Raw genomic sequence first — 72,089 nt, 5'->3', positions numbered from 1 at the left:
CTCACGCGCATCACATGGTACAGTACAAAAAGTATGTGCTGCACATACTTTTTGTACTAGCTACACATCGCATTGCATGCACAAGGCATGCGATGCGATGTGTGCTATTTAAGTCCCGAACGGATCCGTTAAACGGACCGTGTATTCGGGAACTTAAGTACGTAATGCCATAATTAATGTAAATTTGAACATAAGTAAACCTGAATGCTCTTTGAACACACAGAGTGTTCATCAGGAATACAATGAAGTGTTAAATAAAACACCATTTACTAAAATATACAAGGTATTAGAGTATGTACAGCAAACAGCACCTACTTTTTAGTCAGAATATTAAATTAGAAGGCTATACAGACAATTGAGCAATTTTGAGTTAAGAGAAAAGCAATGAGAACAATCTGGGTCAAACCATGTTGTACTGTAGGTTGGGGAGGTGTTTGCAGAGAGATTTTGATTTAGAAAGAGGCGTGTCCAAATGCCCATCTAAATGCAGTGTCAAAATAAAGCAGCCCAGCAATATGTAAACATACAAAAGCTGCATGCAGATACATAAAAAAAAATGTCCCCCAGCGTTGCAACATGATTTGTTCCGGATGTAGCTACTACATTTTTTTTTGCTTTACTACATTAGAATCAGGCCTATTATTTTCAATTTCTTCCTGACTAGAGGTAATAGTGTCACTGGACACATTTTATGGACTAAAACATAACGATTGTGAGCTAGTGACTACAGTGTTGTGAGACAAATGGAGATTGTCACATGTGTGATTTTGCAGTTGCCCAACCCAGGCACCAAATTAGATGCCCGATGAATGGGCTTCCTTATACAGGAGTATCCCCTATCCGAAATGCTCGGGACCATGAGCATTCCGGATAGGGGAATTTTTCGGTTTTTGGAATTTTTTTTTTTAGGCATACTTACCTGTCCCCTGATGGTGTCCGGTGGTCCCTCGGCGTCCACGCAGTCCCCGGGCGTCCACAGCAGGCCTCCGGCATCTTCTCCAGGGTCTCCAGCGGTCCCAGGAATGCATTGCGCGAGTGTGCGCGCGCACCGGTGACGTCACCGGCGCGCGCGCACACTCGCACAATGCATTCCTGGGACCGCTGGAGACCCTGGAGAAGATGCCAGAGGCCTGCTGTGGACGCCCGGGGACTTGGTAAGTATGAAAAGAGGGATTAAAAAAAAAAAATTTGGAATAATTCGGATAAGAGATGTACGGATACAGGATACTCAACCTGTAATACATATCCTACATGAAACAGAAATTCATCATTCTACAACTCAGGATAATCCTAGGGAATGTAAATCAGAACCATCCAAAGGCATTTTCTTCAGATAACACCTTAAATAGCCACATCTAAAGGATTCTGCTGTGTGACACTGCATTCAGCCTGAAAAAAAAAAACCATACATTATATATATATATATATATTTTTTTTCTGTGTGTAAACTATTTTACAACATTTAAAATCACAAAATACCTACAGGTGACAGACTAGTGCAATACTTACCTTTCCCAAAATATTACCATCTTAGAGCCAGATGTTACATGGGTTTTACCTGTGGTTTTAGAAGTTTCACATCTAGAAGATAAAATGTACAGTATTGTACATGAGTTATGAGCTATATAACATTTTAGGATTATTTAGTACACATTTTAGATGCATTAATAGGTGACACTACTAGTTAGGAGCAATATGAATAAAAATGTAGTGAGAGATTTTGTGCGATATCCAATCAGCTGCAGTACATTCGCACAGCTAATGGATTCGCCCGGGCTATCCAATTAGCCACGATAACACAGCTGCAGAATCTCCACTTTGCTGGACAATCCAATAAATTTCCCGCTAAAATGTGTTTTAACCCAAAACTGGGCCCTTTTTTACCCCCAAAAATAAGCCGTAATTGTAAAGCCCGATAATGACCGTCTGCTTTTTTTTCCCCCAGACAAAAATTTATCAGGGCTAATCCAGTACTCTAATGGTACTATAAGTTTGGATTGCTAAATTGTGTAACTTTTGCATGCTGGATCTTGCAAAATAAAGCTGATGCTGGAAATAAAACACTGACACAAATGTCTGTACTAGTGTTAACGTATTTCTACACTGTAGAATTTTATACCTACTGTATATTAGATATGAAAGGTAGAGAATTCTGTTATATCAAGCTTATTGCATATTTATTAACTATTTGTGCTACATGCATACAATAACACAGATGTAATATTAACAAAAACATGGGCTAATTAGGAGTTGCCAATATTTCTGTTGCATGACAGACTGAGCAGCCTTCACTCTGGAATGAACTAGGAGTTCCAATGCTGTCACTGGGAAGTGGCTAAATGGATGCATAAAGATGGTTTGATGGGAGTGTCACAGGCGTTATGTAGAGTGGTTGCAGACTTCAGCAAATCACATGCACTAGAGGCCATACCCTGAAAAAGATTCTGCATCTAGCATGGGGCTGGTGTACGTGCTAATGGTGCTTCCGATGGATGGAACTGCAGGAGTGAGAGGTTTCTTTTGATTTCATTATCTATCAGAGTGGAGTCTGCAGCTGTGTTTGCATTTTTTTTCTTTATTTATGTTAATTCTAGTATATAACCCTCCCTTGGTGTAAAAGCGTGCGTCTAAATGTGCGCTTGCTTTTTCACTCTCTGTGGGGTAAATTTACTAAGATGGGAGTTCTATTGAAGGTGGGATGTTGCCCATATTTGTGTGTGTTTGATGTGTTTATACACCAGAAATGCAAGATACCTCATTCAAATATAAAAAATATTTGAAAATACAGAATAATCGGTACTTATGTATTATCTGGGCTCCCGTTAAATGCACCCCATTTTTTCATACCCCCTACTATCCAACTACGCATGGAGTTGATTTTATATAGTGTGGCAAGCGCAGCGAGCCACCGTGCCCGAAGCGTGGCGAGCGCAGCGAGCCCCGCGAGGGGACGCGGTCTCATAAGAAAAACGGGAGCCCAGATATTACATAAGTACCGAATAATCCAACCATTTTGGATAAGGGATCCTCAACCTATATGTATGTGTGTGAAATATATATAAATATACACACACACATATATATATACACATATACATACACACACATATACATATAACAGAAAAACAAACAATGCGCTAAGATTTATCGTACAAGTCCTTAGAGGATCTTTAAGTATATTGGGGCAGTACGGATGGTGTAATGGTAAGCGTTACTGCTTCACAGCACTGAGGTCATGAGTTCGATACCCACCATGGCCCTAACTGTGGGGAGATTGTATATTATTCCCGTAATTGTGTGGATTACCTCCGGTTACTCTGGTATCTTCCCACAATCCAAAAATAGGCTAATTGGCTCCCAACAAAATGAACCCTAGAATGTGTGTGTGCGTGTACATGTGGTAGGGAATATAGATTGTAAACTCCACTGGGGCAGGGACGGATGTGAATGTTCAAATACTCTCTGTAAAAAGCTGCAGAATATGTGTGCGTTATTTAAGAAACGGTTAATAAATACACAATAAATAAGTTCCAGTGATTGTGTTATACATCAACACTTCAATATTCGCCTTGCTGAAGATGTGTGCACTCAGGTTTTTTGGAAACAGACTGCTCCTTCCTCCACCACACGTGTCCTGAATCCAACAGGTCCATACATTTCTAAAGGAATAAGGAAGAGCGCTGCATAGTGCAAGTATCCATAAACTTACTTTTATTTGGACAAATATAAATGAAGATCAGATCACGTACCACAAGAGGCAGTTCAAATCACCGCGGTTATGCTGTAAACACACTGTTCGGTTCATTTTTGATTCGATTTGCACTATATAGACCAAATCGTATTGAAAATGACACTGAATTGAACAGTGTTACCTGCATTCGATACCGATGCCCAGCCCCACAACATCAGGATCGAAAGCAGAAATGGACTTGGCAGGCAAGTCTATTTTTGCTTCGATCTGCCAGATAAAACGCAGTTGCTAAATGCAGCATCCACCCTCCCTCCACGTGCCACCCTCCTGGCCGATGCCGTCACACGACTGCCTAAAATATTGAATCGGTATCGACAACAGCATAGATAACTGGTGCTATGCACCTAACTGTTGGAGCCGGTTACACTCTCCTAGTCTCAGGGACTCCACTCGTAGATCACAGTCAACATGCTAGGCCAGGGGCGTGGCCTAGCATGTTGACTGTGATGACTAGGAGAGTGTAACCTGCTCCAACAGTTAAGTGCCTAGCACCAGTTATCTATGTTGTCTAACTGTGGTGATTTGATCTTATCCTTATTTGTGTTTGTCCAAACTTGCACTATTGAGCACTCTTCCTTAAGCCCCCCATACACGGTCCGTTTAACGGATCCGTTCTGTGCTGAAACACACACCGTATCGGATCGCATCCCTTGTGCATGCAGAGTGCATGCACTGAGATCCGATACTATGTTTACCTAGTACAAAAAGTATGTGCAGCACATACTTTTTGTACCGTACTATGTGATGCGCGGGAGCGTGCATCGCATAGTACAAAACGGAGCCGGCGTAAACGGAGCGTGTATGGGCTCCTTTAATTAGATTTTTTTTATTTATATTTATAAACACACACACACAAAGAAAATCAGTTAATAGTAATCAGGCAGCTTTCTACGGACTTTCAAAGTACAAATCAGTGGTCTTTATTACTCTTTCTCCATATCAACATTTCAAGGCCAATCAGGCCTTTTCATTAGGTTATATACTTAACGAAAAGGTCAGATGATGAAAAGGTCAGATTTGCCTTGAAATGTCGATATGGAGAAAAAAAGAGCACTGATTTGCACTTTGAAAACAGCTGCCTGACTCCTGTTTACTATGGACTTGCTATAATATATATATATATATATATATATATATATATATATATATATACATATATATACATATATATACACACACACACATACACACACACACACACATATATATATAAGGTACAAGCGTGGCACTCCAGACAATGATGATAGAAGAAATCACACGGACAACCAAGTCATCAACGTTTCATTTCTTATTAAAAGAAATTTCTTTTAATAAGAAATGAAACGTTGATGACTTGGTTGTCCGTGTGATTTCTTCTATCATCATTGTCTGGAGTGCCACGCTTGTACCTACTATATTTTCCTTCCCTGGATGTGGGGGCACCGGACGCAGTACTTAGCTATTTAACACAGTGCCAGGTCGACACGCTACTGTATATATATATATATATATATATATATATATATATATATATATATATATATATATATATATATATATATATATATATATATATATATATATATACATATATATATATATATATATATATACATATATATATATACATATATATATATACATATATACATATATACATACATACATACACACACACACATACACACAATCCGAATAGCCTGCACTCTCCTCTCAAAATTCTGCGGCCGGGGTGCCCTGTCTGTGCAGGCATACAAATATCGGTTTTGGACCAGGCTTAGTTCTCTAGCAAAAAAAAATCTCGCACCGGTCTTGCCTGTGAGATTCTTTTTGCTAGAGAACTAAGCCCGTTGAGTGCCAGTCCAGAACAGATATATAAATAACTAATCATGAACATAGGTCATTAACATTTACTGTGTCAACAGTGTTAAATAGTTAAGGACTAAGGGGCAGATTTATTAAGCTTGGAGAAGAGATAAACTGGAGATAAAGCGGAGAAAAGGTAAAAGGAGATAAAGCACCAGCCAATCAGCTGTGTTTGAAAAAGACAGTTGGGAGTTGATTGGCTGGTGCGTTATCTCCTTTTACCTTTTCTCTGCTTTATCTCCAGTTTATCTCTTCTCCAAGCTTAATAAATCTGCCCCTTTGTGAATTATTGTTTTAACCTATCTAATGGAAATATAAAAAACAAATAATGTACAATATTATTCATGTGCAGGTGGTAACTTGGCTTGTACCAAGCAGCAGCAGGCAGTTTGGCTTTCTATAGCTGGGTACACATATTTACATGTCGCTCATCTGATCAGGTTTCATGCTCTCGATCAGCTGAGCAGTGTGTATGCCCATGACCCTTGTGAGACAGCGGCAGCAGGGAGGTGAGCAATTCCAGTGCGAAAACAGGAAAAATACTGCACCTAAAGCCCAATCTCCTACTCCAGACCCTTACAGAAGGACTGTAAGCCGTTATTGGCTAATGCTCCTGCAATGATGCTGAATACACACCTATAGGAGAATGTAAGCACTCACAAGTAGGGCCCTCTTATGTGCTTTACCTTCTCTTACTTGAACCATCTTCGATGAGGCCAAGACCTGCTGTTCCCCCCCCCCCCCCCCGATACATATTTATGTGTTGTCTGCTGTCAATTGTTTATGTACCATGCACATCTACTTTGTATTCAACTGTAAGTCAGTGTTTCCCGTTTTGCTTTTCTGTTTGTGTACTAATAATGCGGTCAGGATAGCGTAATCCTGACCATTAGAATCCAGTATAGAGGCATTAGTGGGAGGGTTAGGATTAGGCTTCAGATCAGGGATAAACTTCACAGGGAGATGACTGTTTGGGTTAGGATTAAAATACTTTCATGGATCAACTGGGATTGTGACTTTACCATCAGAATTGAGAATGCCAAGATTTCATACCCTGCCCATGTATACAATTGTCAGCCCATTCGGTACTCTTTACCTAGCACGGCGCCCACGATTTTGATCGCGGGCATCGCGGCCATTGAATGCACTAAAAATCGGGTGCGACGCGACCGACGAGATGCCCGCGATTTCCCATAGGGAACAATGTTAAATTTCTCAATTGACCCGATTTTACTGTTCAATGCCTCAATTGACACGATTTTTCCATAGGAAACAATGTTAAATGGCCCACAGAGGCCAAATAGGCACCCTGAAGTGTGAAATGGCCCCCACAATTGTTAACGCCACCCCACGATCAACGTCAACCCGAAGGTATCCGCGTCCCCTCGCCACGCTTCGGGCTCGGTGGCTCGCTGCGCTCGCCACACTATTCTATTCTCAACTCCACGCCGACGTGGATAGTGGGGGTATGAAAAGGTTGTAGGACGCGTACCGCTGCGCTCGCCACGCTTCGAGTTCACGTTGATCGTGGGGTGGCGTTAACAATTGTGGGGGCCATTTCACACTTCAGGGTGGCTATTTGGCCTCTGTGGGCCGTTTAACATTGATTCCTATGGAAAAATCGTGTCAATTGAGGCATTGAACAGAAAAATCGGGTCAATTGAGAAATTTAACATTGGTCCCTATGGGAAATCGCGGGCATCGCGTCGCACCCGATTTTTTAGTGCATTCAATGCCCGCGATGGGCGCCGTGCTAGGTAAAGAGTACCGCCCATTCACCTAATATCAGTGGATCAGGCCATATATTGCTTTTGTTTGTACCCAGCTAGAAGTAGTTTTAATGCGTTATGGTCTTCACACAGCAAACGTACAGATTATGGGGGCCTAATTCAGACCTGATGTCTCACCTGCAAATTTGTAGATGACCGAGTGGCTAGCAGTCAGATAGAAAGAAAACCCGCCCTGTGTACATCTGAGAGTGAACTGAGAAAATGTCCTAATTCCCTATCATGTTGCACATCCATGCGGAATTCACTCACCATCAAATGATTATCAGAGTCTGTGCAAATGTGAGAAGTTCTGACCCTTCCACAGCTCTGCAACAGGCTGATCGAGGCCGGTGCTGACGTCACACACCCGCCCTTAGAACACCAAGAAAATGTGATTTCTGGTCTGTCAAATTGTGAAGGGATTGCATTTAGATAGTTTCTATTTTTGTAGCTATTTGGTCTTGTGCATGCTAGGTCATTCGATAATTGATTGGATGGCGAATTTTGGATGGCGAATTTACACAATAGCTATCAGGTATGAATATCCCCCTATAGCTGTTATATAGTATGTTTAATGTAATTGGGGATAAGAAATAAACAAAAAAAACACAGAAGGCCTAATTCCGAGATGTAACCTGATCGTCTAAATGCATCTCCAATGGTGTGAGATCTCCTCATATGTTGTGTCCACGTATGCATGCATCACGGTCAGCAGAGGCTGGTCAATCGGTAAATCTGGAGTCTGCTGCATTACTAGTTTCCAGCAGCTGCAGTTGGGCCTGTTCTAAATATGGGTCCTGATTCAGAGTTAACTGATTCGGTTGTATGCCTGAAAATCTTCCGGGCTGAGCTGCTGGTGCGGGCTCTCCCGGATAATTTCCGGGTATGTCACTGTACAGAAGGGGTGAACCAGTGGTGCCTTCAACAGTGAACCACTGGCGCACCACTATCCCCCCGTCATTGATCCTCCCCATCACCGCTCCGGTAGGTTCGGCTGCGCTCAACCATTTGGGCGCCCGAAACCCGAGCGCTCCAGAGCCACCCTAAGCGGCCCATAATTTCTCCAAGCGGCTGCAAACATCCAAAGCCGGCAGCAGCAGCCGCATGGGAAGCAGAGGCTGATGCAGAAGGCAGCGGCTGCCCCTTCTGTCTTGAGTATTTCTGGGGTAGGACAAACCTGCCCTTGTACGTTTGCCCTGCATCTGGAAAACCCACAACTCAAGGGGTTATTAGAAAAAGCTAAATTTTTCTCAAAATGGGATATTCAGTAACGACCTCACAAGCAAAATCTTTCTTAAATGGGCAAAACCATGCTGCATTGCAGATGGGGCAAATGTAACATGTGAAGAGAGTAAAAGGGGTGTACACATGGTGCAATGTAATTTATATTCAATCCCTATGAAATAAAGTCAAAATCGCACGGCACCTTGTACACTTTCGATTTAGACTATATATAGAACAGATCTGTACTATATAGTCTTGCCTGCACAGTCTTTTTCTTATAGATTTCAAAATGAATCGAAAGTGCTTGATTACCATTTGATTTCACTTCAATTATATAGGCAAAATTGAATGGAAAAATAGACAAAATCAAACCGCGTGTACGCCCTATTAGAATTGGGCAAGTTATTTTGGTTCTGTGCAGGGTCAATACTGGCTTCTTTATTTTTACACTGCAATCTAGATTTCAGTCTATCTGCAGGTTACATCTGCCCCACATGCAGTGCACATGGTTTACCCCATTTGAGAAACATCTTATGTGATCAACTCTGAATCAGGGCCATGGTCATGGCCCATGGCATAGTTGCATCTTTTGTGTCCAGCCCAGTAGTTAATTGCTATTTCCAATTGACTGTAGTAGGTAAGAAGACCAGTGTTTGATTTTAAAAAGGATAAAATAAGCTTTCAATATCTTTTAAAGTTTTATTTATTTGATGATTAATGTGGTAAATGCAATATTCATATTTAGTTTAAAAACAAAACATGGTATCTCTCGACATAGTAGTTAAGTTCGAATAAAGACGTTTATCCATCAAGTTCAAACTATATGTACAGTATGCACATACTGTACATACGTTATTGCAGTGTGCACAAATAGTGTAAACAGTAAAAGTCCTATTAACCTATCACTCTTGTGTCTTAACTCCATGTCACTAATATGCTAGGGTGGTAATGCTGGGGTTGCAGAGCTCAGTGTATTGTTGGCACCTGTGAAAACACATCATCGTGCATCCTTTCCTGCCTATATTCAGGGTATAAATGTGTATTAGTCTACATGACCACTTAGGGCAGTAGTTTGCAAACTGTGAGCCATATGGAATTTGTATGAGGTGCATGGGCAGTTAACAATATCTAAAATGTGATTACATAATTAACAAACATACATACATATATATGATCTAATGTTTCTTTATAAAGAATGTGCAGAAACAGAGAATCCAGGAATATTTAATTTCTTTTGCAATATAGGAAAGTCATACCTGACACACACCAAAAAAAAAAGGCACTGGATTGCGACTGATGTAACAGCTGACTGATTTTCATTTCAAAAGAAAGAAGAAAAGCCATGACATGTTTCTAATACCTCTTTTATACCAAAATCCCAGATCCAACACAAAGTTCCAAGCCAGGTTGGATCCAGGATTTGTCCGTTTACACTGTGGTGCTGACTTGCAGTGTGAACGGGGGCAACGCTTGGAGATGACCTTATTCTCAAGCGCCAGGACCTGGGACCACTACGCTGGGGGCAAACCCAGCACCAAGTAAGCTGCTGGGCTGCCCCCAGCCTTCTTGCACCCAACCTAAACCCTGTCAGTGAGGTGAATGGATGCCACACACAGGGATCCATTCACTTCTTTCCTGCTTCTGCTGGTGTCTGCACAGTACAGTAGATAGCTGCGGAGGCTGTGGTCGCCCCCTGCCCAACCTCAGGACACTGCAGTCCAGCGGTTGGACTTCACCATTGCTGTAAACGGGAGTTGGTTTGGATGACCCCGCATACCCGTTTACACCTCCCCGAATTCCACCCTGGTCAGGACCAGGGTAGGATTAGCGGGGAATTTGACCCGGGTTTTTTTTTTTAACTACCCCTTTTACACCAATGCTGACCCAGGTCCACCTCAGGTTTTTGCTTCGTGTTAAAGGGGTATAAGCAGGACATCACTATACTGAACTCATGCATTTAACACTTATTTAAGAAAGCAGCACAGCAAGGTTCTTTAAAGGAGTTTTTTCCTTTTACTGTATATATCCTGTTGTACATGACTAGGTCGATGCTATGGGGTTGTTTAACATACATTTTTCACACCAAACTTATAACCCAGGTCCAAGTTTGGTGTAAAAGGGTCTACATGGATCATGTTACCCAAGAATCTGACCATTATAGACTGTGGTGTAAACACTGTGACCTGGGTCAGGCTAAATGAATCAAGAGATGGATCACAGGCTACAGAAGAATGATGCATGAAATACGGTACTAGATATTGTATTGCTAGCTTGTACACAGAAATGTACAGGAAGAAGACAGACCAGTGCTGAATGAATGAATTGAGCAGTATTACAATTTGGGGCAAACATATTTTACCTTTTGTGGCTTTCAATAAGCTCAATTGTATGTCAGGGTGAAGATACTTACAATTTAACCAGCAACATAAAACACTTGCATGCCTTGTTTTCCTGTTGCCAAAGTAGGAAATTCTTTTCATTTTGTTCGAAGTTCTTCGTCTGCCATAAAATATGTAGCACCCTTTTCTCATCACTTCTAGGCTTTATAGAATTATTAACTCGACAATAGACTTTTATTTATTGTTTAATAAAGCCAACGTAATTTTTTTTAATTAGGAACAACTGTAAATATAAACAGAGGCACAGGAAACCCTACACTATAATCAATGGTATTGTGATTTTGTCACATTTCTGGGACAATTTATGAAATGCAAGCAAACATTCAGCTTCTAAGGGAAATGCATATTTTCAGTGCACAACTTGGAATGAATATGAGCAAATGCATCTATTCTTTTAGAAACATAGAATTTGGTGGCAGATAGGAACTAGTTCATGACCGCACAAAGCAGGACTTCCTCTGGCATGGTCACCTCCGATGCAATTGTGTCAGACAATCCTGCGGTGCCTGCTTGAGCCTAATGCACCAGTCGGCCCCACAATTTTATTTGTTTATTAATGGTTTCTTATATAGTGCAGCATATTCCAGCTTCCCCTTTCTTCCCCAGTGACGAGTCATTCATAATAGGATTGCCCAGAAGCCCCACCCTTCTCCTGCTCTCTCCAACCTACCAGACTGTTTGTTTTTTTCTTAAACTAAAGAACTATTTTTTCCACAAATATCCCCCAATTGTTAATTTTAAATAGCTATTAACATACTTTACATTATTAACAAATAAAATAAAGAATTTGGGGGAATTTTTGGAAAAATCTTAGCTAGATAAGTGGTTAAAAAAAAATGAAAAACCTATACAAATATAGAATAATAAGGAAATTTTATGCAATATGTACACAAGCATAAATTTCTTACCAAGTATTTCACCTCTATTCTTCACTGATTTTGTAGGGTTAGCATATCCCATTCTTAACAGGTCAGTGCAGAGCAGATTCTCCTGATAGCCAGGTAAAAGAAGCAATTAATACATCGTTATAGTATTAAATCACCAGTCTCCAAATAGAATATAAAATGCAGCATACCATTTTAATACTTAAACATTTAAAACTTTAACTCACAATGGGCGACAAATAATAATAGTAAAAAAAAAAAAACAAGTTAGGCTAGCACACAATAATAAATCGAAAGCGACAAGATTTATTGAATCACAAAAAGAAAAAAAATCTTATCGAGAGTCATTGATGTGCCAGAAATTTTGATAGCAGCACTCAACATTATTATAAGTATCTGGCTTCTTTTCTTTTTCTTGTGATTAAATAACTGTTCAATCATTTCATATTATTATTGATGGCTGGTCCAAATGATTTAGATTCAATTATTTTGCACCAGATGTTAGTGTGTATGTGTGTGTACCTGATTATGATTTGTACATACAATACAGCTGTGATTTTCAGTGTACAGATTTGCTAATTATCGAAAGTGAAGCAGCAGCAGCACACAGAAGAAGGGAGAAGCCCACCGGGGCCATCGCAAAATTTTGAAGCAACTTTGTACATATATGCAGCATAGTTGCAAAAATATCAACTCCCCAAATCAGTTTATGTTCACTTAGATTGGCTGTGGATGTAGCAATGGTAGCACCATGTTTCTCTACAGTCATACTGATGCACCCAAAACCACAATGACACACCTGCGTTTCTTCTGCTGCTCCAGTGATTGCCTGCTGCTGCTGTATTCTAGCCACATATACTGATCGGCAACGGCTACCCAGTTTCTGCTGCATTCACGCTGGTGATTTGGCTAATGTTTGCTATCTTTAACCTAAGTGCATTTTGGATTTTGTGTATACACACATACATAATATTCGGTACTTATATGTTAGTTGGGCGCTCACTATAGTTAGTACGCTCATACCCCAACTATCCATGTTGGCATGGAGTTGATTTTATATAGTGTGGCGAGAGCAGCGAGCCACCGAGCCCGAAGCGTGGCGAGGGGACGCAGAAAACTAAGCAAATAGCTTAGTGGGCGCCCAACTAACATATAAGTACCTAATATTCTAGTGTTTTTGACAAAAATGCACTTTGAATAACTAGACCATGAACAGAGCAAGAGCTCTTACATAAGGAACAATATAGTCCTTTACTTGCAAAGAATCAAGAACTTCCCAACCAGAGGCCACACATGTTTTTGATTGATGAAAGTCTCCAGAATGTCGATGCACTCTTCAGAGTGGGAGCTCTTAGCTGATTGTCTGGATCAAGGCATTCTGTTGACCACCAGCTAGGGAGGAACTCCCGCTCTGAAGATTACAAAAACATATTGGAGATTTTATGGACTTTAAATTAATTTGTTGCCTTTGGTGCTCGACTGTAATTGCACAGAACAGGAAGAAATGTAATCAATGATCCCTAAGTGAAAATGTGTTTCTACTCTGTTGCCAAACACAGGTCTCCCATATTGCATAACCTCTGCAGCAAATCAAAGCTACTGCACATGCCCATAACCAAACAAGAGCTGGTCAGAATCTGCCTACACCTACATACTGTACTTATATCTCTTTTGTACGAAGGCACTAAAAGAAAGTCCTAACCGAGCTCTATATACTGAAAGTCACCCATTGAGGCCAGATTGGATGAATTCATGGAACATAAAGGGGTACTGGAACACCACTAACATAAATATTTAACCTGTCACTAGTTACAGAATTAATTCCAGAGTGCTACAAAAAAGAAAACAAGTGTTGTGTCAAATGCACAAAAATATAATCAAGAAAGAATCAAGTAGTTACCAGTGAGCCTTACATCAGTACTGCAGAATATCTCAAATACAACAACTGACCGAATTCAATACTGAATGGGTTTTCTAGGGTGTGATCAAACCAAATGAACAGGATTCACTAAAACAAGTGAGGGGATGGGGGGGTGTTGGGGACTGCTCATGTGGACTTTGGCTGAGACTGCTAAATAAACTTAAAAGGCTTGTGATTGGATAATATATTGGTTGCAAGATAGAAAACAAGATTTGTAAAAAAAACAAAACAAAGGAAACATATCTCTCGTGGTCTCTCTTTGTTGAACCCCTTTGCCTACCCCATTAATGCTGCCAACCCAATAATGACCATGGAATAAATATTCAGTATCTAAATCAACTCCTAGGCCCTTATTCTGATCGGTGCGGCCAGATCATAAATATGCGGCCAGGACCGTGCAGGCGAATCCCCGCCTTCCATACGGATCGCCACCTCCGTCCGTACGCGGATATGTGGCGGTCCGCATGAAAGTGGATGGGGATACGCCTCCTCCATCTTGGGAGCAGCCCCTGCATTCGATGGTCGCCGAACATCGAATGCAGGGCCGCACGCTCCACCAGCGCCCGCCACCCTAGACCACACGGACTCTTGTCCGTATGAAATCATGTATGGGGGCGGGCAGCTGACATCCGGCGATGTCAGATGCCCGCCCCCTACACATGCGTCACGGCTTCATTACCATGCATACGCCCAGCGTTTGCATGGGAACGCCCATGAAAAGCGGGGCGTATGCATAGGGTAATGAGGCTAAGTAGCCCTTCACGCCCCTCTCCGCCCCCTGTGCGGCGTCTAAAGAATACGTACGGCAAAACCGCTTGCACATGCGCAGAGTGACCTCTGCACATGCGCAGTCGAAAACCATCGGCGGTACGACCGCATGCGGAAAAATCCGCACCGATCAGAATAAGGGCCCTAGTGAGGAAAGCGGATTGCACTGAAATTATTGGTCTGTGAAGTCTAATTATGTGTAGAATTTATCAAAACATTCTTGAGGTCAGAGAACCATTAGATATACTCTACTAAAGAGCATTAATATGATTTAAATCAAATAGGAAGGCTTCAATAATTGAAAATGATTATTATGGTTATGTAGGGATTGATTATTTTGGTAGTTGATTGAAACCATTCCTACCCTTTGCATAATAGGTACTGAAAGTGTGACAAATGAGTCACATTCTTATGCTACTTCTGTAGATCAATGCTTCTTCTACTCCATTTCACATCAAAGTGCCCACCACTCTTTTTTTGTTTGTTTGTTCCTATAATTTGAGAGTACAAACAAATTATACAAAGCCACCTGCGCTTATACAAGAACTGCAGCGGGGTAAAAGCAAATGGATAACCAAACCCAATGACAAATGGACACAAAAGAATAGCAATTCCACTGCGCTGTTCCAAGGATTGTGTTGAGATCCTTTCTAATGAGGAGAACTGGTGTTTCTAATCTCCAAATACAAAGGAAGAAATCCTGAGGAAGAACTACAAGTTTGAAACGCGTTGGTGCTTTTATTGGACTTTCTGACATTTCGGAACCCTCCACTATCTTGGTAACATCTTCAGGAGAAACCTTCCTTACGGCTCTACATTCCGTGTGCGGAGTTGGAGGGGGTGATTGATATGGGATTGTGTCCCGTTTCGGAGGAATTCTTTTATGGAATATTATGAATAAATTTGTTATCTTTTCTGGATGAACTGTCCTTTTGTTTTGAGTTCTGGAGTTGCAGAATAATAGATACCTTTGTATGAGACATACGGACCACCTTCTAGGTGAGTTTGTTTTTTATGGGAGTTGATACAGTGAAAACTATAAAAGATACCTTTATGGGAACGTTGTCAAGTATTTTTAGGTGAGCCCTGAATGGTTTTTCAACCTAGAAAACTGAAAAGAAATCTGTCTCCTAACATGAGAATTTCATCCTTTGTATTTGGAGATTAGGAACACCAGTTCTCCTCATTAGAAAGGATCTCAACACAATCCTGGGATCCACAATCCTTGTTCCTATAATTTTTTTCATGATACTAAAGATATTTTTTTTTTCCTTTGGGGGGGTTCTATCTCCTTCATTGCATTCCATATGAAGAAAACTGAAGCCGAGTTATGTAGAACTTGGTGTTCATTCTAGCACCGGCTATCTTTAAAAAACCATGCAGTTTCTCTTCCCTGCCTGGGGTGTCTCTCTCTGCTGTAGTGCACAGTGTGGTCTGTATATCAGCACTGATATGCAATCCAGACATGTGCTAGAAACACCACAGCAGACAGCGACACCCCAGGAAGGGAACAGGAACTGAATGGGTTTTCAGAGATGGCGGGTGCTAGAATGAACACTAAACTTAGTAGTTTTTGGTATATGGAATAATCTGGGGCAGGATAGAAAACACAACACTGTGTCCTCAATTTTTATTCCAAAGTATTCATGCCCTGCAAATATATATGTCCCTGATTTAGTTGTCCTGGGTGGCTTACCACCTAACGCAGGCCCAGGTACACACATAATTACAGTTAATGTTGGCTAGTAAGTTACTCTAACCAGCTAATTTAGTCAGGGATCAATATGACTTCCTCACTAAACCCAACAGTTAACTCTGTGCCAATCAAATGTGTGCAGCATTACATGTAGAAGGATAGTCATTATGGAATGCATGTCAAAAGTGGGCTGTGAAATTTTAAATTATACAGTACATAGGGATAAATGTAATAGGGTCCATCCCCCGAAAATCCCCTCTTCTCCCACTATCTCCATCAGCATTGGGGAAACCGAGATCACCTCCACCGACCAAACGCGCTGCCTCAGTGTCATCATTAACTCCTCCCTCTCTTTCACCCCCCACATTTGTGCTCTCTCACAGTCTTGCCGCTTTCACCTACGCAACATCTCGCGCATCAGACCATTCCTCTCCACTGACGCGACCAAAATTCTCATTCACTCTCTTGTCAACTCCCGCCTTGACTACTGCAACATCCTTCTCTCTGGGCTACTTCTTACCCGCCTCGCACCTTTCCAATCCATTTTTAACGCTCCTGTTAGGCTCATCTTCCTCTCCCGCCGCTCTACCTCTGCCTCCCCCTCTGTCTATCTCTTCACTGGCTCCCCATTCCGTTCCGAGTTCTCTTTAAACTCCTCACCACCACCTACAAGGCTCTTTCCTCCTCCACCGCTCCTTCCCTCTCTTCACTGATCTCTATCCACACTCCATCCCATCCTCTTCGCTCCGCCACTGACCGCCGACTGATCTCTCATCTAATCACCTTCTCCCACTCCCATGTCCAAGACTTCTCTCACGCTGCCCCCCTGCACTGGAACAACCTCCCGCCACCCATCAGGCTTTCTGATTCCCTTACCTCCTTCAAGCGCTCCCTCAAAACCCACTTTTTTCGACTAGCCTATCCCTCCTCCTAACCTCTTTTGATCCTCCTATCCTGCCTCCGTTCCCATCTGTTCCTACTTCGTCCGTCCACCCACCACCTTTTAGTATGTTCACTCTTATGAGTAGGGCCCTCCTTCCTCACCCTACCTCTTTACCTCACCTGTGCTCCTGTCCTGTTCTTCCCTTCCTCTACTTCATCTTCAGTCTCCTCGACAATTTGGACATGTACTTCAGAACTACTACTACTACGGTCCTAGCATTTTTCAAACAGCAATAATTTACAAGGCAAAACTACCTGGTAAATGATTGCTTTAAAAATATTCCCATTCTCTGACTATATCCTGGACCCTATTAAATTTACCCCATGCTATGCCATTGTTGCATTACCAAGCAGCAGTGGAGAACTGCATTCTGTGATTGGAGATCTCATCAATGTTACATTTAAACAGTTAAATAATACTAAATAATGAAAAATCTTCGTTTTAATTTGTATGGAATCATTTAATTAGGAAAAGGAGGAGTGTTAGAAGATCTGTGCTTAAGCTGCATTGTCGTTCCATGTGTCCAGGGCTTAAGCCATCTGTGTGTCCCTTTTTCAGTATATGGGGACTACTAGTAAATATGCTCCCTACAAAAAAGGTAACTCATCATAGATATGTTTTCATATATAGATATGTTTTTCCAGATGCCTATTCTCATTATCTGTTACTTATAAGAGCCCACCATTATCAACTTCAAGTAGACACCCAGTCAGATAGCTTCTTTCATATGGAGGGGAGTAGACAAAAACAATCCACAAACTAAACAACCTGATACAGAATCCCTGCTACTGAATAGGAAGTGAACCTTTAGTCAGTATAAAATATTGTCTAGACTATCACATGCCCAAGCAATAAAATAGAACAGAAACCTAAAATCTGCTTTATAGATCAGTGTAACCATAGGCCATTGCTGGACATTCCTTTCATGTGGTACTACATATATTGCATTTCCAGTAATCAGTCCAAGCTATAACAAGTAGATCTTGTTCTTACTATATAAAAAGTTAATTCTATTTTTGCCACATAAGACTTCATGCAACAACATATTTAAGGAATTAGTAAGACCTTCTTTGTGCAATTGGAATGTTCCATTTTTTTTCTTTTGACCAACCAGTTGTTAGGCATTTTATAATAAACAGTGCAAAAAGTATAAAAATGCATTATACAGTAAAAAAAATAAAAAAAAAGTAAAAAAATTGGACATTTTACTAGGTCTAAATAAGCCCACTTAAATTTCAGACACAGAAGTAGATTGCATTCACAAATTAAGGTTCAATGAAAATAATTTTCGTACAATTTTTTAAATTTCAACAGTTTAAATTTAAGAGTAATTCAATTTGAAGAACAAAATCACTTTATTTGCAAAAGGAAATTGCACGGTGAAAAATTTGAATGGAAGATTCTTGATGTAGATCTTGAAATAAGAATCCACGTTCAGTATAGTTTTGAGATCTGTGAGCTGGCTTTGCATCCTCTGCTCAGACCTGTTTGGAATATGAATTTGGTTTTCATACATAATATGGAAGACATTAAAGTCAGTTTTGTTGCGACTGCGTTAAATGAGTGATCAAATAAAACTGGTATTCTGTACTGCCACACAGAATAGTACAACTAATTAACAATTTTCAGTTTTAAACAGACCAAAGAATCAAAACAGATTTGTGAAGCTTCTCTTCATGTACATTTGAAAACATCAAAACTTTAATGAGATCCAATTAAACAAATTTACAATATAGGGAAGATTCTTCAAGCTACTTTAGATTTTCAGTTCCAGACCAAAACATGATTTGTGTATGTATGTTTTTTCAAATACATATGCAGCACATAAGATTATTGGATTTACAATATAGATTTTTTTTTGGTTATTTGATCTGTCTACTCATTATTATATGTATTATTGGCAATCGTCAGAAAACCTAACACTTTGTTACACGTAAAATCCCTGTTTCAGCAGTTTCTTATATGAGCAGCCATTTTAAACCTATGCAGTTACAAAAGGGGACTGACTACTCACTTAAACCTGAGTGATAGAAGTATTGTTAACTAGAAAATCTTAAAAAAAAAAATTCTGCAAGTCTAAAACATTTTAGGAACCTTTTAATGTGTTTACCGTCAAATCACACAAAAAAGCTAAACCAAAGGGCTATATAAAAGCAGCATGGCAATATTGTAAATGCCATCACATTAAGAGTGGCTAACATTCTGAACAATACAGTATACCTTGTAAGGAGGTCTTGTGCAGCAATTTTCAAAATTACCATTTTTCACAGTAACATTTTTCAAATGGATCAGAGGAGAAAGGTGAAGATTAGATTTAAAAATTGCTTTAAAAAGGGTAATTTTTACAATCAAAGCACTGCAACAGTGAGCTGTATTGGCAAATTGCCAGTGAAATGCACCGATGCATTTGCAGGTTCTGCATAAAATTAAAGGATTTCTGTTCTTTAAGTAAACACATCAGTTAATTAAGCAAAGGTAACTGCAAAGGTTATGGGAAGTTTAGGAGCAAAACATTTTGATCAGGTGTAACACATTTTGGATGCTCTGAGATAATTTAGAATGATATATATGTCCGATATGTGCATAAATTTAATCACTCTTCAAAAATAATCCAGGAAGTAAGTATCCATTCTAATAATTAGAGCAATATAATATAGAAAATCTGTAATCTCTAAGTGGTCAAGAATGTTTGCCAAGTTTCTGCCACCTCAATTAATGCAAGATTGTTTAGAGAAGATTTTCTCCACGTCCAGTATTGGTGGGCATTAGCAATGCATGTTTTCCAGGTCCCACAGGTGGCCTGATTCAGTTATATTTGCAACCATATCCTTGTATGCAGCGGTACTTTAAATATAATCTAATGTTGCAGCCACTAAAATGAGTACAGACATGCCCACTGACTGAGTTTCTAATCGGCCACAAATATGCACCCCCCAATTCAGAGAAACCATATGTTTGCTCTGAATATGAACTAGAACTAAGCTGGTGGGGGCAAACTGAACGGAGTTCAGAGATTCAGTCCCTGGTTGTGGCACTGCTATGAAATGTCTGACACACCTGTATTTTTACACAATGGCTGTCAATCACACTGCATCCAAATAGAGGGCAGTATTCAATGAGAAAAGTTCTCCGTGTTTTGTGGAGAATTTGTGCTTTGTTCGCCTTGGACGGAGCATTTTGCGCTCCAAAAGCAAGCAACCCTATTCAATGTGAAATATTCTCCGTCTTTCTAAGTGATTTTCGCCGTCTCTCTCCGTGTAGAAATTCTCCATCTTTTGATGGAGAGCTGGAAAGTGAACTTTTAAACTAAAAGGTTTTTTTTTTTTAATTTTGGTGTCAAAAAATCAGTTTTTTTTTTTCCTGTGAAGGGGCATGTTATTTTTATTCATGTGCTTATAATTTTTTTTTTTTACACAGTGCAGCCAGCAGGGGGCGACGGAGCACTCGAGCGGCTCATTAGATATTCATATTTTCACTGCACCCGATCGTTAATATGCACGATCGGGTGCAGTGAATACTGGGTCCCCCGCTGGCTATAGGGGGGGGCAGCCTGTGCTGCCTGGGTTCCGGAGAGCCCCCCTCCCCTCCACAGTCCTCTGGAGCAGCCAGGGAGACTTTAATCTCTCTGGCTGCTTCCGTGTCCCGGCTCCCTGAAAGCTCCCTGCCGCGGACACTCGTCCGCTGCAGGGGTTAAGACTCGCCGCGAGTGGCGGCGAGTCTTCAAAACATTGAATAGTGGGAGCAGGAGGCTCCGGAACATGGAGAGTGCATGGAGAGCGAAATAAAACGCTCTCCATGCACGGAGAACTTTCACATTGAATACTGCCCATAGTCTGTAGCGGGTTAACCAATTAGCTCCAATGTTTCAACAGTGGTTTTTTTCCCCCTGGGCTATGCAATGAGATTGCCCATTTATTTAAAAAAAAATATATATTCTCAAGACAACACACAGGTACAGTGAAACCAGAGTTTTTGGGCAATGTCACTCCATTTTTGATGGGAAATTGAGCTGCTTTTGGGTGATATGTCGCTACACAAGCCAGCTTATCTGGACTAATTGGACAGCCCTATATACAAGGCAATTAACCGCAATCAGTGATCGCAGGTAATTGGACCCCCCCCCCCCCCATTACTTACATCTAACCAGTTGCGACACGTGCATTACAGAAAAAACCTTTCCACTGCACAAGTAAATTTAATAAAGCTTCTATAATATGTAGAAACAGATTTGGTCTTTCTTTTCTTTAGTATGCAATAGAGCTGGGGTAGCCAACTCCAGTCCTCGAGAGCTACCAACAAGTTAATGTTTTCCAGATCTCCTCACAGAATCACAAGTGAGCTAATTAGCTCCACCTGTGGATCTTTTAAAATGTGTTAGTGAGTAATGAGTGCATCTGTGCAGCAGCTAGGTTGTCTGGAAAATGTTGACTGTTGGGAGCTCTCGATGACTAGAGTTGGCTACCACTGCAATAGAGAAATAATAGACATAATTTTTGTGCTATGGGCAAGATGTTTTTATAGACAAGAGCTTTTAATAAAAGTTATCCCATAAGGTCCAATTCTGAACCATGCCCGGAATCACAAGGGAATTACTTAGCACAACATGCATTCTTTTATTATGTCTCAGTCAATAATGAATACACCTGTGTTCCAGCAGGGAGATATAGAAAACATGCACTGTTTAGGCTTTCTTAAGGCAGGAAACATTGGCTTAAGTGGTGTACAGACGATGCGATCTTGGCTAAGCTAAGCCATGGGTGATTTTGACTAAGGAGGATTTAGCCATAGGCCAAATACACAGCTTAATCAGAATGACCTAAAACTGTCTATTTTGCCAGGCGGTAGCGTCACCTTGGGGCTGTGCATCGCTATCGCCCGGCAGGGGAAAAACCCTGTACACACGGTGCGATCCTAGCTAACTTGCTAGGGAATTTGAACCATCTAATCAAAATTGTATAGCACATCCACTGATGTAAAGTATAGACATTTTACTTCCAGGAATCTGAACAAGCTGCATAATTAGGAAATATGCTGCCTCTCCAAATGACTGTAGTACTTTTAAATTCAGCTATTTGCATGTCCTATTTTAGTAAATTCTATAATTTGTTTTTGCCACATAAGCTATCTGTTACACAATAATCACTTTAAAGGTTTGATGAAACCTGGGTAATTTCAGAAATCTTTGCAAAACCTTTGCTTTTGTACATTTTGAGATAGGAGGAGTCTTAACATTGCAAGTTTGACCTCCAACATCTTCAGTATTGCTCTGTATAGATAGATCTTTCTCAAGCAGCAGGATTCGTAAAAATTATAATTCATCCAGTCTGGCTATGGAAATAATAGTAATTTGAGTTATTTTTTTATCCCAAATAAAGCGCATCACCGGCCACACAGAGGTTATTGGTTATTATGGCAAGGAGTTTAAAAGCAGTCTAACCAATTTGTTGCTGCCACATGACCTTTAAAAGACATTAAGATCAGTTTCAAACTTGTTCATTGGCTTTTCAATAGAGGTTATCATTTAAAAGCAGATTTGATCACTCACATATGCAGTCTAGTCTTGAAATTGTGTTGTTGTTGTTTTTTTTTTTTTTGCAAGAATCACAAGTCAGAATTTTTGTTTCTTTTTCTGTTTTTAATAGTATACAACCATGTTTGGAAATGGGACAAGGTTGTTTGCAGTGGAATTTTTGTTTTTCATTTTTTGTGAATTTTTTTTTGTTTTTGCTAACAGTTTTATTGAAATTGTACATTGTACACAAGAAAACTGGAATACAATCACAGAAACATACTGCAGAGGCTTCTGGAGACCAAGCCAAACAATTTGGTAGGACATTTTTTCCCCTTCCCCAAAAAAAAAAAAAAAAAAAAAAGGAAATAGCAATTAAAAAAAAAAAATACAATAAACCTATATCTAGGAATGCAAAACATACATGACATCTTAAAATGTATGGTTATAAACACAAATTTTAAAACTACTAGACCACAAGTGTTTACATTTATATACAGCAAAATCCTATAGTGGAGACTTCAAAGTTAATTGTATATTAGCCAGAAAAAAAAGTTTTCTGCAAAAACTACTACAGGTTGCCCTCTAAACACTCCAAAACCCATCAAAATAAAATAAAACACTAGTACCCACCAATAACCTGGTAATGAGACATATCTAAATCAAGATATCTGGGATGTAAGCTAAAAACATTAGTGTCATAATCTAGAAGTCATTGCAAGACTTGTTAGGTATAAAGTATAGAAGGGACTTTCAGAAGTTCACATCTTGGAGTTTGGTTCCCAACTTGACTGGAGTGTAAGAAACCCCCTAATTAAAATATCCATCAATTAATCAGTTCATACTTGGTGGACAACAATGGAAATAAAAAAAGTTATTTACAGTATAGTGATGAGCCTACTACAAATTACAGAAAAACCAATACTGAATCCTGTGTGTGCCTATGTTTATATATATATTTAAATGTTGGTGTAGCCTTTCCTACTTCCATTGCTGCCCATAAGAATCCTGATAAAACTCTTGGTTGTCATTACTGTAACCATAGTTACCAGTATAATCACCACCTTGTTGCAAAGGCTGCTGGGCTATGGGTTGGGTCCCCCAATTCTGATTGTTGGTCTGGCGGCGCTTGGAGTCTGGTTGGTTGTACCCATCTGCCTTTCGTTTTCCACCAACATTCCCACCTCTACTTCCACGGTTGCCACGCGAGTTGCGGCCTCGTTGTGGTTGCTGGGAAGGTCCACCGCGTCCACCTCTGGATCCTCTAGGAGGGCCCATAGGAGACCCCCTTGGTACATAGTTGGAGCGCCCCCCACGTAAAGGAGGTGCGGATCTGCCTCTAGGTGGTGGAGGGCCACCTCTGCCACCTCTACCTCCTCGCCCTCGCACAGGGTACGCATCATCATACCCATAGTATGGATCGTCATAGCCACCTCGGTAGTCATGGTAATCGTATGCATAATAATCATCATAGTAATCTTCATAGCCATAATAATCTTGGGGATATGAATAGCCGCCTCTGCCTCCACGGCCCCTGCCTCTGCCTGAAGGAGGCATACGAGGAGGGGGATAATAGTAATAATCATCATACCTATGAATATAAACCAAGTATAAGCATATGCAAGAAGTTTTAAGAAGAATAGGAAAAACAAAAAGCACACATACAACATATACCAATGCAGTGGTTTAAATGAACAATAAAATATGTTAGCTTCTCCTACTGTGGATAAAGTTACCGCATGCATGGCCAAACAAAGGTATTTGTGCAATTTAGGAAGTACAAAACTGAAATAAAAAATATTGACAGTAGGGCACACTAGGCATATTTCACAGTGAATGTACTATTGTTACACAGCTAGACAGACAAATATCTAAATTATTTATATACACACACTTGTTAAAGATATTTTTCCACCCTAGTGTCCCTTATGGAACATTCAAAAAAGACTGTATATGAGAACAGAATAACATTTTTTAAACAGGATTTAATATTCACAAGCTTCAGGTAAGCACTAAAGGGAAATGACTAAATAAGCAAATGGGTTTTAGTTTTTTTCAGAGATAAAGTAGCAATCGGGTAATACAGTGCATGCGGAAAGTGTTCACAGCGCTTAATTTTTTCCACATTTTGCTATGTTAGTCATAATCCATAATGGAATAACTTAATTTTACCCCTTAAAATTCTACACACAGTACCCCATAATGATACCCCATTGCCATCATCATTCATGGGGGCGTACCCGACACTTACGGAGGTGCTGGACTACCCACAAGCTTTCTGCTAATGTGAATAGATGGCATGTGGATAGCATCTATTTATCCAGCATGAGCAGGCTGTTTCAGACAGCCTAGCATGAACACTAAGTGGTCTCTCACAAACCTGTATACCATGGGTCTTCAAAACTGTGACCCTCCAGATGTTGTGAAACTACAAATCCTAGCATGCCTTGCCACAGTTTTAACACTCCCTTATAGCAAAACTGTGGCAAGGCATGCTGGGATTTGTGGTTTCACAACATCTGGAGGGCCACAGTTTGAAGACCCATGCTGTATACACTACAGTAGAAACTATAGCTTAAGGCAGAGCCAGTCACGCCTTCCCTCCATGTACCATATAGTATGAAGACAAGTTCTGCTAATTGGTACTGAACATTTTGCGAGAGCTATAATGCCTTCCACACGTGTAATACTCCACTGACAATGTTTTGCCCTTTACCAGATTTCAGGAAGCTTAGTCTTTATATAGTAATAAAATGTTTATGTAAAAAGGCATGCAGCTTGTAAGGTTTTTTTGCTGGTATATAACTTGAATTTTAAGTTCTGTGTCTTTTTAGCAGATGGTAATAACTTTCAAAGTCTATTTGGGACATACTGTAATAGTTCAGAGCTTTGCTTTTTGTAGCTACACTGCTTAAGTGATTAAAACATGTTCTCTTTGGGCCTTTTTTACACCATATAAAAACATGCTGTCAACAAAACCACTGAAACTGAGCAAGATGATCCAGTTGACTGGGAGCAACACTAGAGATTAAAGGGAGCATGTATAGGGCAAGACAGCTAGAGACCAATCTACAACATCTAAGCATTACCTTAGTTCCTATGCATATGATGTCAGTAGGTACATTTCTTAGGCCCTCTACTATTCTAAGGCTTGGGCGTTAAGGCAAGTGATACAGTAGCAGCATGTCTCACAAACTAAATGATGTCTGTGGGGTGGCAATCCAGCAGCTGACAGAGTAGAACGAAGACAACAGAATTTTGTCACCAACAACGAATGGAACAGAACACAATAAGGGCCATTTATGAAACCCAGATAAAAAACTGCAGTGCAAATATTCTTGTGACTTGATTAAACTACTCTATATCTAATAAGTCATAATTTAAGACCTAAATTAAACTAAGGTTTTAAGAGAATAATAGAACATTTATGATAAATGAACTGGATGATTTCAATGTAGGACAATCTTCACAGTGATGCATTTTCAGGTTTCAGTTGGCATGAACAATGGGATGTAATGGGTTCCACGAGAAGGATCACACAAAGCAGAACTGCAAGGCCAGTTATATGTATTTCATAAATGACCAGTATTGTTACTATTTTAGTTTCATTTCTTTAAAGAATTTTTAAACAGGTTTGCTTGAAATGCCCAATATACTCACAAAGTGCCACGCGAAGCTTGCCGTGCTGCCTGGCGTTCCTTTCTTTTTTTATCTGGGGGTTTTGCCAGTACAATTTCAATGTCTTCCCCCTCCAGGTCTGTCCCATTCATTTCATCCATAGCCTTTCAAGTAATGTAGAACAATTAACAGGCATTACTATACAGAAGTCACAAGGGAAACCTATAGATTCTGTGTAAACCTATAGACTGAGTCAGCTGTTTTAGCTAAAAAATAAACTCTGAGTTACCCTTAGAGTACATCAGGTAGGACTTAAACTCCTGAATTATTAAAAGACTGTTCCATTACATTATGTCCCCATTGCAGTGTGTGGTGTATTAAGTTTGTCACTGTTCCCTATCCTGTAGGTCAATCTGTAAAGCCAGGGCCACTTTGTTGGATGCCAGATTTTTTTGGTACTTGTGTTGTTTCATGGCGCCGTGCTACTTCTGGGTGTACGCTCGCCACGAAATATGTCCAAAAAAGTAACTTAACTCCATGCCAACATGGATAGTTCATACCTCCACTATCCATGTTGGCATGGAGTTGATTTTAAATAGAGTGGCGAGCCCGCAGCGTGCGAGCGAGCCCCGCAAGGGGACTCAGACGCACGGCGCCATGAAACTATACAAGTACCATTTTTTTTTCCTTTCTATAAAATAACACCATTCCTCATAAAACATTAGGTTCTAAAATAACAAATACATTATAATTTTGTCATGTATCCAGAATGCAATACAATTTATAAAATTGTAGTAACATTAAAAATGAAAATAATTGCATCCATACATTTATGGAAAAATGAAGATGAAAATAAATACATGGAAGTAACAGTAGAAACAGAACCTCCAGAAAGCAAAGTCAAGTGGGTTTAAAAAGTGGCTTCTGCAATGGATTCTAATGCCCCCTTCTCTGAACTCACAACCTGGTGTTAACCAGTCATGTCATATCATGTTATCTTGCCACCCACTGTTAGTGTTCATGTGTGGAATTACTCTGGGGGCAGGGTTTAGTGGAATAAATGGTAGGGGTACATGTTTTGAATTACCACCAGGTAAGTGTATGGTGGAATTACTGGGGGCCCCCGGGGGGGGGGGTGTTGATGTGTGGAATTACTATGGACTTTTTTTTATTTATGTGGGCACCAATGAGTGTGGATTTTATTTTCCCCACAAATTTTAAAATCTTGTTGTTAAGTGTGCCATGAATTGATAAAGGTTGAAAACACTGCATTAAAAGGTTATGTCTTTCTCTGCAGGTTACCTTTGCCCCACCTGCAGTACAACATGGCTTTGCCCATTAGAGAAGGATTTTGCTTTTGGGATCCTTACTGAATAACCCCCTGACTGTCAAACATATTGTCATATTAGCAATCGAAAACTAAAATGTACACTATCAATGATAAAACAACATGTCGATATTTATATATTAATCCAGCTATTCTAAACTGGCAATTACCCTACAGTTTAAATATGCAACTAGCAAAGTTTGTAAGCCAACTTTCTCCACAATATCATTTACTTGCCAAAAGATATCTGGGCTCACCCTTACTGCAGAGTCTCTCTCTTCAAAGTGTACAAAAGCATAATCCTTCAGTTTCTTTACGCGTTCCAGCTTTCCAAAAACTGAAAATGCCTTCTCGAGAATCTCTTCAGTTACTGTAGCAGACAGATTCCTCACAAAAAGTACTTTAACCTAAATGCCAATTCAAAAATGAAGGAAGGGATTCTTACGTTAGTAGTACAAACTTTCAGAGAAAAATATTCATAAATGTTTAGCACTATCTTACATACTGCCCTACTGTTTGACCTAAAGCAGGGTTGACCTAAAGCAGTGGTTCCCAAACTGTGTGCCTAGGCACCCTGGGGTGCCTTGGGACACTTGCAGGGGTGCCTTGGATTGGTGGTCTAGGTGAAATTCATCATAGTTATGGGCAAAGCAATAGGCAAAACCAGAGTTAGTGGCCGCCAATCTTTAAATATATGGGCAAAAAAAAAAAGCAAATCTGGTTCCTCACTACATAATTTATCCGAAGGATGACATATAAACACAATTTACTTAATTTAATATTTTTTCTAAATTTTTCAACAAGAAACTTTTGACCTAGGGGTGTCATGAAAAATATTCTGATATTCTAGGGCGCCGTGGTTCAAAAAGGTTTGGGAACCACTAACCTAAAGCATTACAGTTAAGCCTATCCCCCGGCCAATAGAAGTCCAGGGGACAGGCTTAATGGTGTAATGCTTAACGACAATTCCTGGTCTCCAAGCTATCAGCATTGGCAGTCCCCAGGGAATTCAGACATCACATAACCTGGAAATCTTCCAGGGTGGTCAGCACTGGCAGTGCAACTGGTGCAAGATTTCTGCCGCAAAAGAGACAGCCACTAGAGGTGCAAGAGTACTTCTAACGTGTCTTCTCTGTGTCTGTGGCCATTTTTGAAGGGGTCTCTGTAATGCTTCACTTATCTAGGATTCTGAGGAAGCCACTGGCGGAAAATAGACGTGGGGAAACGAGTTGATCCCGAGCATATTTTTATTTACACTCCGTCTTCACCCTGCTGCCTGGGTTGCTGGACTTCAGAAAAGGCTACATAATTGGAAGCACCAGTAGCCAGGAGCCCTGCCCGTGGATGCTGCATACAGGAAAGGAGGTCTGGAATCTCATATGTGGAGCTCCACGGAATAAGTACTACCTTTTATTATCTTGATCCTGCATCTGACTTTAACTATATAATGCCTGACTAACATCAGTTCTACAGAGTAACATCGCCTTGGCTTTACTAATCGGAGGATAATAACATTATTAAATAAAGAATGCTGTGATACAAAATTACCATGCCACACTAACCACTCATTTTTTATAACTATTCAGATTTAATAATATTAAAGTAATCAGACTAATGCTTAACATTAACTTCTATTTTTTATTTTAAATGTAATCGTTCACTCAGTGTACTCTGTATGTATTAATGTTTAGTCTAACTACATATATTCAGATGTAACAGGAATAAATCAACTGTAAAAAAAAAATTAAAGCATGGTTGATCAAGGTTTCTAAAACAGGATTTAAAAAAAAAAAACTGGTTTAAAACAATATTTTTTTTCTTGAAAAAAACATTCTAGTCTGGCAGTAAGTTTTTGTTGGTATGGTTAGCTCTAGTACGGTAGTGTCAAAGAATGCCACTGCATACTTTAGTGCAAGTCCACTAATCAACCTTAGGCCAATACTCAGTTAGCCGCAGTAAATTACATTTAAAAAAAATCAAAAACTATTAATACAAATGAAATAATATTTGAATAAAGCAATTGCTCACCTTTGCCATTATCTCAGGGTCTGGCTCCTCCACTGGATCTGCCCACTCTACAGTTACCACATTGCCCCAAACCTTCACCTTGCCACTCATTAATCTACGTCTGGCTTGGGCTGCAGTTTTGTGGTCTTCATACTCCAGGAAGCAAAAGCCACGGTTCTTTTTCTTGTCATCAGGTTGATGATAGAGAATTACATCCACTAAGCCCTCTGAATGTTACAGAAAAAATATTAAATTGGCATTAGGAAAATGTGGTAATATACAGTAGTTAGGGCAGTACACACACGCAGAACTGAAAAAAAACTGACAGGTCAAGGTTTCCAATCAGGTTCCCTTCTCCAAGCATATACATTGCTGAAGATACAGTGCCTGACTAACCAGTTGAATATTAGTACCTGTAACTTTACTAAACTCCTCCAGAATATTTTCCTTAGTTTTATTTTTGGGGATGGATCCGACAAAAAGCCTGTTGTTTGCCACTGAAATGCATACTCCAATGTGTTTGCCAGATCGGATTTCATAGTTGTCACACTAAAAAGCACCAAAATAAATGATATTAAAAGGCCTGTACATTGAGGAAAGTCTACTTCAAATACAATATGAATAATGTAAAAGCTACTAATATTCAAAAGCTTATCAGAACTGAAGGTAGTTCATTTTTTATACAGAGAGCCAGCCTGTTCATATTTGTGCTAGCATTGACCATACATTAAAGCTAGTCAGACAGAGTATTACAGAAGTGTGTAGACCAGGGGTGGCCAAACCGGTCCTTAAGATCTATCTACTGTTAATGTTTTTCAGGCAACCTGTGGATCTATAGTAGGAATGAATGCGGCATGTTTGGAAATGTGACAGTTAGGCTTGGGTTCACACATTGGGCCAGATTCTCTAAGCTTCAAAAGTGATAACATGGAGAGTGGTAAACAGCCAGCCAATCAGCTCCTACCTGCCATGGCACAGACTGTGTTTGAAAAATGTCAGGCATGAGCTCATTGGCTGGCTGTTTATCAATCTCCATTTTATCACTTTTGAAGCTTAGAGAACCTGGCCCCCAGTGTTTTAGCAGGATGTGGTTTTTGACAGTAAAAATTTGTTGGGTTCCCCCATATTTTTAGAATTAGCACCAGGCTCTTGGAGCCAGCCCTGGTGCGCAAAATACGGGGGACAAAAAAAAGTGGTGGTCCACCATATTTTATGGACCAGCACCAGGCTCCACTAACATGGGGTTTAATGCCATAGCCAGAAGACACACTTGATTAGGTCCCACAGCCAAAGCAGTACTCACCCTAAATTAGTCAGCCCAGGCTGGGAGTTCTAGGGGAGGTAGGGTCCCGCTACTCCAGGACACCCCATGCCTGGGGCTAAAGCTCAGGGCCTTTAAGCTCTTTTGCATGGCTGTCGCCTCCCCAGGACTTCGGATTCTCCAGAAGCACTTCTCAGTTCTTCCTCCAACGTCAGACTGCCTGCCCAGTCTTGCACTGGCTAATATAGCCAGCTCAAGGGGGCTAGGCGAACAGCAATTGGCTGAGCGCATCCATTTAGAAATGGAATAAAGAAAGTTGATGCTGTCTCCCCCTGGACCACCACCTTGATGAGGTACCCGGACTACTGCCACAACCGTTGGGGACCCAGACTACTGCCCAATGGCCGCAGATGGGGGACCCAGACTACCGTTGCGGGACATGCAGCCGATGGCTCAATGTGTTATGTTCAATGCAACGTAACACATTGAGATATAGTTGTTCAGCTAGGCGACTTTGAAAACGTGGACAATTAGTAAATTGTCTCGAGAATCTGTTTGTCGACCCTTGGTGTATGTACACTATGACCACTCCACCAAGCTTTGTTATATCCACCCTATAGTTTCGTAAAAACTTTATTAAACCCAAACTATTTCTCTTTTGCAATAAACATTGGTGCCTACAATAGTGCTCTTCATGATACCACTTTTCTTCCTGTGTTTCAGTTGAGTCTAAAAACTGGCTTGCCAAAGGGTCACGATCACTATTTGTGAGTCAAGGGCCTCCAAACTCACTGAGATGTTAAAAAACACAACTTGGAAATAGCATGGCTTTCCATGCAAAAGTTTCATATTGACTGCTCCCCAGTCAAAAAGAAAAAAAAAGTCTAATGACAGATCGCCGGCGTTTTACTCTCTATTTGTAAATGCAAAAACATAACAAGCACTCACCAATTTAACAGCCTCCTGAGCTGCCTCTTTGTAGCAGAAGGTTATGAAGGCATAACCCCTATTTTGTCCAGAGAGAGGATCCATCATAAGACGAAGATCCCAGATGGGGCCTGCTTTTTCAAAAAGAGGTACCAACTCATCCTCATACAAGTCTCTAGGTATCTTGCCAACAAAAACCTGTTTAAAACATAAAGGCATAAACTTAGAAAACATTTTTAAATGGGTTGGGGGGGGGGGGGTTGCTACATTTAAAACAAAAATAAATACTAGATTCTTATTATGCCAATAACTTAGGCCCTGGTATACAGTAATTTCCTTTGGTTAATTTAAGCTATATCAGGAGAAAGAAAGTCCAGAATAAAGTGTCCCCAGTGTGAAAGTGCAACAAAGTGATATTCTTCATGGCTATATAAACACAAACCTCTGTGCCGATGCCAGGCTGTGCGCAGGAGGATACGGACTCTGGAGGAGGCCCACCATATTTTCTTTGACCTGAAGTTACATCCAAGCTGTATCCAGTTCTTTCTAATAATGCCTGAAAGGAAAACACTTTACATGTAATGTCAAAGTATCGAAGTATAATTAAAAAGACAAAACAAAACTAGAGAGATATTTGGTAGTTCTTGCAGTATAGTAGTATGTAAAAGGAATTGACCGCATTAAAGTCTCATGGCCCACTTAAAAAAACAATTAATTCAGAGGTTCCCAAACGCGGTCCTCAATGCACCCCAACGGTCCAGGTTTTAGGTATATCCATGGCTCAGCACAGATGGTTAAATTAGACTGACTGAGTTACTAATTAAATCACCTGTGGCCAAGCATGGATATACTTAATACCTGGACCGTTGGGGTGCCTTGAGGACCGCGTTTGGGAACCTATGAATTAGTAAAATTAAATGCCCACTCTGTATGTATTATATTTCATTCTCTCCATACTGTACATACTCACAAAGTTACCAAGTGTTAGAAAGGTGTACCTAACAAAGTAGAAAAAGACCCCTGAAATCTGAGGCATGGAGCCAAAGGGGCACTGAACACATTCCTTTGAAAATTTGACCAAGACGACCCAATAGCATTATGCAAGTTGCCGCAGATTTGACAGATGTAGTTTCACTCGCTGCCACCTGTTGGCAGCGAGTGAAACTATATCTCTTTCACACATGCACAAGCACATAGGCAATCACATGGTAGCAGACTAGCTTTCGAAGCATTTGCTTCCAACAGGCTTACTAGTGTTTCTTTAAAGTACTTCATGACAGACACTACTCTAGGTTATTAATCCAATTGTCAAGACAAAGCCAGGCAGTTCAAAAATGGACCACTAATCCGGTCTTTGAGTGCCCCTCCTTATACACTTCCCTGGAATAAATAACTAGAGTGCAATCTATAGGCTGCCACAGAGTACTATGAAGAAGCTCAATTATTGGTGAGTAATTTGACATTTTCATCTTCACTCCTCTATGGCAGCATTTACTATGGAAAGCTTCCAAGCAGAATGTAGGGAAGGCTATACATAATATTGAAGATTTAAGGATATGTGCTTATGCAAGTACAGTTAAGTAGTGTTCATTCTAGCACCCGCTATCTTTGAAAACTCACGCAGTTCCTCCTCCCTGCCTGGGGTGTCGCTGTCTGCTGTAGTGCTTCTAGCACAGTGTGGTCTGTATATCAGCACTGATATGCAAACCAGACCTGTGTTAGAAACACCACAACAGACAGCGACACCCCAGGCAGGGAAGAGGAACTGCGTGCGTTTTCAAAGATAGCGGGTTCTAGAATGAACACTATTAAGTATATTTTATTGCTACTTGTAAAACCTCAACTTCAAATGTGGACATCCAAAACAACTAGTGCAAAACAATATGTAAATGTATGTAATGAGGGCCCTGCAGTCACTATGCGGATATCCTTTGTAAACCACTAGGGTGGCACTGCCCACGTTGAATGTACCTTAATAATTTAAGGGATTTTACAGCTCTCCTTACAGATGAAGGCAATAAGCTCTCTGATCCCTATGGAGATGGTCTGTTTAATTGGTCTATGACCTTTACTTATTCCTGCTGGAAGAATAACCAGGTGTTCTGTCTTTCAGACATCCCTGAGTCTGAAATGTTTACACCATATATGGAATACATTTATAGGGGCTGTTATAGTGGAACTCTCTCAAGCTAACAGGTGGGAGCAGAGGTAAGTTGATTACGTGTTCAGTGATCCTGTACCCAATGAATGAGTCAGACACTAAAGAAACAGGTATTGCTACAAGTTACTACAGTATATTGAGAGGCTTCACATCATACTTTATAGTAGAATTTCCCAAACTCTGACAACACATTCTGCCAATACATTCCAGGATTTAATGCTTCACTACAGGTGACTTAAGAATGACATCAGTCTATTTAATTTACCCATATGGACTAGAGCAGTGATTCTCAACCTCGGTCCTAAGCACCCCCCAACAGTACACATTTTCCAGGTCACCGGCAGGTTCACAGGTGCGCTCATTATTCACCGACACATTTTAAAAGATCCACAGGTGGGGCTAATTACTTCACTTGTGATTTTGTGTGGAGACCTGGAAAACGTGAACTGTTGGGGGGTCCTGAGGACAGAGGTTGAGAACCACTGGACTAGAGCATGGATGTATTTAAATCTTAAACTGCAATGTCATATTTTGGGAAACTATACTTAATAAAATTTGCAGAAGTCCCCAAAAGATTCGCTTTTGGGGACTTTGCAGGAACAGCCCAGCCACTCAAGAGGGGTTCAGGCTATTGACTACCTACCTTAGAGCACATAAAGCGACCTAGGTTAATCATTTCTGCTTATCCAGCATGCCACAAAGAAAAGAGGACAGATAGCACCCACAGACCTAATGCCCAACAATAGTGGACAAATGCGGTCTACCAGTATGTTGGGAGAGGCTGCCCAGCTCTGTGTTTCCCACCAGCTGCTTCTAATGTTCTCTTTTCCCACTGGCCAGGACTATGTATTTTTGACTGGTCTCTTCTCAACTGATGATTACGCTCGGCGGCGTCTGACAAAATGCACAGTGAGTGGAGAAATTATGTAATGAGTAGTGATTTACTTGCTGCAGCTACTTGTGATTGGCTTACTGTTCACAAGTAGAGATTGACTTGTGAATGGCACCAAATGTAAATGGATGCTGTCTATGTATTACAGTTAGTGGCAGATGAAAAAGTGCGGAAAGAATACTGGCAACATACAGATGTGTCCACATAAACCTTGCCTCCTTTCACGTTAAACAGCCCTTCTAGACATTGGAGAATGGTGGGGTTTATTTGCGGCTTTCCTTTAAACAGCATTTTGTTTGCAAAGAGAAGGAAATAGGACATGCAAGAGCTTCTGATTAAAATGACATGCGGCATTTTTTCATTCTGTATGTGACTGCATCTGTATACAAAAAAACCTTACACTGTTTTCCAGGAAAACACTAATGTTCCATTTCTTATGCAGATGCAGTGGCAGTCACACACGTTCATTTGGCAAATAAGATTCTATTCAAAAATGAAAAAGGAAAAACTAAAAATAAGGACATCCATCGCTACAGTCACACAGAGCTCAAGCATTGTGTATAGCACAACATGTACCACAGAGCAGCGGTTCTCAAACTGTGGGTCCTGACCCCAAAGTGGGTCGTGACTCCATTTTGCTGACTATCACACTGATTAATTACTCAGTCAGTGATCCAATCAGTTTGAAAAATTACATTGAATTGGCTGTTACTTCAGACCCCTCACATCATTTTGTGCCACCACAATGCTGCCATGCATGTGCCATCTGCTGACCACATGTGTGTGGTAACCTTCTGGTAACTTGCTGGGGTCCTTTAGTAATTATTATTGTCTGATGGGATCCACGAGCAAAATAGTTTGAGGAACCCTAACAGAGGACAGATGCAAGTAGAAACATTTATATAGTAAATGTAGCCCCTAAACACACAACCATCATAATCACCTATCCTTCCTAAAAGGACTGTTTTTTAACATTGTGTAGGTCCTAAGTATAGTGCCAATGCTTTTGTACAGCACTTAATATTAGAAGTTGTATAAAATATAATAAAGATAAAAAAATTTGCGTAGGCTGGACCACATTTGCCCTAATGGCTGTCACCATAAAACTGCAGATGTTACTGATTGTACTGGCTGTATTAGAGCTGCAGTGAGTTTTATATTCATACAACTGATTGAATTTCACAGTCTTTGACCATCTGCTATTCACAGGGGAACTTATCCTGTGACAATTTTAGGTCGCTGTAATGCCCAGACAATCACAGCATGTAGCAGTGCTGCCAACTGTAACGCAGCATGTAACTACAGTATGTTGATGAACCATTGACAAGGAATCTTCTGCATGCCATTCACATTCAGTGGGGCTATTCAATTGTTTTTTGGGGCACCCAAAGTAATGGAAGCCAGTTGGAGAAATGCAATTGTTGCTCCAACCAGGCTATTACCTCTGGCATGCCCAAAAGCACCAGGTCTAGCCACAAAAAGTACTGTCTGAAATAAAAGGTCCTGTTTGGGTGCCCAAATTCTGCATGTCTACTCTCATCTAGGGAAATTTTGGTGCCTGCTCCATTAGCGCCCAAACAGCAGAACAAGTGAATTGCTGCCAGTGGGTACCATCTAGTGTTGTAAGCCGCCGCAACAACAACAACAGAATCGCTGCCAATGAGTTTTTACAATAAACCAGAAATAACTAAACAGGCAAACACCAAACACAAATGAAAAAGTGTGCACTATACTAACAATTACCTTTATCTTGCCTTCATCTGGAGCCTTGACACTTTCCTGGGTCTTGTTTCCCGGCTTTTCCCTCTGCCTGTAAGTTTTCATGATGCCAGTATGAACGAGCTTTAGTTCTGAAAAAGTAACAAGAAGATGACTAACTGGCTGTAACACGGTCACTGTCCCATTCACTCAACCATAATATGTAACTCTCATGCACACATATATAATGCTCATTATTTATGCAACCAATCCAACCACCTATCCTTAGGAAAAAAAGAAGTACATTAATATTTTATTAGTTCCAATATATGACATGTCATTTATAGCCTACAGGGACAGAGAGCACTGTATCACAGTTTCATAAGAAACCTTTCTGATCCGCTCAAAGTAAAAAAAAAAAAAGCAGGCAATGAAACGGATCAAGAAAAAAAAAAAAACAGACTTTGGGCATATGTATTAAAAATTGCAGAACTTGACCCAGAGATGGAACTTCCAGAGATAACCAAATGGACAACTCAAATCCCCTCCCTCTCCCCCGAGACCCTCATGAAAACTTTCAATATTAATTTAAAACTTATCCCAGCAAGCTCTTACCAAGAAATGGCATACAAAATGCTCCACAGAGCATACTTATCACCTAAACAACGACATTTAATGGGTATCGCTGAAGGGACAAAATGCCCCAAATGTTCCACAGACGATGCAAACATTTTACACTGCTTCTGGGACTGTCTTTATATACAGCTATTTTGGAAAGACCTCTGTCATTATAGCGCCACAACCCTAAACATAGCTATTACCATAGCTGTACCAAATCTTGGGCACTCTTTGGATGCCTAACCGACCAACCCCAAATTCCAAAATATAGCAAAAAACTTGTGGTTATCCTGTCTGCAGTGGGCAGAAAAGCTATACTACAACAGTGGATACATAATTCTACACCTACTGTCCACATGGCAACCACTAGGCTTCTATTCCTGTTCACTATGGACTGGCTAGAAACGACTCTACATAAAAAAAAAAACTAACACCCTCCCTTTTCCAATGCTGGGAAAAATACATACAGACTCTACCTCCCCACACTAGCAATACAAAACTTTTCAACATGGTACTCTTACCAACTCCTTGCTAATCACAACCCTATTTCCTCTTGACCGACCACCTCGACTTTGCCTATATCTTCACCTAACCTTGACTGGATGGTTACTCTGTGGATGGATCGACGGCTCTTGGACGCGGGTAGGCAATAGGTTATAGTAGTAGTAGATGATTATTGTTAATAGTTTAAAATTAAAATAGAAAAAACCTGCTAGACATAATCCCAAAATTTGTTGCATTTTAGCACATGATCATTCTGAATGTAACTAACGGACAATGTGTGCTACCTTGGACACATCCTGCCGACAGGCCGACCGCTGGATGGAAATACACATGTAGCACATGTTGCCTGTCCCTCTTTCTTCGTCTAAGCTCTCAATTTTTTCATTTTAGTTACATAAAACTTCAATGTCACTGATATCATTGGATCTGTTGTAATTATATGGTTGTAGTTTAAGATGAAACTTTCACACCGACGATTTGTACCACCAAATTACTGCAATCCTTACTGTGATACCTGAAGATGTTTCAGTTTGTATTGAACACATTGTGTTTAATGTGAAAATTTTTCAATAAAACACATATTGAAAAAAAAAAAATTGCAGAAGTGTTGAAATGTTTTTCATTGTTTTTTTTTTTTTAACCCGCTCTATACTAAATATACTCACAGGGACAATAGTATGATAACTACAATAGTATGATAATGTGAGTTACATCCCCAAGGTTATAGAGGAGTTTTTAACTAATTTTGCAGGAGAGGGACTGTAAGATCCCAGTGCACCTTAATTCCCCCAATAGGCATATAGCATTTATATCACTTGAACTCGGATAAGCATTCCTACTTGGAGACTGGTACATAGGGGTCCACAATAACACTGCCGACTTTCAAGATAATCAGTGAAATTGCATTAGGCTGTAGTGGTGTTTGTGACCGGATGGACCCTCGCTGCCGGCTCCAAGTGATCACAGAACCTGGTCCAAAAGAGGTTTCCCCCTCTTACAAATGGGTTATTCCATGTCAGTTCAACCGGGCTTGACACCCACCGATTTAGATTTTAAGGATACTTTGTACACTTGATACGACCATGTAGCTTTTAACCCACGTAAAATATTTCTTCTCCAGGCCTCACAGTTTTTGAGATATATAGGGGTAATAAAATGTAGAAAAATTGGTCAGAAATGCCACTCTGTTTTCATATAAGGTGTATGGTGTGGGACATCTTCTCAGTCCCTAATCCACGGTCGTATTGTCGACACCACTTAGGACGAAAGTCATTAGGTTGACATGTGTCTAGGTTGACAGGTGTGAAGGTCGACATGGGACAATGTCGACATGGTATTAGGTCGTCACAGGGGTTTTTTTACTGTTTTTTTGAGCCGACATATGCTGACAGGCGGTATTTCATGCCCTACCATCCACTAGGGCGTGGTGGGAGAAAAAAACAGTGTGCCGAGCTAGCGAGTCACCGTGCCCGAAGCATTGCGTAAAAAAAATCTTGTCGGCCTTCCGACCTAAACCCATGTCGACATTGCCACCTGTCGACCTAGACACCTGTCTACCCAATGGTGTCAACCTAATAACTGTCAACCTAAGTGGTGTCGACAATACGATCCACACCCATCCACATATCCCCTAAAATTACTTAAATGTATACTTGTACCCCCCCTTTTTAATATACCTCGAATATAATGTGAGCAATTATTTTGGTACAAAAAATATTGCTATTATCAATTTATTTATTTATTTTTTAATGGTAAACTGGTTTTAAAATGACAGAACAGGGATGGTGAGATGCACTGCAACATTTTATGAATATTAAAAACTTTCTCGTCCCTCATTCACTTATTGCTAAGGGGATACGGTCATTAGGGCTACAAGCATTGGGTCAACATGGGTTTAGGTCGATATGGGTCTAGGTCGATATGGGTCTAGGTCGATATGGGTCTAGGTCGATATGGGTCTAGGTCGATATGGGTCTAGGTCGACAGGTTATTTACTAATGCTTGTGTCGATCTAAGGTCCTGTTGACCTAGACCCATGCCGACCTAACAACCTACACCCTTGCTAAGGCACAATCAAAATTTCTAAAAGAAATGAAGGCCAAACTTGAACTTGACACAACTATTAGTCTACAGGACTTTAGGGCAAACTATTCTTACATGATTTAGGATGAAGTTCAAGGGTATCATTGGACTAACAATGGTTGTACACTGCACCCAGCTGTAATCTATGCTCATGTACCAGAGTCTGATGACCTGTTCATGACAAGTTTCTGTGCCATGTCTGATTATTTGGAACATGATGTAGTATTTGTGTACGAAACACAGAAAGCAATTATTTAGTACATTAAGGAAAACATTCCTGATGTTAAAAATGTGTATTACTTCACTGGGCAGTATTCAATGAGGCTGATTCGCCATTTTCTACGGCGAATTTGTGCTATTTTCGTGCCGTAAAGCGATTTTTTTACTACATTTCAAGGTTATTATCGCCGTGCTTCGCCGTGTAGCAATCGCTATCTTTTTATGGTGAAGTGGAATGTGAATTTTTAAATTAATTTTTTTTTTTTTTTTAATGTGGTGTCAAAAATCAGGAATTTTATTATGTGAAGGGGCATGCTATTGTTATACATGTGCTTACTGCACATGAATATATATTTAATTTCAAATTCATTTTTTTATACACATTGGCCAGCAGGGGGCCGGGAGCCGAGAGCCTCTCATTATATATTCATATATTCACTGCTCCCGATCATTACATATGCACGATCGGGAGCAGTGCAAGCTGGTCCCCTGCTAGCTCTTACTTCCATCTCCCTCCCTGCCACCATCCCCCGGCTCCCTGATGCGTCCGCCGCATAGGTTAAAGAATTGCCGTCAGGGGCAGCAAGCCCCTGCGATGTTGAATATGGGGACAGCGAGGTTCCGGAACACGGCGACTGTGCAGCGAATCCTAAACAGGATTCGCTGCACATCGCCATAAAACTCATTGAATACTGCCCACTGACGGATGTGCTGGGCAGTAACTGAATTGCAAAACCTTGTGCTGCTATGATCAAGACTTCACTTTGAAAGCATCATGGGCATGTTTTGTAGCCAGACACAGTAAATCCCTTTTAATGGCATTGGTGGAACAATTAGGAGAATAACGGGTGATCTGATCGATTCAGCTGAAAAAGTCTTACATTTCTGCAACTCACGAGTTGCAAATAAAAAGTTCAGGCTAATATCAAAAGAAACACTTTCAGAAACAGTACCTAGGACAAGAGCATTTCATTATTTCACCCCTATATCTGAAGTTTCCATTGGAACAAAGCGACTGTTCAGAAAAAGACTTCAGCTCTAATTTCCATTTCTGAGATCAAAACAACCCAGCACTAGTTATTATGTAACAAATGCGTAAAAATTCATTAATGGCATATGTTTACTATAGTCATTGTTTTTTTGTATTGGTACTTTCAAAAGATAAGGAGGAATGTGATATTTATTTATTTACAGTTTCTTATATAGCGCAGCAGATTCCATTGCGCTTTACAAATGTTGACAAAGAAAAAACTGGGTAAAACAGACAGACATAGAGGTTGGAGGGCCCTGCTGCAAGCTTACAATCTATAAGGACATAGGAGGGAAACACAAGGACAGGCACCAGTAATAGCATAGCAGTCCCAACAAGTTGCAAGTCTAGAAGGGAAACTATATAATAGATAAGTGCCTCTGAGGGTTAGATAAGCGATACCTAAATATGATAGGCTTGACTGAAGAGGTGAGTTTTCAGGAAACGCTTGAAAGTTTGGAGGCTAGTAGAGAGTCTTATTGTGTATGGAAAGGCATTCCGTAGGGTGGTTGTAGCTCTATTAAAGTCCTGTAACATTGAATGGGAGACGCAGATCTAGTGCAGAGCTGAGAGAGCGAGTTGGGAGATAATTTGTGATTAGTAAAGAGATATAAGCTGGTGCAGTATGGTTAATAGCTTTATATGTAAGTAGAAGTATTTTGTATTGAATACGGTAAAATACATGCAAAAAAATGGAGGGACTGGCAGAGCGGATCAGCAGACGATTAACATCTGGCTTGAAAGATCAGCCTGCAGCAGCATTTAAAATAGATTGCAGTGGTGAAAGTTTGTTCTTGGGAAGACTATTGCAATAATCAATGCGAGAGATAATGAGTGCATGGATTAGTGTTTTAGCAGTGTCGTGTGTAAGATACGGTCGTATCTTGGATGTTTTTTAGATGCATGTAACATGATTCTGAGACAGACTGAATGTGGGGAACAAAGGACAGTTCAGAGTCAAGGGTGACCCCTAGGAAGCGAGCTTGAGGGGTAGGATAGATTGTCACGTTGTCGACAGTTATGGAGAAATCAGGATGATAACTGCTCCTGGCTGGAGGGAATAGAATTAATTCAGTCTTGGAAATGTTAAAGTTTGAGGAAGCGAGAAGACATCCAAGATGAGATGGCAGAGAGGCATTCAGAGACATGGGCCAAAACCACTGGTTGATAGATAGATTTCAGTGTCATCCGCATACAAGTGATACTTAAATCTGAATGAGCTGATTAGTTTGCCAAGAGATGAGGTATAGATTGAGAAGAGCAGAGGACCTAAAACTGAGCCTTGCGGTACTCCAACTGACAGATGTAGTGAAGAGGTGGCATCAGAGAAGCGAACGCTGAAAGAGCGATCAGATAGGTAGGATGAGAACCAGGACCTAGGAAGTGTAGTGTTTGTATGAGGCGAGAGCGGTCAACAGTGTCAAAAGCAGCAGAGACATCTAGAAGAATGACCAGTGAGTAATGGCCTTTAGAATTGGCAGTTACCAGATTAGGGACAGAAAACCTGACTGAAGTGAGTCCAATAAGTTGTGGGAGTTAAGAAAGTGTGTGAGGCGAGAGTAGGCAAGTCTCTCAAGCAGCTTGGAGAGGCATGAGAGCAGAGAGATAGGATGGTAGTTAGAGAGTGGGTCAGAATTGTGTTTTTTCAGAATAGGAGTAATCACTGCATGTTTGAGCAGAGAAGGAAAGATACATGTAGCAAGAGAGAGATTGCAGAATTTAGTTAAGGTTGGGATGTGTACAGGAGAAAGAATTTTACTGACTTTTGAGGGTACAGGATCAAGAGGAGAGGTAGTGGAGTAGGAGGATGAGAAAAGTTTTGATACTTCTTCATTTGTGAGCTCAAATGAGGAAAAAGTGCCAGAGGGCTCAGATAAGGAATAGAGTGTCACTGGTTGCAGAAGACCATTTGGATATTAAAGTTAAGTTCTTGCACCCCTATGGCCCTGCTCGTACATGTCACTGTCCTCTACAGAAGTAAGAAGACATTTTATGTTCCTGTGTGCAATATCATTTCCCCTGTCAGCTTCTATAACCAAACCCCTTTCAGATCACATCTAATTACCACATCCATGCAGATTCGACCTGGTAATAGGTGCGATCTGAAAGGGCTTTCCAGGTCAAGCAAACCGGTAGCAACCCGGCATTACAAACCAGTAAAAACGCAGGGTTCTTACCGGTTCGTTGCGGGGCTGCTGTGCAGTGTGAACGGGTTAATTGGGTCGAGCGATGGAGGAAGCAGTGCTTGGAGCAGTGTCAGCACTGCCGGATCACTAATAAGGGCTGGAGAGCACAAAATAAAAGGGTTGCATGAGCACTGAACCATTTTAAAGTCCTGTGCAAACCTGCATTTTGCTATGTGAAAGCAGTAGAAGGGTACTGTAAGGATTTATTACGTCCCTGAAAAGGAATTGTTTATGTACAACAGCAGTACAGTCTCTTAGACATCAGGCATCTGTTAAAAAGGTAAAATAATGAAGCTGATTTTTAAAATAAACTAAAAAACTAAAATCAAAATGTTCAGAAATACTGGTAATACAGGTTGAGTATCCCTTATCCAAAATGCTCGGGACCACGAGCATTCCGGATAAGGGAATTTTCCGGTTTTTGGAATAAAAGTTTGTTAGGCATACTTACCTGTCCCCTGGTGGTGCCCGGTGGTCCCTCGGCGTCCACGTTGTCCCCTGGAGTCCACAGCAGGACTTCAGCAACCTCTCTGGCGTCTCCAGCGGTCCCAGGAGTGCTTTGCGCAAGTTCCCAGGCGCGCCGGTGACGTCACCGGTGCGCGCTCGCACTCACGCAAAGCACTCCTGGGACCGCTGGAGAGGATGCTGAAGGCCTGCCATGGACGTTGGGGACTTGGTAAGTATTAAAAAAGGGTTCGCATTATTCCAAAAAAAACTCGGTTTTTCAAATAATTCGGATACGGGATGCACGGATAGGGGAAACTCTACCTGTATTCATATAGTACAGTGACAATTTTTTTTTTTTTTTAATAAAACTGATAATAGCAATATATTTGCACCATAATAATTGCGCTCATTACATTTGCGGTACATACAAATGGGTATATATACTACTTCCACCTGCAAGGATACCAAACAATTGTCCCAATAATAAAGCACCCCAATATAGCGGTTATAGTTTTGCACTTTTCACATCAAAAATGATGACATTAGTGTCAGAAAACATTGATTTAATCTTTTTCTGGAATCTCCATGTTTTCAATAACAAAGGGCCAGAATTTCAAAGTGATATGTTTATTACGGACTGAGAGAGGATTTTTTTTTCCACATACAGCTCACATAAAAAAAAAAACGCATTTCAAGTGGCATTTCCGAGCAATTTTTAAAATGTTTGACCCCCTATATCTAGAAAAGCAAGCAATATTTTACATGGGTTAATAGCTACATGGTAGTATTAAGTGTACAAAGTATAATGAAAATCTTAGTCGGTGTCATGCCTGGTACCGACTCCACACGCTTAAGATCTAATTACATCGCCAGGGCTAGATTGGTAAGTAAACGATCGCTCGCGGTTTATACGGCTTTAACTTGGTCTGAGTTTAGCCACTATGTGTGACAAAATAAAATAATTACATATCATCCCGCAAACTCTCATCCATTTAAACAATGGGCAGTATTCAATGAGGCTGATTCGCCATGTTCTACGGCGAATGTGTGCTATTTTTACTGAAAAAGTGATTCACCCTATTCAACGTACAATATTAGCTGACGGCGAATAGTGAATGACGGACAATTCACCGTCTGATAGTCTCCGCAATTCGCTGTGGTTTTTCAATGTGATTCGCCGTGAGTGTATTCAATGATCAGATGGCGATGTGCTTTCTAAATGACTTTTGCCGCGTGTCACCGTGTAGCAATCGCCATCTTTTTATGGTGAACTGGAATGTGAGCTTTTAAAATAAAGGTTTTCTTTTTTTTAAATTTGGAGTAAAAAAAAAAAAAATCAGGAATTTTATTATGTGAAGGGGCATGCTATTTTTATTCATGTGCTTACAGCACATGAATATATATTTCATTTTAAAAATTATTATACAGGTTGAGTATCCCGTATCCAAAATGCTCGGGACCAGGAGAATTTTGGATAGCGGATTATTCCGTATTTCGGAATAATTTAATATTTAAATGATGTATTTTGAAGTATCTTGCATGTATGCTGTATAAACACATAAAATACACACATATATTTTATTACCACATGAAATGCACACAAATATATTTTATTTGTTCAAAAAACAAGGTTTCAAAACATGAAACAAAATTTGTGTACTATCTCAGATATTGAATTTGAGGGCCAAGCAATCATTTTCTTGTACATATATAGTGCCAGTTACATATCATGTCCTCAGTAGGGCTGTTACAAATGTCCCCAGTGAGTTTTTAGCAAAAAAAAAAAATTTCACTTTCTGGAATGTATGGTTTTCGGAATAATTCGGATAACGGATATTCGGATACGGGATACTCAACCTGTATATATTTGTTTTACACATAACAGCCAGCAGGGGTCAGAGAGCCGCTCATTAGATATTCATATATTCACTGCTCCCGATCATTACGTATGCACGATCGGGAGCAGTGCAAGCGGTCTCTACCTGTGTGCCCTGCTAGCTCCTGGGGGGCAGCTTGTGCTGCCTGGGTCCCGGGGAGCCCTCCACCCCCCCCACATACATTCTGGGGCAGGCAGGGAGACTTCCATGTCCCCCAGCTCTCTGCGGGACGCCGCAGGGGTTAAGATTCACCGTCAGGGGCAGCGAGCCGCTGCAGCATTGAATACTTGGACAGGGAGGGCTGGCAGCGAAGGATTCCTAAACAGGATTCGCTGCACATGCCGAGTATTCACATTGAATACTGCCCAATGTGATATGTCAACTGCAGTAGTGCACGCAGGGGGTGTTTCCGAATACCCAGGAACCCCACCTGATGTAGTGTTCACGCTAGGCTTTTTTAGCAGGGCTCTGCGCCCTGCCCAATTTTTAAAGGGCAAAAATGTGCCCAGCTAAAACAGCCTGCTGCCTGCCCCTACCCGTGCGCACGGGGAAGCCCACTGATACCAGTGCTCCCCCGGCAGTCACTTCGGCGAGGACAGGCCCGCCCCTATGGTCATATCGGCAGGCTCGACCCACATCTGGTCCACCCCCTTTATGCTGCCCACGTGCAGCACCACCCTGCCCTGCCCAGTTCCTTGAAGGAACCCTATAATGGACCATAGTTAAAGCGACAGGTACTCTCTGTTCATCACAGCTCTCTGGATACAACATGCACATGGCAGTGGCAGGAGCCAGTGGCGTATCTACGGTGCCTCAGACCCATGGTGGCTTGGGGAGCCAACGCCAGCAGGGTCTGCAGAGAGTGCCGACAAACGAGGTGCTGCTGCAGGGAAGGAGATCTGTAACAAAAGTGCGGTGTGCGAGATGGACAGTCCCTGCAGGAGGGATTCCCCAGAGCTGGCGGGAAGGTAATGCTGCAGTGACATGCGAGGCTCTCACTGTTTTGCATCACTCTGTAATCAGGTTGCTGTGGGCCTTCACCAATTCAGAAGGGCATGATGTTGGTCGGGCCCATCCCCTCTTCTCCTCCTCACCCATCCAGGTGCAACGTCACAAAGTGACTGCCCGAGTGCACAAAGAAGAAGACTTTACCACTGTTTTCAATAGCCACCTGGTGTATACCAGCTGCTCAAGAAGGCGATGATGGGGCCTTCTGCTGTGAGGGCTTCCAGCACAGGAACCAACTCCTTCCAGGACTAAATTGAAACGCTGCTGCTCGGCTGTCAGAGGAACCGCTGTTGCATTAGGTACTGTACATATTGCAACTATATTATAAAAGGTGCCAGAAAGTAAGTCATATCTGCTCTCTGATTTTCCTGTCTCACTTCTCCCTCACCTCTTATTCAGATCTGATCACAGTACAAATTTGTTCTCAAAATGGGCAAAACCATGTGCACTGCAGGTGGGGCAGATGTAACGTGCAGAGAGAGTTACATTTGGGTGGGGCGAGTTGAATCTGAAATTACAGTGTAGAAATAATGCAGCCAGTATTTACCCTGCAGATAAACAAAAATAACTCACACAAATCTAACCATCTATACATGTTACATCTGCCCCACCTGCAGTGCACATGGTTTTGCCCATTTTGAGAACAAATTTGTACAGCGATCATATCAGGCCATTTCCTCAATACACCATGTAGAGATGACTGGTGTGAGTGAGCCGACAGGCAAAATACAACTCAGATAGCCTTGGATTTTTTGCTTATTTGTAGTGTATGGTAAGCTCTGTCTGTAATGATAAATTATAAGTATTCCAGTTTCCAAAGTCTTATGCTGTGTATCGCATCGAATGGCATGCAGTGTTCATTCTAGCACCCGCTATCTTTGAAAACCCATGCAGTTCCTCTTCCCTGCCTGGGGTGTCGCTGTCTGCTGCGGTGTTTCTAGCACAGGTCTGGTTTCCTTATCAGTGCCGATATACAGACTACACTGCTAGAAACACCACAGCAGGCAGGTTAGAGGAACTGCATGGATTTTCAAAGATAGCGGGTGCACTGAACACTAGGCATGTATGCGATCTGCACACAACTTTGACTCTATAGTGCAGATCTGCACTATATAGACAAGGCAGCCAAGACTTTCTGCTTGCGATATGTGAATGGGCATCGGGATCACAAGAGTTAAAACCCATGTGATCTGCATGCGTCCCCGAAGAGATTTTGACTATATAGTTAAAATCTCATGCAGATTGTATCCGTGTGTACACACCATTACTTTCTGACCAAGTGTTCCAAGTGTCAGCAGTTTCCTCAGAGAAATAAATACACACTGCCACTGTTCATTAGGAAGCCATAGTTATTTTCAACTTGAGGCACATCAAAGATTAAAAAAATAAAATAAAATCATGTTTCCCTGTAGAGTACAAAAAAAAAATAATACATTGACCACAAGTAGAACACAGTACAGTTTGTAGCAGTCTCATCTGCTTGCAGAACACAGGAGAGACCTTATGCTAATGTCAATTGTTTTCAGTGTCCAGTGCCCCAAGGTATAGGGTTATATCCCTTTCACACCAGTCTGAATTCCCTGGTTGGCCCCGGGAACAACCTGCAACTAGTGCTGGTGTGCAAGGGCCAAATTCCAGGGAAAATGTACTGGGAATTCAACCCTGCTAGATAGCAGGGTTGCTTCCGGGACCAGCCTGGGATACAGGCCGGTGTGAAAGGCATCCTGGCTTGCTTCCAGCGGTGGCTTGCTTCCATTGACAGGTGACGGCGTCCAATCCGGGCAGCGGGGTCCAGACTACAGGGATCCGGTCAGCTGGGCGCTTGTAGTGCTATTTGCTGGGCAGCGGGAAGAGCTGCTGGATTTGACAGCCCAGATGCTCTCAGCTAATCAGCATCCGGCCAGTCTTTTCAAAATGTTTTCACATTCTCCTGCCCCACTGCCCAGCAAATAGCGCTCCAAGCGCTCAGCTGCCACTGCCCAGATACCCGCAGTCTGGAACTCGCCACCCGCTGCCCGGACCCCGCTACCCCCTCACACCAGAAAATGCAGGGACTAGGCATTGGGGTAAACCCGGGAATGTCCCTGCTTGCGCCCTGAACTGTATTCCCGGGTAAAGCTGGCCATACATCAGAAAGATCGATCTTAAGATCGATTGCGCTCATGATTGTGTACAATTTCCCTTGAAATCCCCGGCAGTCCTTGGACACACAATCTACTCACAATCGATCATACAATCAATCATACAATCCATCATACAATCGATCATACAATCCATCTGCTACTTGATTGGAGCTACAGAGAAAGTATATATATATATATATATATATATATATATATATATATATATATATATATATATATATATATATATATATATACACACACACACACATATACATATATACACATATACACATATACATATACATACATTACAGGAATTACATTATCATGGTTTGTCAATTTTTACAAACATCTAGGAGCCAGGACAAAAGTTTAAGAGCCAGACAAAGTAAATCTCCCAAAACTATTAAAGTGACTGAAAACTTGTACAAGGTGTACTTTTATTAAAAATGGCCTTAGATATGTGTGGACCTTCCACACCATTTGACAGTCAGTGACCATCGACTAATGTGGGTGTTCCCCTGCAGCCTGCGAAAGGATGTTCATGTTAAACATCCATTTGCAGCCTCTGCGACCATATGCAGTGTGCAATGGGGGTGGGCCGACCAGTATTCGGCTGCTGGTGGACTTGCAAGGCTGCTAATCTGCAGCCTAGCGAATAGACCAGAATAACCCCCATAAGTATTAAAATATATATATTAGGCTGTGTGTTGTTTTTATGATAGCTTGCTATCCAAGCTTCCACCTCTCTGGAGAAAATATAACTTGAGAAGGATAAAGAGATATTAACCAATTCCAAAGTCAATATGTATTTGTGTAGAATTCAGTAGAGACCCTTTATTTTTCTACACACTTGTGGCTTGGAATGCTCTTTTCTCTGCCACAATGTTGCAAGTAAACTGTTACATTTGTTTTAGAATTTTTGCTGAAAAAGACAGATTTGTAGCTTCACAAGTTAAAAGGCTCCTTAATAAATTGTATCACTTTATTTGCCACAGTTTAATATGAGTCCTTTATATGGTCTGCAGATGTATATATAGTAATAATAATAATAATGATATTTATATAGAACTTTTCTCCCAATAGGGCTCAAAGTGCTTTAAATTTGTTGTTTAAATGCAAACTTTCACATTTATGAGAGTAGGTGACCAAATTATATTATCACCTAAAACCACAATTAGTATTTGTTAGTAGGGTACTTGTGTAATATCTGGGTGGGCAATATTACAAATTGCATGCCTTAACTTAAGGCAGGGGTCTTCAACCCGTGGCCCGCGGGCCACGAGTGGCCCACCGAGTTGTTTTAGGTGGCCCGCAAGTGAATTGCGTTTTTTTTATTAAATGCCGTGCTGATTAAAAAAAAAAAAATCCTTCGGCGCGCTGTCCCCTTAAAATCCTTCCGCGCTCTGTCCTCTTAGCAGTGGGACGTGGCGGAGGTGAATGTGCTGGCTGGGACAGGAGGGACTGTGCGCGGACATGCGCACCGTTAGTAGTCTATATTGACTTCAACAGAAGCTCTTTATTAGCATATACATTTGGTTTAGGATGACAATAATTTCCTAAACGTATAAATAAATTTGTTTAATAAATAAACATTGGTGGCATAGTGCCCCCCCTCACTCCAAACAAGTAAACATTGGTGGCATAGTGTCCCCCCTCCCCCAACCAAAAAAACATTGGTGGCCAGTGGCAAAGAAAAATATAAAAAACATAAAAAAATAAAGGTGCGGGTCTCTCCCACAAGCATGACCAGCCCCGGGCTCTATGAGTGATCCTGGTTCCCAAAATACAGAGGACAAAGTGAGTAGGGGTCCCCCGTATTTTGGCAACCAGCACCAGGCTCTTGAGCTGGCCCTGGTTTCCAAAATATGGGGGACAAAATGGATAGGGAGTCCCCCTTATTTTGGGGACCAGCACCAGGCTCCACTAGCAGGGGGTGTAATGCCATAGCCAGGGGACAAACTTGATGTGGTCCCGTGGCCAAAGCATTACCCACCCTAACTAGTCAGCCCAGGCCGGGTGTTTTTGGGGAGGTGGGGATCCCCCCAAATAAAGGGGTCCCCCCTCTCCATGGCACCCCAGGCCTGGGCTGAAGCCCAGGGCTATCCCCTGCACCCCTGGGCGGTGGGTGCAGGGTTGATAGCTTGTTTAAACAGTAATATTGTCCTTTACAGTAGGATTACAGGTCCCAGCAAGCCTGCCCCACATGCTGGTACTTGGGAGAACCACAGGTACCAGCATATGGGGCATTAAAGGCCCACCAGTACCTATAACCCCCCTGTAAAGGAAATATTAAAATAAAAACAAACACAGGTTTTTTAATATTTTATTTAACTGCATCTTGTCTTCACCCAGGGAAGCTCCTGCCACCCCAGGGCTTCTGCAGAGTCTTCACCTGGGGCAGCGGCCTTTAAAGCTCTTTTGCAAGGCCGCTGCTTTCCAGGGCTTCAGCCTCTTCATCTCTGTTCTTCACCTGGGGCAGCGGCCTTTAAAGCTCTTTTGCAAGGCCGCTGCTTCCCAGGGCTTCAGCCTCTTCATCTCTGTTCTTCACCTGGGGCAGCGGCCTTTTAAGCTCTTTTGCAAGGCCGCTGCTTCCCAGGGCTTCAGCCTCTTCATCTCTGTTCTTCACCTGGGGCAGCGGCCTTTAAAGCTCTTTTGCAAGGCCGCTGCTTTCCAGGGCTTCAGCCTCTTCATTTCTGTTCTTCACCTGGGGCAGCGGCCTTTAAAGCTCTTTTGCAAGGCCGCTGCTTCCCAGGGCTTCAGCCTCTTCATCTCTGTTCTTCACCTGGGGCAGCGGCCTTTTAAGCTCTTTTGCAAGGCCGCTGCTTCCCAGGGCTTCAGCCTCTTCATCTCTGTTCTTCACCTGGGGCAGCGGCCTTTAAAGCTCTTTTGCAAGGCCGCTGCTTCCCAGGGCTTCAGCCTCTTCATCTCTGTTCTTCACCTGGGGCAGCGGCCTTTAAAGCTCTTTTGCAAGGCCGCTGCTTCCCAGGGCTTCAGCCTCTTCATCTCTGTTCTTCACCTGGGGCAGCGGCCTTTTAAGCTCTTTTGCAAGGCCGCTGCTTCCCAGGGCTTCAGCCTCTTCATCTCTGTTCTTCACCTGGGGCAGCGGCCTTTAAAGCTCTTTTGCAAGGCCGCTGCTTTCCAGGGCTTCAGCCTCTTCATCTCTGTTCTTCACCTGGGGCAGCGGCCTTTTAAGCTCTTTTGCAAGGCCGCTGCTTCCCAGGGCTTCAGCCTCTTCATCTCTGTTCTTCAACTGGGGGCTGCCACCTCCCAGGCTTGTTCTTCTGGAGCTCTTCTCTGCTCCTCCTCTACCACCGTAGGACTGGCTGCTCCCTGTCTGGAGCTGGCTAACATAGCCAGCTCTAGGGGGCGGGGCAATGACTCGGCAAGCCGTGATTGGCTGGCCGCAGCCATTTTGAATTTTTTCTCTCAGCGCCGCTGCCACCACCGCACCAATGAATGAGGGGGACCCGGACCACCACCCATGGGGACCAGGACCGCCTCCGATGCCACCACCAGGGTGAGTTTATTGAGGGTGAGGGTGGTTCAGAAGTGTGGGGGGGGGGGTGGTATCGGAAGTGCAGCAAGTGGGGGGGGGGTCGGAAGTGCCGCGAGTGTGGGGGGGGGTCGGAAGTGCCGCGAGTGGGGGAGGGGGGGTCGGAAGTGCCGCGAGTGGGGGAGGGGGGGTCGGAAGTGCCGCGAGTGGGGGAGGGGGGGTCGGAAGTGCCACGAGTGGGGGAGGGGGGTCGGAAGTGCCGCGAGTGGGGGAGGGGGGGTTGGAAGTGCCTCGAGTGGGGGAGGGGCGGGGGTTCCACTAAGTGCCTGCAGGACACCCCGGGAGAACACAGGCGGGGAGATGATGACGGCACCATGCGATGCCTGCTCTGATGACAGGGGACCCGGTGCAGCCTGCTCCACAGCATCAGGACCCGCTGCCTGCAGGACACCCTAGGAGAACACAGGCGGCGAGATGATGACAGGGCACCCTGCGATGCCGGCACTGATGACAGGAGACCCAGGGACCCGGTGCAGCCTGCTCCACAGCTTCAGGACCCGCTGCCTGCAGGACACCCCGGGAGAACACAGGCGGGGAGATGATGACAGGGGACCCAGGGACCCGGTGCAGCCTGCTCCACAGCATCAGGACCCGCTGCCTGCAGGACATCCCGGGAGAACACAGACGGGGAGGTAGCGGCAGCCGGAGATAACATGTTGGCAGCAAGTAAGGAACACAGGCGGCCGGGTAGAGTGGACACAGAGGGGGACGCTCCGCACTTAAAAACAATGTCTGAAGACCTGAAGACCGCCACTGCCACACAACATCCATCACTGGAAATTGTACCTGAGACACATTCTCCACAAGGGGAAGGCGCCACCACTTCACTGACCTATTTCTGGTTCCGCAAGTGACCCAGGTAAGTAGTGCCAACTTCCTGGACCCATCGTACGACCGATTGCATGTCCTTATAAAAGCACATACAATCAGGTCACAATCCCAACTGATCGGACGTGCAGCAGGTCCGATCAGTTGATCAATCCCCCAACCTGCGGGAGCGCGCATTGCACGATTGTGTGCACACGATGTGCACACAATCTGCATGCAATTGATCATTCGACCAGTCGAGATTGTATGATTGCATACAATCTCGTTCTGATGTATGGCCACCTTAAGTCCCTGCATTTTCTGGTGTGAAAGGGGTATTATAAAAGCCCTCATGTAAACATCATACAAGTCACCGCCCAGCTGCCACTATGTTCTCCTAGGGAGCTAGCAGGAACAGTATAACCGAAAGACACCCAAGCAGCTTGTGACTCTTCTTCTCTTACTCCAATTCAAGTCCTATGCAGTCTCCTGGCTGTTTCTTAAACAAGAAGCCCCTTAACCAGGACACCAAGACTGACACCGACACCATCAGCCGCCACAAACCAATTATGATTAGTGGATACCAAGATGAGGGGCCATATAATGGAGTGGCCAGCGCAGTCACCAGATCTCAACCCCATTTAGCTGTTGTGGGCTTGAACGTAGGGTATGCAAGAAGTGCCCATAAAGCTAATCCAACTTGTGGGAGGTGCTTCAGGAAGCGTGGGATGAAATTTCTTCAGATTACCTAAACAAATTAAGAGTGCCAAAGGTCTGCAATGCTGTAATGTCTGCAAAAGGAGCATTCTTTGACAAAAGCAAAAGTTTAAACGACAAAATGATTATTTCAAATAAAAATAATTTCTAACCTTGCAATGTTCTGACAATATGTTCTATTCATTTTGCAACTCATTTGATTAAGTCAGTTTTCATGTAAAACACAAAATTGTCTGGGTTACCCCAAACTTTTGAACGCTACTGTATGTCACAATGTTTACATCCCTACAGATTCCAATTCTAACTATCAAGTTATAATACTGGTTATATTCCATCTAGAATGCAAAAATTACTCCAAACTTTTTTCTCATAATGTTTTCACAATATGTTATGTATGTTACCTTATGTTATATCCAACCAGTCAACATTTGCAGTTGTTTTCAAAACACTTTTGCCTTTTTCTTATTCACTGCTTAAGGTCCCCATACACGCTGCGATAGCAGCGTGCAATGCGACGCGTTATCGGGTGGATCGCATGGCAACGCATGAATTTTGCGTGTGATGCAAGCCGCAGGCAGTAAAAAAAGTATGTGCAGCACATACTTTTTGTACTGTGCGATGTGATGCCCACGAGAGCGCCCATCGCCCTGCTTTTCATGGGGATCTTTAGCGTATTTATACAAACAACGGTACTGCTTTCCTAGAACGGCGCCCGTCTCATTGATTGTATGCCTTAAGTTTAAGGTACTTAAGGCATACAATCAAAGCGATGTTCCCGATTTTTTTAATCTCATGGATCTTATGCATCCATAAGATGCATGAGATCCATGAGATAAAAAATCGTGAGCCCCAATAACCATTGTTAACGCCACCAGCACTATCAACGCCAACCCAATGCATGGCAAGTGCAGTGAGCCCGGGAGGGGTGGCGGTACGCGTCCTCCGACCTTTTCATACCCCCACTATCCATGTCGGCGTGGAGTTGAATTTATATAGTGTGGCGAGCGCAGCGAGCCATCGAGCCCGAAGCGTGGCGAGCGCAGCGAGCCCCGCGAGGGGATGCGGACTACTTTACATGTATTCCGCGTCCGCTCGCCACACTTCGGGCTCGCCACACTATATTAATTATATAATGGATAGTGGGGGTATGAAAAGGTCAGAGGACGCGTACCGCCACCCCTCGTGGGCTCGCTGCACTCGCCACGCTTCGGGTTGGCGTTGATAGTGCTGGTGGCGTTAACAATGGTTATTGGGGCTATAAAATCAACTCTACGTCGACGTGGATAGTGGGGGTATGAAAAAGTCGGAGGACACATAGCGCTCGCCACACTTCGGGTTGGCATCAATAGTGGGGTGGCGTTAACAATGGGGGGGGGGGGGCATTTCACCCATGAGAGGGGGTTAGCAATTAAAATTGGGGTTTTGGGGCCTTTTTACATTGATTCCAATGTAAAAATCTCGTAGATTGCGTCGATTGCATCATCTCATGCATCTTATGCCGCACAAACACATAAGATGCATGAGATGCTTGTGATATCAGCCCCACACATACAATCTAGATCGTGCTAGGAAAGCAGTACCCAAACAACAATAAAAAATAAGCTTGTATATCAATCTACATTTGGCAAAAACTACAATGACATTTGTAATCTCTCATAAGCTTAAGCCAAGATTTTCAGCACATTTTTTTTATACTGAAAAAGCCCCCCATAGCTTATATTCAAGTGAGGGTCACATTGGGGGAACACAGGGAGAAGGAAGGATGGAGCTGCCACTGCCAGAAGTACAGGAACAGGCATGGGAGACATGGACCTGCTGCAGCTTGATTGCGGGGCAGGGGTCTGGGACATGGATCTTCGGCAGGCTGACTGACTACTGCTCTCTGGCTGACTGTGCTCCGTGTGGGACTCCTCTCAGACTGCTGCAGATGTTGACATCCTCCTAAAAAACAGAAAAGAGGAGTAGTTGACTGCGCTGGTTTGCTAAAAGATGGAATTAATATAACCAGTAAATTACATAAACATAAAGGTCAGGTGTGTGCAAAAAAATGTATAAACAATTTATTAATTCACATAAGAAAAAGAATAATTTAAAACAAACAATAAAATTGGATAAAAAAATGACACTGATATATATAGTCACCCTCAGATGGTATAGGACAGTTCGGTCCGATATGACGGTCTTTGCTTTTCAGAAATTGTACGATTGGATGAGTGTGTCCACACCAGGAGATATTGCAATTTTTCACTGGAAATAGTGACAAAGTGAGGGGCCAGTTCACTTTGTAGTAAATATTTTTGTAATCCAAGTGGATGGTACCAAGATGGTAAGTGTGGTACTTGAAGGAACACTGGACCTCTATGGACCCAACCGGGCTTGTTTAAGGGGGTGGCGTGCCTCCAGATGAACCGAAGCCTCGGACGGGGGTATGGGTATCCCAAATGTTCCACTCACTGTGAATTGACGGAAAGAAGATGTTCCAGGAGTGTTATCTCCCAAAACGAAAGTGTGGAGTCCAAACCATAAGACCATGAGATTAAAATTGTTGAGGGGTTATCAGGTCATCCAGGGGTGCACCCCTGGATGACCTGATAACCCCTCAACAATTTTAATCTCATGGTCTTATGGTTTGGACTCCACACTTTCGTTTTGGGAGATAACACTCCTGGAACATCTTCTCTCCGTCAATTCACAGTGAGTGGAACATTTGGGATACCCATACCCCCGTCCGAGGCTTCGGTTCATCTGGAGGCACGCCACCCCCTTAAACAAGCCCGGTTGGGTCCATAGAGGTCCAGTGTTCCTTCAAGTACCACACTTACCATCTTGGTACCATCCACTTGGATTACAAAAATATTTACTACAAAGTGAACTGGCCCCTCACTTTGTCACTATTTCCAGTGAAAAATTGCAATATCTCCTGGTGTGGACACACTCATCCAATCGTACAATTTCTGAAAAGCAAAGACCGTCATATCGGACCGAACTGTCCTATACCATCTGAGGGTGACTATATATATCAGTGTCATTTTTTTATCCAATTTTATTGTTTGTTTTAAATTATTCTTTTTCTTATGTGAATTAATAAATTGTTTATACATTTTTTAGCACACACCTGACCTTTATGTTTATGTAATTTACTGGTTATATTAATTCCATCTTTTAGCAAACCAGCGCAGTCAACTACTCCTCTTTTCTGTTTTTTACTGTATTGGGGCTGACTCCCCCTTTTCCAGACTGCTGCTACACTTAGCCAATCAACTCATACACAGCGCCTTTTTGTGGGTATTCGTTCCCCCTCCTTTTTTCTGTTGACATCCTCCTGCCTGAGCCCCGTGTAAAGGCCCCCATACATTAGGCCGACTTGTCCTTAGGCAGCTCCCCGGGAGGCTCACATACAATTTGTCACTTGATGTGCCAAATTTACATGTGATAAATCGCTTGCGATTTACCACATGTAATGGGGAGCTGCGGGCGGTGAGGAGCAGGGGCAGGCGGTGAGGGGCAGGGGGGGCGCCGGTGATCCTGGGGCTGGGGCGCAGGTAGCCGTGTAAGAAGCCACTGCCATCAGCCGGCCCGGCTCCCTGGTACTCTGCGCTGCCCCCACTGCTCCCGCTGATGGCAGCTTCTTCTCCTCCTCTGCCAGGCTCCCTGCGCCGCTCCCCTGATCCCTCCGCTTGGCTCTGGTAGGTCACCCCGCCAGCTGCAGTCCCTGCACGGCTCCGGGCAGCACATAATATTTAGAAAACGGGGCCGCGCATCGGGTCGGAGGGCATGTCTCCATATGCGATTTGGGCCGATTTTAAGGCCCGATTCATCCGAATCAGGCAAAATCGTGCCCAAATCGCATAGTGTATGGGGGCCTTAAGTACTCTGGGGAGAGCAGTAACTCACCCAAGCTGTGATGCTTCCTCTGGGCTGCCTGAGCAGACACCTGTTCAACCTTGTTATCAGTTTTCTAACTGTATAAATTAACATTTGCCCACCTTACATTGCACAGTGAATAACTGGATCCTGTGACTTTGCTCCATTTGTGTGGTACTCCCGGAGAGTGAGTAGGGATAACACAATATACTTTAACCTGTACAGTCTGTGTTGATATACAAGAGGTATTGCTGCCCCCTTAAGCTGGATCCACCCCTGGTCCCACTTACATAGCTGCTGCATTTCCCACCCTAGGCTAATAGTCCATAAGTTTTCTCAGTTTTTGGGAGTAAAATTAGGTGCCTTGGCTTATATTCAAGATGGCTTATACTCGAGTATATACGGTAATTTAGAAGATGGCGACAGCCAACTATGGGGGCTTGACATATTTTTCAACACTACGCAATTTTCAACTTGTTAGGAGAAATGTCCCACCAAAACAGAGACCATTAAAGACGACCTTTAAAATTTTGACCTAGTGACGTATACTCCTTAAGGGTGGGATATACTAACGGGAAAATGCGGTAAAACCCCTGTTTTACCGCATTTTCCTATGTACTAAAACCCCGCGGCCACGTCACCGCATTGTAGGGTATCACCACCTTTGGGTGGCGATACCCTATAGAAGCCTATGGGCTTCTTTTTGCCGCCCGACCCCCCTCTCCCCCTCCCTCTGGCTTACCTGGTCCTTCCAGCTGCAGGGGGAGGAGGAGACGCTGGGGACAGCCTGCTTAGCTGTCCCCGGCATGAGGGATGCAGGAGGGGGCAGGGACAGGGGCGGGCTGGGCCGGGGGGCAGAGTGCCATATGCCCCCCGGGCCGCTTACCCACCCACTGGCTGCGGGCCGTGCTGCGGCTGGATCAGCTTCTCCAGCCCTCCTGCACTGGCCGCGGCTTACAGAACACGGCCGCGGCTACAGGAAAATGGCCGCCGGCCCCCTGCACTGAGGACATGTTCTCAGTGCAGGAGGCCGGCGGCCATTTTCCTGTAGCCGCGGCCGTGTTCTGGAAGCCGCGGCCAGCGCAGGAGGGCTGGAGAACCTGATCCAGCCGCAGCACGGCCCGCAGCTAGCGAGTGGGTAAGCGCTCTCCCCCCAGCATATGTGTTTCAGTCACTGTGGGGGCATATCTGGCACTGTGTGGGGGCATATCTGGCACTGTGTGGGGGCATATCTGGCACTGTGTGGGGGCATATGTGTATCTGGCACTGTGGGGGGCATATCTGGCACTGTGGGGGCATATATGTATTTGGCACTGTGGGGGCATATGTGTATCTGGCACAGTGGGGCATATGTGTATTTGGCACTGTGGGGGCATATCTGGCACTGTGGGGGAATATGTGTCTCTGGCACTGTGGGGGCATATGTGTCTCTGGCACTGTGGGGGCATATGTGTCTCTGGCACTGTGGGGGCATATGTGTCTCTGGCACTGTGGGGGCATATGTGTCTCTGGCACTGTGGGGGCATATGTGTCTCTGGCACTCTGGGGGCATATCTGGCACTGTGGAGGAATATGCGTATTTGGCACTGTGGCAGAATATCTGGCACTGTGGCGGCATTTGTGTCTGGCACTGTGTGGGCATATGTGGCGGAATATCTTGCACTGTGGGGGCATATCTGGCACTGTGGACATCACATTGTGCGGTGTAATGGGCATCATGGTATGGGGCGTAATGGACAATACGGTGTGGGGAGCATTGGGTAATTGCCATCACAGTATGGGGTGTAATGGGCATCAAGGTGTGCAGCATAATGTGTAATTAGCATCACAGTGTGCGGTGTATTGAGTAATTAGCATCGCAGTGTTGGGCGTAATGTGTAACTGGCATCATGGTGTTCAGCATAATGTGTAATTGGCATTACGGCATGTGGCTTTATGTGTAATGGGTATTACAAGGTTCGCTAAAATGTGCAATCTGCAGGTACACAATACAATCATGGTACAGGCAACGCCCCTTATGATAGGCCACGCCCCTAATTTTTCGGCGCGCAAAAGCATTCCTTCCGACGGTGACTTGGCTGATTATGGGCCAGTGCTCTGGACTTGCCCCCTAGGCTAAAAGTTGCCAGCCAGCCCCTGGGCAGGGAGGTGACGGAGACCCCCCCGCACACCACATTCCAGGTATCGCGGGGGGGCCTCCGTCATCGCATTGCAAAGCCAGCCGCATATGTTAGTACATATGCGCTGGCATCGCGGCAGACAGGCGGCGATGTATATTAATACGTCCCTTCCTAAGTGAGGAGACTTTGGTCATATTTGTGTAATCCTGCAATTTTATTGAAGTTTTCAAAGACGTGATGAAATGTTGATTACACAAAAAAATATACAGGTAAGAATATGAAAACCTCTCTTACCTGTCATCACAAAAGCTAAAATTTCATGAATGCAATTTGCATGTATAAGATTATATATAGTATAAGATCACACGAGCCACCACTGATGCAAAACTTTCCAATGTAACATGACACTACAGCATTCTCTACCCAGCAGGAGACAAGCCAATGTTAAAATAGCTCATAAAACCATTCAGCAGACAAAGAGTTATTTTCCATGATACAGACATCAGTCATTTGCAGCACCTCTATTCTAGTAAGATAGTGATATACACACAACTGGAGAAAAGCAGAGTAAAGGTGTGTACACACGGGTGCAATTTCATGTGAAATCGCTGGGAATATGGTCGCTGAGCGATCATATTGCCAGTGATTTGGAGTGCAGCTGGCGATAAATCGCCAGCTGCGCGCTCCAGTGTGCACTGCCTAATGGTCGCTGGAGCATGCTCCTGCGACCAGCGGCTTTCCCCGGCGATCGCTGTGCCGGGAGGTCAGCGCCGGGGAGATCAGCGTTGATCTCCCCAGCCCCGTGCCGCTGCTCCCTCCATCAAAGTGACAGCAGCAGCGTCTGCTGCTGCTGCGCTCCCCCTCCGCCCTGTAGCAGTGTCTCCTTTTCATCGCTGATGAAAAGGAGACACTGAGCAATATGATTGCTGGGGATATATTGCTAGCAATATATCCCCAGCAATCATATTACCCCGTGTGTACACAGCATTAGGAGCGATATAATAATAATAATATTATTATTATTATTATTATTATTATTATTATTATGGTAAGCCCCCCCAAGGGTCAGAATGCAAAGTTATGCCTCCTCCATGAAGCCACATCTCTTTGCAAAGCACAGGCATGCATTCAACAAAGTGGATCCAGATGTCAAGCTGGTAAGGGACACCTCTGGGTGCCGGGAAAGTGGATATCTGGCATTTTCCACATCCACTTATGCTGCTTTCAGACCGCAAAATTGGCTTTGACCAGGTATTTTAAAACGTTTCTAAAAACAGGTCTGCCAGCTAAAACCCCTTTCACATTGTATGTCTTTAAACGGTATTTCAGTGCAGTTTTGTTCTTTCACAGCTCTGAACCCGTTTTAACCCATAGAAAACCGTATATGAAAAAAAAACGGGTCTGAAACGGGTAGGACCCTGCTTTATTACCATTTAGAAATACCAATTCAATAGAACCGGTAAATTCACTCTGCACCTTTCAGACTGCACAAAAAAAACGGCAAAATAATGGGTAAAAAGTGCGGTCTGAAATGGGCATTAATTTCTGCAGTGGTGATATTGTCTGGTGAATACGGGTTATCAATAACAAAATAAATAATAAACATGTGCTGTCACATTCTTTACAAAAAAAAAAAAGTCAAAATCCTCGTATAGTTCAAATGATCATTTGTGTTAAATAAATGTGAATCTCCCATGTAGTCAGATCATATATAACATAAAGCAGAGAAAAATACAAAACCTAATGCTGATAACCCAGGAAATGGGCCACTGGGAAAAAAAACTGTTCAGTGACCCAGAAATCGTACCCGGGTAATGACAAGGCGACTGTCACTGTGGAGGGGGAGATAATGGCCTCCCCAATTTGGTCTGGACCTTTGTGGGATTTTACCCCAACCATGCTACATACATGAAGGCTAAAATCTCTGGCTGCTCATCTCCCAAGTAATGCTGTGAAAGACAAACTCCCAGACGGAACCATGTTTTCTTGTTTGATTTATGTAACTGGGCGCTGCAATTTCTTGTAGTGCTGTTTAAAGAATAATAATAAAGTGAATCTTCGCGGTCACACTAATGGGCCATACACACCGGGCGATTACAGACCCATTCCTAAGCTATCTGTATACATTGCTTAGGAATGAAGCATGGATCGATCTGTGTGCATGACCTCTAGGGATGCTCGATCCCAAACATCGCCTGCAGTATAAATCTAGACATCGCCAGTGTTCTCTCAATTGAGAACAGTGGCTGTGACAAACCGCTCAGCACACATCACTGGTGCAGCGCTGTGTGCTGAGCCATCTGCATGATACTAGATTGTTCAGCATTAAGGCTCAAATTGCTCCAATTGTACAGGGCATTAGGAAAATGTGTGCTGGTTACAGTATGTCAGCAGAAGTAACTTTTTTCTACACAGACACCTCAACTGAAGCGTATTGAAAAAAATACTGGGGCACATACAGACAGCCATTGGGATTATTCCTGTTATACCAATGCCCGGGGAGATGGGGATCAGGGAAATACACATTAGAAACCATCGAATGATCTGAATCAGCGAGACTGGAATTAACATTCCATACTGTATTTCACAATTCCCTGACGGATCGATGATCTCTGATGTCCGTTGATTTGTATTTTCGATTGTCCAAACTTGAAATTGCCGTGTAGATGTATGGGCCTCTTAACGCTAGCTTTTTTTAAAGCAGGGAATATGCAATGCAAATAAATAACCATAAATGGGAAGGGGTTTTTTTTTTTTGTTTTTTTTTTTAATATGTTGTGACTACAGACACAATACTTTGACTACAAAATCCTATTGTAAGGGAATCCCTGGTAATATTTCACATTCTTTTTATTTGTGTTCCTTAATGCCCCTTTCAGATCGCACTTATTACCTGGTATTTTGCCATTTTTTTACTGTTTCAAAACGGTAATATGTGCAGTCTGAAAGGTCCAAAGTGAATTTACATTTTTAAAAAACGGTATTTCAAACCAGTCTGAAACGTTATTTAGAACCCAGGCAGCAGTGAGCACAAGCTGGTGCGCAGTGAATATTTAATGAGCTGATCCCCACCCCCTGCATATGGAGTAAGCAGTCCCTGCCCCCTGCATATGGAATGATTGGGACCAACTCATTATATATGCAGGGGGCGGGACCCGTTCATTAAATATTCACTGCACGGAGCAGGTCCCGGTCCTTATGCAGGGGGTGGGGACCCACTCATTACATTTTCACTGCGCTAGGTCCCGCTCATTAGATATGCACAGAGCCACAGTCAGCAGGGGGGGTGGGGGGGTGCACCAAACTCTTTCTATAAACTATTTCACCACAACTGATTTCTATGGGTGAAAGGGTTTAATGAGAAAGGTACAAAAAATGTAAACGGTAATATACCGTTTACAACATGCGATATGAAAGCGGTTTAACTTGCTTTGACCCATTTTAAATACCGGGTCTAAGCCGGTTTTGCGGTGTGAAAGCAGCATAAGTAAGCTGAACCAATGCAGTAAATCACACACCAAATATACAAGAAGGTGAATCAGATGGTCTACCTAGCATCAAGCTTCTACCCGACATTCGTTAATCGTAATATATTTCCCATTGTTAAACACTACTGACTGCTCAATTATCTTCATATAGTGTAGAAAGATTTTTTTCTTTAGGTTTAGTTCATTGGAAACTTTGAAAAATACAGAACTGATAAGGCATCTAAACTAGTGTCTTTTTTAATGTTTAAATTCCAGTGACATATCCAGCGCTAATGCTTACCTCCTTTTTTTTTTTTGTGCATGTCTCTGAAAAGTACTCTTGCATGTTTTAATTATGTGCAGTCTAAATTTGGTTTTATTAAATGTATTAATTTAGTAACAGTGTCTTATATAGCGCACACATATTGCGCAGCGCTTTACAGAGAATATTAGAACATTCACATCAGTTCCTGCATTAGTGGAGTTTATAATCTATATTCCCTACCACATGTACACGCACAGACAAACATTTTAGGGTTAATTTGTTGGGAGCCAATTAGCCTACCAGTATATTTTTGGGGGGATTGTGGGAGGAAACCCACCAAAGTATGGGGAGAATATACAAACACCGCACAGTCAGAGCCATGGTGGGAATCGAACCCATGACCTCAGTGCTGTGATGCAGTAATGCTAACCATTACACCATCCGTACTGCCCTGTATTAAAGCCATCATAGCCTCGTAACTTTGGATTGTAAATGTTAGCAAGCATAAAAACATGGCTGATAAAGGTTTCTAACATATAGCAATTTTCACAGTATGTTTCATTAAAATGTTAATGCAAAAAAAGAAAAATGTTTAAACTAGAAAAAAAAAAAAAAAAAAGTTTTTTGGGAGTTCTGTGTTCTTCCCAACCCTGATAATGGGCTACAGCCTTAAAATAGCAGACTCCCGTTGTATAAATAACATTGTACTATAGGTTATGGAGGTAAAACTCTAACTGACTTCTATTTGCGAGCGCTGTGACAAAGACAGGGTGGGCAGCTGACGTCCTGTATGTAATAGTCTCGCCTGGATACCCATGGGAACACCCATCAAATGCTGGGTGTTCCCATGGACGATCCCCGGTCCTGCCACTGTCCTCCCAGATACTTCCGAACAGGTCGGCAACTATGCAAGTCGCCGAAGCCATTCAACAAGGTGAGTGCTCATGCGCATAAAAGACCGTGCACAGTCCCACAAACATCGGGACGGTACCGAACTAGCAAACAAGGCAGAATGACCCCGTTAATTTCACTGAAGCTGACGTTATTAAACCCTGCCCATCAAACTATTTTAAGCCCCATCCCCAATTTGAACCCTTGCAATGAAGGGGTAAATAGTTAGTAGAGCTACTCAAAGGATTTACAGAGCAAAACTCTGATCATGATAATGTATGACAAAAGCAGGCTAGTTTGGGGGCAGGTTGACCACCATGCCGGTACAAAACTAATGATTTGGGGCCATGCTGCTCTGCAACTGCATAACTTGTGGCTGGGTTAAGAATTATTCCTTGCTACCCCAATTATGCTATTTAAAAAAAAAAAAAATAATCAGAGCAGCTGGACATCGAGAGTCATAATTTGTCCTATAGATCTGAGGCTCAAATTATTTTGTGCACCAATATTTGGCAAAGTATTTAATTTATAGAATTAGTATACTGTTAAATAATTCTACATATTTAATTCAAATATTATACCAATAGATATTTGCTAAAGAAACAATTTGTATCATATTCCTGTATAGCATTAAATATTTCAAAATCTACAAACGGTTAAAAAAAACAACAAAACAAAAAAAATCTCAAGATCAATATAACAGGTACATCGAAGTGTGTCTAAATAAGATAATATACCCAAATATTGTCCTGAAGGTTGCCCATGAGCCACAGGTGTATGATGTTACTGTAAAGTAGTATTTGTAGCAATTATTGTTTTATCTGCTATGAAGAAACATTGTGGTTCTAAATTGTCCACATATTTTATATGATTGGCAGTCACTTTTAGCAGAAATTATTTGTATTGGTCCTGGCCCACCAACTGAGGCACCCACACAAGTGCCCCAAGGCACCCCAGGTAAGACAGCAACAAGAGGATTTTAGCTCACATCCTCAATGCACTAATAGCAAGGGACAGCTATTTTATTTAAACAAAAGTAACCATGATGAAATAGTCTATGAAGAATGAAAAACGTATAGTCTGCTACATCCTACAAAGAATTAAGGAGTGTCACAAGGAGAACTCGAATGCTTACAAATTACAGCAAGAAAAATACAGTATTTTAAAATAGTTCAAAATGTCACAGTGAACATCGCCATAATTAAAGCAAACAAAATTTCCCAAGCTGAACTGGTCATTGGTGACTAATGAGGAACGGTCTCCTTATGGACATTGTAAAGTTGATGTGCTGAAAGTACAATATTTGTCTCCCTATGTCCTTGGTCGATGTTCATATTCAATGAGCCACTTTCCTTACAGGACTCTACAGGTTAATGGGTACTTGTGGATTATCACGGCTCCCATCGCATGCCATATATAGTGGCATGCGATTGGATGCGATTTTTGCCGTTTTTCTTTTTACAAAATCGCATCGCATGTGATTTGATCGCATGCGTTTTTTAACAGAAAAGCATCCAAATGCATTGAAATTAGTATCAAACATGTTCAATGGCCCCCAAATGTCATTTTTGAGGCTGTACCACCCCCACTATCAACGCGAACCCGAAGCGTGGCGAGCGCAGCGGTACGCGTCCTACGACCTTTTCATACCCCCACTATCCACGTCGGCGTGGAGTTGAGAATAGAAAGAGTGGCGAGCGCAGCGAACCACCGAGCCCGGAGCGTGATGAGCACAGCGAGCTCCGCGAGGGGACGCGGACACCTGTGAAGCCCGCCAGGGGACGCTTATACCTGTGAAGGTATCCATGTCCACTCGCCACGCTTCGGGCTCGCTGCGCTCGCCACACTTTCTATTCTCAACTCCACGCCGACGTGGATAGTGGGGGTATGAAAAGGTCGTAGGGCGCGTACCGCTGCGCTCGCCACGCTTCGGGTTCGCGTTGATAGTGCGATGCGATTTTTTCATGTGCGATGGCCATCGTGGGAGCCGTGATACTCCACAAGTACCGGTTAATGCCTGGTTAAAGCACAAAACAAAATTGCAACAATGACATTGTATATGAAACTTGTTTGTAAAAAAAAATAAAAAGAAAAGAGAATTGTGGAACATCATTGGTTTCCACGGTTTTAAAGATCAATGTGAATACTTTTAGCAACTCACTTTATACAGAGAAATGTCCTAAGAAGCACAGGGTTAAAAAAAATTCCTTTTTTACCAATTCATTTTTGCTAAAACCATATTACCATAAACTGGAGCCTGCGACTCTGACAGTGGAGAATGTTAAACTGTACCCATCAGTGGAAGCTCATCAACATTTACACTTGATAAGTATTTTACAAAGCAATGCTACTAGATGAGTCAATATGTTGTGACAAGAATATCAGGACATACATGCACATGCCACCCGACACAGTAAACCTTTTCAATGTATGGGAACATGACATGTTATTGTTATCCCACCGTGCTACTACCACAGCCCTGGAAAGGTGCTCTAGTGCCCACACCATCACATCTACAGCAATGACAGGACAGGTGTACAGCACTATACTATGGATGTGGCAGGCTTTTGTATATAACAGTGATCCTGACCCATAAGAACAATCCAGTAAGCATGAGGTCAGATTATGGCTTTTATTAATCACTTGCATAGTGTGCACAAGACTCAGTCATCATTGGGGACGGCCGGGGTTACAGGTAACAGTACATCATGTCGGACAGCTTATTTTACAAATAAAAGCCAGATTGAAGGTAGGAGATCCGTGCAATGCTGCCTTACCCCCCGCATCTGCTGGCAGTGATTGGGAGCAGCTCAGTACCAGCAACTACTACTGCAACCACCACCACCACCACCAGCTGCTGCTGCTACTACTACTACTACTACCACTGCCAATACTACTGCACGGTGGCGACGAGCATAGACGGCCTCTATTCCCGCTTCCCGGGGATCACACTTACCCTAATGATGAAAAACCGATGCCCCTGCACTACACGAGAAAGATGGCGCCTCTCCCCCTTCTGGCCACGCCTCCTTCTCCTGTACCTGGCAGCCAATCACAGCAACTGCGTACGGGGTCGTGAATATCTAATAACAAGGGCCTTTCAATTTGGCCGGGGCTGGGATGAACGGGCGGGAAGGGAAACGAACGGGAGCGACCAACCATAACCTGGGAGTGGACAGGCCGGGATACGATGATGATGATGCTGCTACTGCGTGATACGGGCAGTGTAGTAGGCGGCGGCAGTGTAGCCAATCAGCAGGCAGCTCGGGGAGCCCACTGGCTCACGTGACCAGAACAATGCTCAGCAGCAGCTGCCAGCCCCAGCCTGCCGCAGCCCTCGCTCGCTGTGAGATGCTGGCGGCTGTAAAATCAGGCGGCTACAGTCACTACACACTGTACACAGTAGTACATAGGTGCGTGTGGCAGGGCTAACAGGACGGAGCTGATCATGTGTACAGAGAGCTCACATTAATCCAATGCAAACAACATATAGGACAAAACGAAGCTATAGTATCATATAATTGTTATTTTGTACGTTGCAAAGATGTTTATTCATTAGCATCTCTACAGATAAAGGTCCATAATCTCGTTTACTGAATGGTTATGGTGTGCAGAGACTATGGAACAGATGGTACTGGTAGGATTAGCAATCAGCAGCCAAAGTGTAAACACATAACCAAAATATTTACATAATGGACTTCAATGATTGAACTGTTTTTATTGCTTTCAAATGATAGTACCTTAAGGTGCCCAGGGGTGGATTTAGGGATGAGGGCGCCCCTAGGCACAACAATAATGTTTACTAAGTAGGACAGTTTATAGGGGCAGTATCTGCATGTCCTATCCATTTACACTCTATTTAAGATGGAATATAGTACAGTACAGTGGATATTTTGCAGTTATTGGTACATTTTGGGCTAACAGTACTATAACAGGCATCCAAGTGCCGCCCCCAAACATTTGCCGCCCCTAGGCACGTGCCTCACGTGCCTAATGGGAAATTCGGCTCTGAAGGTGCCCATACATATTACAATTATTTTATACAATATTGGGTACTCTTTACCTAGAACGGCGCCCGTCGCGGGCATCGCGGGTACATTTATGTGCGGCCGCGACGCGACCGACGCGATGCCCGCGATTTCCCATTGAAACCCATGTTAAACATGGAAATCGTGTCGGTCGCGTCGCGGCCGCACATAAATGTACCCGCGATGCCCGCGACGCGATGCTCCCGATTTCCCATAGGAATCAATGTTAAAAGGCGCGATGGACCCGATTTTACTGTTAAATGGCTCAATCCACCCGATTTGGCCATAGGAATCAATGTTAAATGGGCCACAGAGCCCATTAACCCTTAAATGCCCCCCCAAATTTTTAACGCCACCCCACGATCCACGCCAACCCGAAGCGTGGCGAGCGCAGCGAGCCCGCGAGGGGCGGCGGTACGCGTCCTCCGACCTTTTCATGCCCTACTATCCACTAGGGCGTGGTGTGAGAATATAATAGTGTGGCGAGCGCAGCGAGCCACCGAGCCCGAAGCGTGGCGAGCGCAGCGAGCCCCGCGAGGGGACGCGGATACCTTCACAGTTATGCGCGTCCCCTCGCGGGCTTCACAGGTGTCCGTGGCGACGCGGACACCTGTGAAGCCCGCGAGGGGACGCGTCTACCTGTGAAGGTATCCGCGTCCCCTCGCGGGGCTCGCTGCGCTCGCCACGCTTCGGGCTCGGTGGCTCGCTGCGCTCGCCACACTATTATATTCTCACACCACGCCCTAGTGGATAGTAGGGCATGAAAAGGTCGGAGGACGCGTACCGCCGCCCCTCGCGGGCTCGCTGCGCTCGCCACGCTTCGGGTTGGCGTGGATCGTGGGGTGGCGTTAAAAATTTGGGGGGGCATTTAAGGGTTAATTTGGCCTATTTGGCCCCAAATCGGGTCCATTGAGGCATTTAATAGTAAAATCGCGGTCAATCTGCCGTTTTAACATTGTTCCCTATGGGAAAATCGCGGTGATCGCGGGCATCGCGGCCATCCCGATTTACCCGCGATGCCCGCGATCACCGCGATTTTTACCCCCGACGCCCGCGATTTCAATCGCGGGCGCCGTTCTAGGTAAAGAGTACCCAATATTGTATACAATATCGCATCTCAGTTTTGCGATGAGAGGAGATCTAGTACAAAGAGTATGTGCTGCACATACTTTTTGTACTAGATCTCATCTTATCGCAAAACCAAGATGCGATATTGTATACAATAATTGTAATGTGTATGGGCACCTTTAGGGCAGTAGTTCCCAAACTGGGTGTCTAGGCCGCACCCTGGGGTGCCTTGAGATGCTCCCAGGGGTGCCTCGGGTTGGTGGTCCAGTCCAGGACCAATTTAAATTATTTAGGGTTTAAATGATGGGCAGAACAAGTACTAGTGGCTGCCAATCCTAAAACATGTGTTTAATCAGAAACATAAATGTACACCAGCACATAAATAAACATAAGGATGACAGAAGCAGCATCATTTACTCAAATTAATATTGTATTTCAAATTCACCAATAAATAATTTTATGTTATGGGTGTCCTGATAAAATCTGATATGTTAGGGTTCCGTGATTCAAAAATGTTTGGTAACCACTGGTTTAGTGCCTAATCTTTGTGTTTCCCTATTAAATCCCTATAGATTGTAAACTTGCAGCAGGGCCCTCTTACCTCCAGTCTGTCTGTTGGTGCAGTATGTGCGTAGCCCAGAACTTACTCGGCGGCTGCGATAGAAACAGGCTGTTCGGTGTAGGAGCTGACGTGACACACTTTGCCCTAAAAAGCCTGGGCATGTCTGCGTTTTCCCTGACACTCCCAGAAAATGGCAAGTCACCACCCTTTCTACCAATCACAATCATCATACGGATGCACAGTCTTTTGATCATCACCTGGTCTGCTAATTCTCAGCCACGCGATCAGGTCTGAATTAGGCCCTTAGTGCAGGGATCTTCCCTCACTCCCTCTGCCTACCAGGGTCCACTGTCATACACATAACTACATATTTATTTAATAAGACCGTTGGAGCTGGCCATATACCACAAAGTTGTAGCTAATACAAATGTACTGTATGAGCCCAGTCTTATTTTATACCACAAAAACCATTGTGACGATCATTTCCCAGCATGTTAGAAAATGTAGCTAGAAGACAACAGCTGTTGTCCTATATGCTCTCACTGACAGGTTACAGTCAGCTTGGAGGGGATTAACCCTTTGACCTGAGATATGAAAAGCTTACTCTTGTGTTGTTGTGACCAGATTTTAGAATAATTCCATCAATCAGCACATCAGTGGAGCTGCTGGATCAGCTGATGCGTAGCCACTGAAATAAGGGCCTGATTCAAAAGTGGACGCATTGTTGATGTTTGCACATATGAGTGATCATTTGCTACTGCGTAGAGACATAACTAGAATTACCCACGTGAAAGCCCATGCTATGATGCCCCTTCCCACATAATAGACATAGATTACATTAATATTATAGTCTATTATACACGCACATTTCTAGAACACTGCAAGTAAACAGATGTGGTATAAAGAAATCCTCTTTATACCACATTCATGCAGTTAACTTGAGAGTTCTTTTTTACAATACAATTTCAATATACTGCTAGAAGCAGGTTTAAGGCCCATAATCTATTGCATTCCAGTCAAACACCCTAATTATTGAGCAATTTCTAACTATATGAACTACATAGATCTGCTCAGCTGCCGTGCTCATCATTTTTTCACAACGTGAAAGTGAGTAGGAATTAAACTTCACATAGGGCCTGATTCTGGTTGACTTGGTAAGCTGCAAAGAACGCAGTTTACAGAGGCCCAGAGTGCCCGTCCCCGGCGAATACCCCCCCTATGCTCCCGTACACCCTTGCAACCGGCGACAATGTAAATCGCTGAGGCCGTACGCAGTCGGGTTTTGCACAAATGCACATGCGCAAATCCGACCAACGGGATGGGCTGATTTCGGTTCATTGCGAATGAAGCAGAATCTACCCCATAGTTACCATTATCAAGATTTCAATGCAAAGCAGAAAGCTCAGTGAATTGTGTCTCTGACTACAGTGCTGCAAGGGATAGGTTTGAATGCCTAATTTGACAGCATATTCCATACCTCCCAACTGTCCCACTTTTCGAGGGACTGTCCCTGCTTTTTGGGATGCTCCTGCAAAAGGGGAGCAGTTGGGAGTCAGTACCCCCTGTCTCCCGTAAATGTGCACAGCGTCTATTCCTGCAGCCAGAGGGGCTGGGGGCATGGTCCGCAGCTCCCAGAACCGCTGGCCATGCTCCCACAGCAGCAAAAACAGGGAGCGTAGCTTTGTAAGTGTAGGCCATGCCCCCTTGCCTTTAGGCCAAAAAAACCTCTTCCAGCTTGTCTAATGGTGGGTGGTATGATATTGAATTGTATTAGAGGACAGTCTGACGGAATAACAAAGATCTCTCAGGTTAGGTTCATGAATGTTGTATAGTAGTGGTTCCCAACCCTGGTGCTCAAGTGCCCCCAACAGTGCATGTTTTCCAGGTCACCCAGCAGGTGCACTCATTATTCAGACACATTTTAAAAGATCCAAAGGTGGAGCTTATTATGTCACTTGTGATTCTGTGTGGAGACCTGGAAAACGTGCACTGTTGGGGGTACTTGAGGACCAGGGTTGGGAACCACTGTTGTATAGGTATCTGCAAA

The 72,089-nt window shown here is 42.9% G+C and overlaps 1 protein-coding gene across 1 annotated transcript; it reads right to left on the bottom strand.

Moving 5' to 3' along the window:
* Nucleotides 1–16,031: 16,031 nt before the first annotated feature.
* Nucleotides 16,032–67,617, bottom strand: HNRNPR (heterogeneous nuclear ribonucleoprotein R). Its single transcript, XM_083173473.1, has 9 exons — nt 67,341–67,617; nt 36,646–36,752; nt 32,292–32,405; nt 31,871–32,047; nt 30,075–30,210; nt 29,683–29,888; nt 27,912–28,061; nt 26,370–26,491; nt 16,032–24,300 (listed from the first exon to the last, which is right to left on the bottom strand). The coding sequence occupies exons 2-9, from the start codon at nt 36,724–36,726 to the stop codon at nt 23,691–23,693; spliced, it is 1,596 nt and encodes a 531-aa protein (XP_083029599.1). The 5' UTR covers nt 36,727–36,752; nt 67,341–67,617; the 3' UTR covers nt 16,032–23,690.
* Between the last annotated feature and the right edge of the window lie 4,472 nt (nt 67,618–72,089).

This window comes from Crinia signifera, chromosome 2 (genome assembly GCF_055691185.1).
Source record: "Crinia signifera chromosome 2, ASM5569118v1, whole genome shotgun sequence".
NCBI lineage: Eukaryota > Metazoa > Chordata > Amphibia > Anura > Myobatrachidae > Crinia > Crinia signifera.
Note: the sequence above shows the minus strand (reverse complement) of the source record. Positions and strands in the feature narration are given on the sequence as shown.

Coding starts and splice junctions, on each gene's coding strand:
- HNRNPR (XM_083173473.1), bottom strand. CDS start 36,726: ATGAAAACTTACAGGCAGAGGGAAAAGCCGGGAAACAAGACCCAGGAA. Junction 30,211..31,870: donor CTCAGGAGGCTGTTAAATTG/GTGAGTGCTTGT, acceptor GGTGCTTTTTAG/TGTGACAACTATGAAATCCG. Junction 29,889..30,074: donor GGAGTTTAGTAAAGTTACAG/GTACTAATATTC, acceptor TGTAACATTCAG/AGGGCTTAGTGGATGTAATT.